The following is a 72,089-nucleotide window of genomic DNA, read 5'->3' as shown; positions in this document are numbered from 1 at the left end:
TTAATCCTTGCTTTTATTACTCTGAATATTCTAATTATCCATATGAATGAGGGTTTTCGTTTATTTTTTATACTGCTCAAATTCTTGTTGTCTTTTGACAATGAGTTACATAGTCTAAATCTGTATTGTGTGGGGGGAAAAACATATTTCCTTACATCAGTTTTGAATCTTATCTTTCAATTTCATTGAATGTCTCCTTGCTCTTGTATTATGAGAGAGGGTGAATAGAAGATTCTGATCTACATTCTTTGTACTAAACATTATTTGAATACATTTATCATGCTACTTTGTATTTGTCTTTTCTCTAAGGAAAACCATCCCATCTTTTCAATCTCTCTTCACAGAGTTTTCTATGCCTTTGATCATGCTCATTGTCTGTTTCTGACCACCCTCACTATCTGCTGTTTCTGCTTTTTCAGATGGGGTGACCAGGACTCAACTGAGTATTCTAGGGTTGGTATACCAATAGTTTATATAACTGCCACATTACTCTCCAGCCTCTACTATGGGCATTTGTTGATGGAGAATGGGACCGACCAAGATTGGAAAGACTATGATTTACTATGAGAGAGCCTGAGACTTTGGGAGTTGTGTTTTTTTTTTTTTTTTGACAAATGTTATGATTGTGACAAAGAGGCAGTCTTCCTAAAGACTAATCATTGCATATAGACTTAAATATGCTGTTTAGGGCAAATGGAGTTTTCATTATAAGGACTCCATCCATCTCTTTCTAGCTTTGACTATTTTCAGATGGACAAAACCTTTCTTTGTGTGGCCATGAAAGCAGAATTTTATGCATATATGTTAATCCTTTCAGATGCACAGCCTCCTAACTATGTTAACTAGGGGGCATAGGATCAAGACAGCTGAGTTTTTAAATGTCTGTCTGTCTGTCTGTCTGAGAAGTATGTTTCAGTAGCCACATTTCATGCACATACTTTGTCTTTTGGCTGCTTACTCTCATAGCCATCTGTTGAAATGGCTTTCTGCCCACTCACAAGTTGGCTAGACCTTCTTGTATTATGACTTGACTGCCAGGCAATGGCTGCCTACAAAACAAAGCAAGTGCCATCTCTTCTGCAGTAGGTCCTTATTGATGTCAGTGCTGAAGTATTGCCACCACCTGCCTCTTTAAAGTTGGTTACACCTGTTGACAGTTGTATGCCAAACGAAGACAATAAGAGAGGGGAATAATTTGAAATAAAAAGGCTACAATGCAATTCAAAACACAAGTCCATTGAACCCAAGAAAATGGGCAACCAGCTGGAAGGACGTAACTCTAAATGATCAACAATAGAGCCTGCAGTATGGGATTTTGTGTTCTGGAGAAACACTCCTGGTGTGTAAAGCACACTGGAACAAGATAAGGCACAGCAGAGAAATCTGACTCCTAGCCATAGACCAGAGGCAGGCCTAAACTAGAAACACCTGTATTTCCCTTTAAATCCAAATGAACGCATGGTGTGTTGTAAGTTTTTGAACCATGTTGACTGAACCCGCTATTACTGGAAGTCCCCCCCGTCAGATACTATGCCCTGAAAATTGAACTGAATAGGGCTTACTAGGTGACTTTCTGTTCCCCAGGACAGTGCATATAGTGCTATAGCATCATGCTAGTCCATGAGGCAGGAAAGGTAATTGACCACCAAGAAAACAGTGAAAATGATGAGATACAAATTGTTGGCAAATGCACCAAAATAAACAACCTGCAAAAATAGTGATAAATATATTTTGCTAACTTCCATCAATTACAGGAGTTATTTATACCGTAAGTAAGTAAATAAATATATATATATATATAATATATATATATATATATACACACACAGACAGAAGTTTGATTTTTTTTCCAGGTTGATTGTATCCCCTTATTTTGCATAATAAGTATAAAAAACCACTGAATGATCAAAGACACTTGTACTAGGTAAAAGATTCCATGAAAATAAAATTAACCACTAAACTTATCATTGCAACAGAAACAGAAAAGTCTTGTCCACATAAGGAGCACATTTCCTACTATTGCTATCACCATTTTAGCACCACACTCTTGCAAGACCAATGTAGACCGGTTACTAATGGGCTTTAACACTGTGCCATCTAACGGTGCTTGGAGCTAATTTAAACACCACAGCAGCCAGGCATATCATCAGCACTAGGTCTCCCACTGTTGCTAACTAGAGCTTGTCCAAATTTTCAAAGTATCAGTGAAAATATTTTGAATCTTTTTAAAAATTTTCATGAAAAAGTGTTGCTTTTTTTTCAAACATCTTATAGACTCACCAACATTTTGATGAAAATGTTTGTGTACTAATTTTTGAATATTTTCTGTATTGATAAGATAGGTGACATGATGACAGAGCCAAAATATACTCCCCACACTTATTCTGTAGTGTTTCTCTTTTCTTTAAATACCCACTGACTTTCTAGTTTATACAACCATACTTGCACAAAATCTTTTAAAAGCTGCCACTGCTCTCGAGGTATGTGAAAATGGGCACTCAAAAACTGAGGCTCCTTTTGGCTACTTCATGTATCATTTAAAAATCAACATTTGCTGCTCCATAGGACCAGATTGTGAAGCCCTTATTCACATAAGTGACTATTTAATGAACTAGTCCTACTGGTTACTCACTCAAGTAGTCCCAGTGGTACCTGCCACTGCCAGTGTAAGGAGTCCACAATGTGGCCCACAGTGATTTTAACATACCATGGTAACTGCAGGTACCCAGAGAGGTGAATGTGGAGATTTCATGTGGCCATTTTTGTCTTCTTCTAGACTGTCTATAAGATACGGTATTATCTGTGAGGCGAAAGCAGCCTTCTTTAGTCATAAACTAATATTCCTCTTTCCTAAGACTATAGTAGGTGAGAAATCATTTAGGTGCTAACTGCTATGACCTATTCAGTTCCCAACACACGTTTCCTGATAAAATGAAAACATTCATTTACTAGTTTAAAAATTAAACAACTTCACAGCTCAGGGAGTAAAGAGGATCAAGACATTTTTGCCAGTAATCCCAGCGAAATATATGTAATATAAAAAAACCTGGGTTATAAATTACATATACCAATTCAGGTTTTCGCTCTCCTTTCTGCTTGCCTGCTTAACAGGCAAGAAGAACTTATGTCAACCTAAGGGAACAATGGAACTTGTTGATAAATTGCAATTTGCTCTCAGGAAGGGAGAACGTATTAAAAATGAGTGAGTGCATATCATGAATTTCACTTTCACGCTAAACTGCTTTTCTCCCTAACTACAGAACAGCTGACTCACTATCACTTAGGCCCCCAAAGGGAGACTTTGTCTTCAAGAAAAGGAGAAGTCATCTGGAAAAAAAAGTGCTCCATGCTTTGGGAAGGAAAAACAAGAAGGTTTTTTTCTCTAGGTCTGAAAATGTTTAGAAGGTATTTCAGTAAGGAGGAGCAATTCTGACTTGCACTCTGATAATCTATATGCAAGACTTTCTGTACATTTTTAATCAGTGCTTAATTTGTATTGAAAGAGGTGCCAGGGCTCAAGTAATTTTTTTACATTCATAACTGATGCAGCAAGCCCAGAGGTGCCGGGGCTATGAACTGCCAAGCCTAGAGGTGCCAAGACTCAGCCCTGGCAAGCCCTGGCACAAATTAAACTCTGTTTTAAATTAACCTTAAACAGTTACTTTGGATATCGAGGCAGCTATTACCATGGTGCATGAAGTAGATCTATAGTAACGCTCCTCGCACAGTATACTTCATCATCAAAATGCTTTATAGACTTTAATTCTCACAGCAGCCCTGATAAATATTATTGTTAGCTTATGTATTCATCTTCATTTAAGTGACTGGCCTAAGGGAATGGGAGTCATTGTCAGAGCCTGGATTAAAACTCCTGAGTTTGTGTGGCCTGATCTTGTGCATAGAACTATTAGAAATGGAGGCTTTCACACTATGGTCCACTGGTGGTCTGTGAAGAGCAGGTAGTGTACTAGTTTCCCCTCCTTGTCTCCAGCTGATAAATTGCATTAAATGGCAGCTAAAAATACCCATATGATCTCCTAGTATTACTTTTCTATGTAAGCAGTTGCTGAAGTCAATTGAATTAAGCATCTACTTAAAGTGGAGCACTGCTTAAGTACTTTACTGAATAAGGATGGGCTTAGTTTAATAAAACTCAAGGGGTCAAGCAGTTTCCTGAATTGGGGGCCTTGGGAGGAGGAGGAGAAGTGATCTTCCCAACTGCAAATGGGACCAGAAGTGTCCCCCAATCTATCCACCTGTGGAAGAACCTTGGCACTAGGCCACACCTCGCCCCTTCCCTCCCTCCCCCCCTCCCCCGCCATTCAGTATAAAAGTTTTACTTGTAATTTTTAAATAAGGAATTGTTTTAAATCTGATAAAACTATTACATTGGTTAATATTGTATTTTTAGCAATTTTTTTGATTCTTTGACATTGGAGAAATGTTTTAAATAGACTTTATTTTTCATTTTGCCTTTTTTAATTTTGCTGCTTTTGATAATTGTCTTGTATACATGTTTCAACATGTCACTCTGCGTGTTTCCTCCACCTTTATCCTGCAGTGAGTTTGCCTGATTATTATAATAATGATGTGCATCGTATTTTTCCCTTACTAGATATTGATTATATTGAAAAAGCTTTGTGTCCTTGCATAAGAAACAAGCTTATTTTTGTACAGTTGAACTAACACACACTCCTTGCCAACTCATCAAGTGGCTTAGTAATGTGCTGCCAATATTTGAACAAGGGGCTCCCACAAAAATGTCACCATTAGCTTATGATAAAATCTGTTTCCTAGGAGTGAATTTGTTTGTATAGAGGCGGGGCAAGGCCCTAGGAATCTGTTTATCTCAAAACCACATAAACAAGGATGGAGGCAATATCACTAAGCAAACAACTTATATTGAGTTCCCTTCCTGGAAACAGTTGATTTTGTCTCTGAAAGTATAGAGGTTCTGATCCTCATTTATACTAAAATTACGTTGACACCCACTTTAAGACCCACATATATTTCCAGAGTGGTGTACAGAGGCCTTAGTGTAAATGGGAAATAGGTCCACTGAGTGTATTGATAGTATAACATACTGGTAATCTGGGTTATTCAAAGTGATCTGGGGATTATCACCTTGTAGAGGGTTCTGGGTATATTCTCCCCTAAGGCCATGTTTTTAAAATATCTTTATTTCGTGCAATCTGATCCATTCCAAAATGACAACAGCAAAGTACCTTTCAGAAGTAGCCCAAGGCTCCTTCATCTTTGGCTCTGATGCATTAGTCCTATCCCAAGATGTACTGAACGCACCAGGGAAGGAGGGGGATCACCCTATCTGCCCTTCAGTGTGGTGACAAAAGCTTAACAAGGTTTCCCTCTGCATGCCATTCTGCCCCTTAGCATGGTGACTTCCTGAAAGTGTCGGAAACCACCATCTCTGGATGTAGTTCAGATTTTACATGGAAGTGCATTATAACAAGTTATTATGAGGGTAAAAATGGCAGATAATTTGTAATACAAATAATAGGGTAGCAATAATAATATGACTAGGCAACAAAATGGCAGCTGAAATTCAACAGTGACAAGTGCAAAGTAATGCACATTGAGAAGAACAATCCTAACTATACCTCTACACTCAATGAGCAGCAGCAGACAAAATGGCTAACATGATGTTAAGAAATATTAGGAAAGAGAAAAAATAAGACAGAAAATATGAGTCAACTGTGTAACACTGCTGCAAAAAAAAAAGCGAACAGCATTCAGCATTCTGCGGTGTATCAGCAGCAGTATTGTAAGCAAGACACGAGAAGTAATTCTTCTGCTCTACTCCAAGTTGATAAGACCTCAGCTGGAATATTGTGTCCAGTTCTGAGCACCACATTTCAAGAAAAATGTGGACAAATTGGAGGAAGTCCAGAGGAGAGCAACAAAAACAATCCAAGGTCTAGAAAACATGATTTACGAAAAAAGATTGAAAAAAATGGGTTTGTTTAGTCTGGATAAGACTGAAGGGGGACATGATAACAGTTTTCAAGTGCATAAAAGGTTGTTATGATGAGGAAGGTGAAAAATGTTTCTTAACCTCTGAGGATAGGCTATGAAGCAATGGGCTTAAACTGTAGCAAGGGAGGTTTAGGTTGGACATGAGGAAAAACTGCCTAACTATCAAGGTCGTTAAGCACGGAAACAAATTGCCTAGGGAGGTGGTGGAATCTCCATAATTCAAGGTTTTAAAAAACAAGTTAGATGAACACTTGTCAGGAATGGTCTAGTTATTACTTAATCCTGCCTTGAGTGCAAGGGACAGGACTAGATGACCAGTTGATGGCCCTTCCAGTCCTACACTTTTATTATTCTATAATGCCACTAAATGAATCCCTGGTATGCCCACATCTTGCATACTTTGTCCACTTCTAGTTATGCCTTTTTTGAGATGGGGCAGTGGAACTGGAAAAGACTTAGAGAAGGGCAACAAAGATGATCAAGTTATGGAACAACTTCCATACTAAACTAAACATGGTAGGTTTCAGAGTAACAGCCGTGTTAGTCTGTATTTGCAAAAAGAAAAGGAGTACTTGTGGCACCTTAGAGTTAGTCTCTAAGGTGCCACAAGTACTCCTTTTCTTTTTGTAAACATAGTAGAGCTCTTCAGCATAGAAAAGAGATGCCTAGGGGAGGATACAATAGAGATCTATGATATCATGAACGGTGTGGGGAAAGTGTTATTTACCCTTGCACACACTACAAAAAGCAGGAGTCACCCGATGAAATTTATAGGCAGGAGGTTTAATACAAACGAGGGAGTACTTATTCACACAATTAGCCTGTGGAACTCAACACTTTTCCTAACACCAACCACATCCATCCATAGCCTCATAAAAGGGACCATCATGATCATCAGTCTGACCTCCTGCACATTTCAGGCCACAGAACCTCACCCACCCACACCTGTAATAGATCCCTAACCTCTGGCTGAGTTACTGAAGTCCACAAATCATGATTTAAAGACTTCAAGTTACAAAGAATCTACCATTTACACTAGTTTAAACCTGCTTCTTCCTCTCCTTTTGACACAGATGTCCTTTCTGTAGCTCTTTGTACATGTATGGTATGTCTACATTGCAAATCTCCCAGCCTGCATAGACAGACTCATGCTAGCAGGGCTCATGCTAGCATGCTAAAAATAGCAATGTGGACGTTGCAGCTCCAGCAGAGACTCAGGCTAGCCACCCAAGCTCAGATCCAGGTGTTTAGGAGGGCTTGAGAGCCCGAGCTGCTACTCAAGCCACAATGTCCACTCTGCTATTTTCAATATGCTAGCTCAAGCAGAGCTATCATGAGTCTGCCTACTCAGGCTGAGAGGCTCGCTTGTTCCCAGCAGCGGTGCAGAGAATGCCAGAGTCAGGGTTTCTTTTTATCTGAATTAAAAAAGTTTAACTTCAATTGTCAAAAACATAGCACAGAATTCTAAAAAATAATTCCGCTCATTCTCAAACTAACATTCATCTTTTTGAGTACCTTATAATTATATCAACAGTGAACCCTGGGAAAAGCACAATCTAATGATCAAAAGAAGGAAAAAATGAGGATCACTTTGTGTAAATTGTTAAATATTGCACTTTCTCTCAAGATTTTAACCTTCCGAGATTATTATGTACAAGTGAACATTGATTGAAAAACACTTAGGGAAGCCTATTCATTTAGAGTATAATATTGTAGCTCTATTTAAAATTCCTACAGCACTCTAGAGTACGGGCTGCAGAACTTTTTCTCCAAAGTACCTAATGTGAGCATAAGCATGTTTATATTTCAATAGGTGTGAATCAACTCAACTAATTCTTCATTCCAAGACAATACGGAACTTTTTTTAATAGCAGTAATTGATGTCAGTAATCCACTTGCTGTGTATTGAGTGAGGCCTTCATTCTGTTGTTTCCAGTAAAACAATATTAATGCAAGTATATACATTTGGAATAGATAATTTGCTGCAGAGAAAACCTTCATTCTTCTCTGTGTGGGTCTGTGAAAGACACTGTCCAGCATATTTGCAAGACAAGCTTCCTAAATTTGTGAGGAAACATGATGGCTTTCATTAGATAATTCTTAATTTTTTCCATATCCTGAAAAGAGCCATCGTGCAGGAGGTGGGAGTGAACTGTGGATGTCTTGTAGCAAAGAAAATAGTTTTAGTAGTCTGTGGAGTTTGCGGCCTTTTCTTCCCCTTTGGAAACTGCAGACAGTCAAAAACATCATCTAGCTTTTGATTATGCTGATGGAAGAGGCTACTGAGTGGGTCAAAGGCAGGATGGCCTTCTTTAACATGTGAGGAAGTAACAGGATCAGGTGAAACTGACTTTGCTGTGTTTACAAACTTTTTTTTTAAATTAGATGTTCCTGGGGCACTGAAATGCTTTATCTGTAGCCAAGAGTGCAGAAGGGAGATGGCTTTGTATTTTCTAAGAATAATGAAACCAAAGAGCTGCAGCCAAATTTTGTAGAGGATTCTAAATGTTATTTAGGGGGAAAGATTACTGAATGAATAACCAGTAGCTTTTTGTCTCCTCTCCAAAGTCCCACTGAAGAAAGAAGGTACTGAATAGTTCTTCTAATCTTTTTTCTTAGCCCTTTCCTTCAGATCAAGTCAAGCAGAATGTAGGTAAAGGCTTGATTTCCACGGAAATTGTCCGTGTGAAATTAGAGCTTCTGAACCCAACCTTTCCTCAACCTTTTTTTTTTTTTTTTTTTTTTTTTTACAGTAGGTAATCAGTGTTTAATTACTTGACTTTTATGTAGTACAACCTTTGGGAACTTCCTGACTGGCTGAGTCTTCAAGGTGTATTGTTCAGAATGTGCAAGGACCCTGGTCACCTTGTTAACACTTACAATGCAGGGACGAGAAGAGAAACCCCCCCACAGAGATTAACCTATACATGAACAAATTTGTTACACTTATTGAAGCCAGGGACTGTACATAAAAACATACGTGAAATGAAAAGGGCCTTCTATTTGTAGCTGTCATCTGGATAAGCATAATACATGCGTGCACACACACACATTTAGTTTACATGAGAACTTTATGCAAACACTTTCCTGTGTTCAGTCTGTGTGGGCTCACCCACATTTCCACCCCCAAGTTATACCTTGAGGTTTTGAGTTCAAATAAACTCAAAATCTCAAAGTGAATCTAAATTAAAATCAAAGAGTTTTACCAGACTTGATGTCAAAACCAGGAAAAACTGCTCATTTTGCATGATTTCAGATCATGGGTTCAAAAACCTAAATGAAACTTTCAAAAGACCTAGGGCCTGATTATTTCCTCTCACTTATTGGTATAAATTAGGAGTCAGTGGGGCTGATTCTGATCTCATTTATACCAGTGTAATTCCATTGACACTGGTTGGGCTAGATATGTTTTACACCAGGTCCTGAGCCAACAAACAATTATGCATATGCTTACCTTGACAAAGTGAAATGGAACTAAGCACATATTTAAAATTAAGCACAAGCATAAACGCTTGCAGGATCAGGGCATCAGCAAGAGGAGAGTCAGGTTTACAACAAGACCCACCAAAGCAGGTGAAATTCATGTAGTTCATTAGGTGAAACTTTTGCACAGATATGGTTTATGAAGTTTGAAACTTTGGATTGTTAGCTAATTAATACCAAAATGTATCTCTTGAGTAAAAGTCGGATCCCTCAATTACATCTAATGAGGAAAAGAATAACTCTTAAAAAGCCATCTTATAAATTAAATAGCTACCTCTGAAAATCCCTAAGAAGACTGTTAATTACTTGACAGCAACCTCAGCTCAAGTCTGGACAAATATATATATTATTTCAGTATGACAATACTTACAAAACAAATGAAAAGGTTATTTCAGCTCAAAACACTTCTCCATGTAGGTTTGTTGTCTTAAACCTCTAGAGAGACTATCTTGATACTTTTTTCTAATCCTTGGAGAAAACATAGCTTAATCTGTTCTTACTGTTCCCAGAAAGAGAACACTTTTCAAAAAGGAATATAATGGATGTCATATCTACTGGGGATGAACCTTTAAAGAGAGATCCAGGAAAACAACTCAGTGATTAAATGCATATCTAAAAATTTTCAAAACTAGCCAGGTTTAGATCCTGGTTCTATTGAAGTTACTGGTGCAAAAACTCAACAGCTTCAGCAGGGCCAGGATTTCCGCTGATAAAACCCAATGTGAATTTTCATTCCAAACTTGAACCAGCCATAAACTAAATCATATTTTTTAAACTCCAAAATGTCTGCAGTCAGCTAGCAGTGGAAGTACCAAAATACTGCAATAATAATATTTTATATTTAGATAGCATGATTCCCAAGTTATATACATTCAGCACCACTGAAATATGGCCTCTAGACCGGAGGCCTGGACAAAGAACATCAGAATGCAGTATCCATCAAACATGTTCAGACAACTCCACTCATGTTAATATGTAAAACATTCTGGGAGCAGTCAAACCTTCCTCAGTCTCTAAATAATTATCTTTTCAAGCTTTTTTTCACCCAGTGAAGAAATTATCTCTCTCCCCTCCTCCTTCCCACCCAGAAGCAATATCTTCCAGGTTACTTTGCTATCTCCTCATGATGGATATGAGCAGGAGCAATTTAGCTACTCAAACAAGCCTGATTTGTAGTCTGAAAGTAGAAGTCATTAGCAAAATGCTATTTGGCTAGTGGCAGCTTAAACAGTGATATATGATTTTCACTCATTTTAAGTAATTTCTTCACAATTCTTCGCTCTTTTTTTTTTAATGAATCTATAAAGTTTCGTTAGTAAAATGGAAATACTTATGCATTTTAAATGGCAGATTATAAAACATTGTTTTTGCAGCTGTCTGATATCTTGTTGGTTAACATATTTTTCGTTTACTCTCTTCCATGAGCTCTGGTCCTTTTCAGACAAACAAGTGCAGCAGACAAATGTATTTTTCTCAGTTTACTCTGGTATGGAGCTTGAAATAACTTCTGGAAGTAAACAACTGATCTAAATATGGATACAGTGGAGGTATTAAAAATGCAATATAGTCTGCATTACTTGACTTCAAAATAAAAAGGCTGCAAAATGTTCTTGTCAAATTTGCTGTAGTGAGAGCAGAAAAAAACAGCTTAGTTACAATATTTTGGTCTTAAAAACCAGAGGCAGCTTCGTCTCATTATAGGAGAACAGAGAGAGAAAAAAGAGAAATCCCTTTGAAAATTTTTCATTTCCATGAGATCAACCTGTCCTCTACAAGAAAACTGCAGTAATTAGTTAAAAAATAGCTTTGGTGCTCCAGATAAATGCTTACTAAACAAGACTGCGTATATTAAAAATGAACTATCAGAACAATCAGTATCTCTTTTACAATTATTCTTTTCAACCTCTATAGCTGTTTTACAGACTCCATAGCCATAAATGGTGTGACTGAATGGTCTTTCAGTATAAGCCGCCATTTGACTGATCCTTCACAGCAAGAAGTCTAGTTTGATGATGTAGAACAGGCACAGGGAGGCAAATCCTATTTGAATGCATACAGAAATGATACTGTAATGTCTTAGTTGTTGTAAGCTAAGTTCTGTGGGCCTGATTCTGCATTCCTGGCATATTTCCAACTCCCATTGCATTAAAATGGAATATAAGGTGTGTGAAGATTGCAAATCAGGGACTACCACTTATTTATTATAATGAACCAGCATTTACCTTACTCTGAACATACCCTGGTATGAACATACCCTGGCATTTGGTCAGCTTCTTTAGAAAGCTTCTTTAGAAAGGAATTTGCAAGTTAAGTGCCCAATCAAGAAACACTTAATGGAAAATGGATCTTGGAAGACTCCAGTCCACATAAGAAGTCTATCTGAGGATGTTCAAGGTAGCATGCGAGCAATGGCAGCCACCTGTAAAATTCAGAGTCCTGCATGGACAAGTGACTTGCCCATGTGACTCTAAAACTTCATCTTGTAGCTGGGATTCTACACTGGGGAGAGAGGGAGACCACTCACAAGAGAGAGTCTGTTTAAGCCCCTGGGAGACCCTTCCATTTGGTCTTCAGCTGGCTCAAGAGATACCTGAAAGAAACTGGAACAAAGGACAGTAACCACAGGGGTGTGAGTGATTGCTTGACCCAGACTAGAAGGAGTCTAGTCTGTAAAAGAAGCTTACTGGAACATCTCTGAGAGTGAGATTTCGTCTGTAATCACTTTCTTACTGTATTAGGTTTAGACTTGTGTGTTTTGTTTTATTTTGTTTGGTAATTTACTTCGTTCTGTCTGTTATTATTTGGAACCACTTAAATCCTACTTTTCGTAGTTAATATTTTATTTATTAATTAACCCAGAATATGTATTAATACCTGGAGGCAGGAGGGGAGGGCAAACAGCTGTGCATATCTCTCTATCAGTGTTATAGAGGGGAAACAATTTATGAGTTTATCCTGTATAAGCTTTATATAGGGTAAAATGGATTTATTTAGGGTTTGGACCCCACTGGGAGCTGGGCATCTGATTATTGGAGACAGGAACACTTCTTAAACTGTTTTCAGTTAAGCCTGCAGCTTTTGGGAGACATTGTTCAGACCTGAGTCTATGTTTGCAGCAGGCAAGCCTGTCTGGCTCAAACAAGGCAAGGTTCTGGGGTCCCAAGCTGGCAGGAAAAGCAGGCTCAGAGGTAGTCTCGGCACATCCGTTGGCAGCCCCAAGGGGGTTTCTGTGACCCAGCCCGTCACACTATGCACTCAGGCTTTGGAAAGGACAAGCCTAACATCAGGGGAGCTGTGCAGTGGCAACTGGTGAGGTTCGGGGCTAGAGGAGCATGTGTATTGGGTTCCCCACTTCACATTGCCACAACTTTCCCTCTCTCCTACTGGAGAGACGCTGACTGGCCGGGACCTCTACCCTGCTTCCTGTCCCTCCCCTCCCCTCAGTGAGTCCCTGGAAGCATATCAAGTCAGGACACAGCCTGAGTATCTGGGACTGGTCTGTACTCAGCAAGTAGTAGGGACAGCCGAGCACCACATGCCGCAGACACACTGGGCTGGAGAGGAGCCCAGACTTCCAAAGTAGGCTAGAGCTTCCCCATCCCAGGGACTTTGTCCATACTTGTGGGTCAGCCCTGGTTTTCCACGTGGGCCTCCTAAAGAGGAAGGAGTGGGCAGTAAACAACAATTGCTCAGACTTCTCCTGCAGGCTTCTGTAGCCACTATTCATGCTGTGATAGATTTATGTTACCAGTCTGCCTGGGGCATCAGCTGATCAGGCTGAGGATGCAGGATCTTTAGGGGAGGAGATGAAGGAGAACAATTTTACAGAGGGGAAATTTTACTGTGGCTGTGACAATGCTGCTGGTCCAAGTCATCAACACCAGCTGCAGCTCAGTTTAGGGTGCTTAATTCACCCACCCAGGCTGCAGTGACTGTACAGCAATCTGTTCTCTGTAGTCCCTTCTGGCCTGTTCTAAAAGGTACCTAGAGAGCAGGCTACCAGCATCTACAAGGGGCAGTGAGAGCACTGCACAGTCCCCACAGCCTGGGGCTTGGGTAGTGAATCCAATGTCCCAAACCCCACTCAAAATCGCTGTGGTGGAGATGAATACCCTGAGGCATACAAATTGTGAACACAGACACAATTTGTGCAATCTGTTTAGTGACACACCACATGCACTTTTGCATACCTTGGCAGTCTGTGCCCCAATGTTTTCTATACATGAATGGTTGCTGGAGCTGTAGAAATAGCAACAGGCTGTGAAAAGAGCCACAATCCAGCACTCTTCAGCAAGAAGCAGCGTTCTTAAAATGCATGGCTTTTGAAGGATGGGAAAGAAAGTGAAAGAGGGGAGAAGAGATATTTTGAAAGATCCCCAGGGAGGAAGGGAGAGAAAACATCTTTGGTTTTTTCAAAGAACTGAGTGAGGCAATCCACCAGTTAACTTTCATTGACTGAGGAGCTGATCCAGCTCACCTTGAAGATAATGGTGAAAATTCCCATGAGCTGTCCAGGGGAGCCTAATCAGACCCTAAAGAAGCCTACTCTGCAGTCCCTCTGTGCACAGAATTCCCATAAACTAAGCTACCTAACAATATCATTCTGGCCCATGGTCCCCACTTAAAAAGGTCAATCAGTCCTTAGTGCAGATTGGGTTTTGGACCCCTGTAATAGATTCCTCTGTGGGCCTTGGAAGGGTTCTCCTCTTTCAAGCATGAGCTGCCTTTACACAAACTATTGACCAGCTATGATGGAAGCTGGGTTAACTTATTCCTTATCCCCCTGTGCCATAGATATTGGATCAAACTTATCTATCTAAGATACCCATGCCATCAGCATAGCATCTGAGCACCTCACAAGATGTAACATAATATATTTATCCTCATAACACCCTTGGAAGTAGGAAAGTACCCGCTGAAACTGAGGCACAGAGAGACTAAGTGACTTGACCAAAGTCACACAGGAAGTCTGTGACAAAACAGGCAATTGATCTATGGTCTCCTGAGTCCCAGGATTGTGCTATATTCACCGGGCTATCTTTTCTAGCTTCAAAATTATAGAGGGAAAATTGTTTCTACCCCCCTCCCCTCTCCCACTATCCATTAACTTAGCTATTTGCTAGATGCTTATCAAATTTAAATAAGTTCTTCAAAAGAGGGGATGGACCCAGGTCACCAAGTCCAAACGGTTCTACCTCTGACTTTGCTCGTTCGGGCATGGTTTGGCTCAGATCCTAATTGTATAACTGTCTTTTATAGAGAATTTGAATATTTGGTGGAAAAGTTAGAGAAAGCTCTTGCTGCAACCTTTTTTTTTCAAAAACAAGAATTCTACATCTAGGGAAAGCACAGCCTAATTTAGTTGGCTTTTTGCATTCAAAGAATAACTCAAAGTTTACAATAAATTCTGTGTTGTTTCCTAAGAAAGAGTAATCCATCAGAGTAGGGAGATAACCCTGCAACAGCAAAAGGCCTTATACTGCTGCTTATCAAAGATGAATTCTTTCTAAGAGATTCATATTGTCTTTTAAAATATGCTTTGGATTCAAGTAGACTAGAATTTGAATGGCATTGAGGATAAAGATAACTATTTTCAATAAGTTAGTTGTGGATTTTGTTTTGAGACTCACAACACTAATAGAAATAATTATTTACAGTACAAGTGACAATTATCTACTGTTTAAGAGAAAAATGACTGGATGCTACAGGGAAGAACCTCTCTGTCTGCCATGGTAGAAAGGAAATGAGTGGGACTGGCCTGTGATTTCTTATATATCCTTGCATTGATCTCAATCCTAACAGAGGGCATGTGCATGGACACAGTAGTCACTATTCTTACTGGAACTGGCCCTTTATCCACTGAAAACAATGAAGACTCCCATTGACTTCACTGAGTGATGGATCATGCCTTAAGGTCCTGAACAGTTAAACACACGTGTAACTTTAAGCAGCCAGTAGAACTATTTATGTGCCTAACATTATGCCCATTCTTCTGTGGTTTAGATTTTGAGTTCAGGGGGCTTGATTCAATTTCAATTATGTCAATGAGAGACTTTCTACTAACTGCAGTGAGCTTTGGATCAGACCCATAGTGCTGAGGTACATGTTCCCTAAGTATGGGGACCTCTGAAGATAACTTATCAATGGATAGATCTTCCTTTATTGCCCTGCAGAACAGAGACTCTGCTACACTTCGTTTTTCTCTTACGGTCAATCCTATATGGGCTAATTCTTTAACAACCCACCTAGACTAGACAGATGCCACTGCATTCTCTTCTGAGAAATAATACCAATTAAAGGCCTTTAAGGAAAAAAATGACCCTTTGTTGCAGGATAAGATAGTTGAATAACAGAGTTTATTTATGGAGGTGTCCCATGATGTGAATAAGCTTCCCCCAGCCCCTCAATTTATCAAGACAAATAGCCTGATTCCTATTAAAAAATGTTCTTCATAATTTCAACTGCGTAAAAATGGCTGAATGTCCTATATATGAAGAACCATTTATTCCTTAAAATGAAAATAAAAGTTTAAATATAGAAAGGTGCCAAATTATTCCCAAATATTATAAATAGAAAACACATTGCAAAAAGTATAGCAGATTACATCACACTTATGTCAGCACTGTTTAAATTATTGTCATAAACTGGATATCAGATACCTACTGCCTGAGTTAATAGCAAGTAATTGATCTCAGGGAAAAAAGTCTTTTCTGCTCTGTATGATACCTATCACATTGCATTACATCTCCTCTGTATCGTTACACTATGCAAAAAGAGCACTTGCTTGTGTTACATTACAAAACAGTTTAAGTGACATTTTGTGCAATAGGACAGCTACAATTTGAGGAAAAACAGACTTTCTAAAAATCAGACCTTATTATCAGGCTCGTTAAGCAGCATTATAAAAAGAAATATCTCTCTCCCACAAAAATAAACTGTACACCATCCTCTATTGATTCTACTGTGGATAAAGGCACAAAGATAAACTTTGCACAGAATTGCTTTACCAAAGTGATTCTTCGGAATTTGACTCTGGATCATAGAATGGGTCCTAAGCGTGATTTACTTGGACACTGTCACTGAAATTAAACACTGATAAGTACAAAGTAATACACATTGTGTAATTAGGATTATTTTTCCACAGAAAACAATGGGTTCTAAATGAGCAATTACCACTAAGAAAGAGAGCTTGGTATCACCATGTAGAGTTCTCTGCAAACTTCAGCTCAATGCACAGCAGTGCGCAAGAAGTCTAACAACATTAGGAAAGGGATATAAAATAAGACAGAAAATGTGACAGTGCTACTATCTAAATGAATGGTGTGGCCATACCTGGAATATTGTGTCCAGTTCTGGTTGCCCTATCTTGAAAAAGATATAGTGGAACTGGAAAAGATTCAGAGAAAGATGACAAAGATGATCAAGGGTATAGAACTGTTCCCATATAAGGAGAGATTAAAAAGAAGCACTTTTTAGTGAAGCACTGGAATGCGTTGGTGAAACACTGGAATGTGTTACCTAGGGAGGTGGTGGAATCTCCTTCCTTTGAGGTTTTTAAGGTCAGGCTTGACATGGGATGATTTAGTTGGGGATTGGTCCTGCTTTGAGCAGGCAGTTGGACTAGATGACCTCCTGAGGTCCCTTGCAACCCCGATATTCTATGATTCTAAGATTAGGCTGTTCAGTTTAGAGACGACTAAATGGGGGATAGGATAGAGGTCTATCAAAATCATGAATGGAATGGAAAAAGTGAATAGACGTGTTATTTACCTCTTCCCACAATACAAAAATCTGGGGCCACTGAACGAAATTAATAAGTAACAGGTTTAATACGAACAAGAGGAAGTACTTTTTTCATACCATGCACAATTAATCTGTTGTTGTCATTGTCATGGGATGCTGTGATGGCCAAAAGTATAACTGGGTTAAAAAAAGAACTATATAAGTTCATGGAGGACAGGTCTATCAATGACTATTAGCCAAGAGGGTCAGGGATGAAAACACATACTTGGGGCAACCCTAAATATCTGACTACGAGAAGCCAGAAGGGGAAGACGGGAGTGGATCACTCCAACTGACCTATTCAGTACACTCTCCCTGAAGCTGTGATTCAGGCCATGGTTTGAGACAGGACACTGGGTTAGACGGACCATAGGTCTGACCCACTATGGCAGTTCTTGTGATCTTGTGTTCCCCAGCTAACAGCCTTCCTGTTTAAGGATCTTACTCTGTCATTAAAGGCATAGGCACATGTTAGCTCTGTGGAGAGCCCACTGTCCCCTTGAACTTTCCAGCAAACAGGAAAGTATGCCTGTTGCATCACACCTTTGAATGATGATGCAGGCAGTACTCCCCTCTGTAACTGGTGCTAAGGCTGGGGATGGACAAGACCCAGCTTATTTCAGGGGATGTTGGTGTATCGGATAACACACAGCTGCCTGGATTTTTCTGACAGAGCATCCACATTACTGTGCTGACAGTATAAAGATCTTTGCAGTCCTGCATCTGCTAGAGGAGGTATCCCAGACTTAGCACCTATGATTTGTCAATAAAGCTTTATGGTAAATTTTCTACCTTTTATAAATATTTCTGGAATTCCATTCCTTCAAATATTACATTTAAGGCCTTCTTTCACAATCTGTCTACGGTGTCTTTCCATTTTTGTCCTTCTAGCAGTCTGTGTGAGATTCCACATGAAGTGTTGTAAGCCAAGGGAGCCAAAGTACAATGGCACCTGTGTAAATGGTATTGCTTTGCTTAGCAGTGTCTAATGCTTATTTTGACTAATTATTAAGACTAATTGAGCGGTCATATAAACCAAACATTGGTTTGTTTATACTAACATTTAGCTTATGTGCTGTCCCAATTTTGACTTTAATTTTTTAAAGAATTTTGTCAGTGATTTTACAAGATTAGACAAGCATGAAATTAATTATATATAGTAGTACTAGGTAAGCTTGCAGCTCAGTATCAGCGATAGAAAATATTGCTAAGTCTATAGAATCACGCTGTTTTTTGTCTTCTTTAACTGGGTAAATTCCTTCACTGGCATCTGGCATGTCTCCCCAAAATATCTTGTTTTCCCCTCTCCCTCCACTCTGCCAAAGATACTGGTCTCAAGGCCCCATCCGTTCTCCTCTCCCACACATGTTCTGGTCCTCTTTTTCCCACCACCTTCCAATCTTGCTTTGCCAAGCCAACTCCATCCTTATGTTCAGATCCCTTCTTATAAATCACATCTTCTGTGATGCCCAGCAAACAATATATTCACCACTTAAAGACTCTTCCTGGGTCTTGGCTTACCAGAAAATTAGATGTAATTCAGAGGATGGATTACAGAATCATAGAAATGTAGGTCTCAGTAAGTCATCTAGTCCATTTCCTTGCACTGAGGCAGGGCCAAGTATACCTAGACTAGTCGTTGTCAACCAGGGGTACTCATACACAGAGGTCTTCCAGGGGGTACATTTGCCTAGTTTGACAACAAGCTACATAAAAAGCACTAGCAAAGTCAGTACAAACTAAAATTTCATACAATGACTTGTTTATATTTCTCTGTATACTATACAGTGAAATGTAAGTACAATATTTATATTCCAATAGATTAATTTTATAATTATAGGGTAAAAGAGAGAAAGTAAGCAATTTTTCAGTAATGCTATGCTGTGACACTTCTTTGTATTTTTATGTCTGATTTTGTAAGCCAGTAGTTTTCAAGTGAGGTGAACCTTGGGGTAAGACAAATCAGCCTCCTAAAAAGGGGTACATTGAGAGCTATTGACCTAGACCATCCCTGATAAGTGTTTGTCTAACCTGTTCTTAAAAATCTCCAATGATGATGATTCCACAACCTTCCTTGGAAGTCTATTCCCATGCTTAACTGTCCCTATAGTAAGAAAGTTTTTCCTAATATCTAATCTAAATCTCCCTTCCTGAAGATTGAGGCGATGACTTCTTGACCTACCTTTAGAGGACATGGAGAACAATTGATTGTCATCCTCTTTATAACAGCCCTTAATATATTTGAAGACTGTTATTGGGTCGCCTCTGCCTTCTTTTCTGAAGACTAAATATGCCTAATGTGTGTGCTTTGTTAGATTTTTATTTATTTTTTAACTGTTCCTGATAGATCAGGTTTTCTGAACCTTTTGTCATTTTTGTTGCTGTCCTCTGGACTCTCTCCAGTTTGTCTACATCTTAAGTCTGCCAATGTATTTCTACAGATCCCAATATAATAGGGTCTTGATCCTAACTGGGGCCTTTGGGTGGAAACCAGAATATTAATAATAAATAATATTGTGTTTCAGTTTCCTGCTCATAAAATGGGAATAATAATACTTCCCTATTTTATGGGAGTGATATGAGACTAACTTTGCTACTAATAGTAAAGTGATTTGAGATCTTTGGATGGAAAATGCTCTCTCTTTGTGATTATATTATTTATATAAAAAAACTGAGACACACCGAATATGTGTGTGTACATAATATAATGTGTGAAGTGTTAATTATGATTATATTATGCAATAGAGACAAAAGAAACGGAAGTGCTTGGTGCAAAACTTAGAAATGTAGAATAATTCAGAGTCATACAGGAAACTTGTCTACATTTTATCTTAAGGTATAAAAGGACTGGTGACTAAACATGGAGCAATTTGCCCATCATCCTGGTATGTGAGCACTACTGTTGCTTATACTTCAATGCACAAAAGCTACTGATGATCCTGTTCTGAGCCCAGGATCTTTTGGACCGGTCTTGAGAAAACAGCCATTCCCTTCTTCCCAGAGATACCCCTGGAATGAGTTCCCAGTACTTGCCTGGATGCTTTATATTACACCACTGCTCTATGCCAGCTGAATGGCTGGGTCCATTTTATGTGGTTGGGTTCCAGTGTGGCTGATTCAGATTTCTGCCCAAACTTCTTCACAGCTGAAACCTGAATTATGTTAAGTCCTGTGACTTTATTTTATCTTTCTTCACAAGTCATCCTTTATTTTCATGATTATCTGCTTGCATATATTCCAGTACAATTACTCTAAGAATTTGTTCTGTGGCTTGATTATCTTTTTATGCCAATACATGTCTGCTGTGGTATATCTGTCTGCGTGTTTAAGCAGTACAACAAATTGGCCTAAACTAGTAGTAACACAAAGCTGCATGTAACCTACTATTTTCACTGTACTTCTGACTGGAATGTGACCGCTTGCAATAGGTCCATCTCTGTTAAATATGATACTAAATGGCTTATGGTATGGTTTCCTAATTTCATCTTTTGCCTTCCCATCATAAAGATAAAGCAGAATAATCTCTTTTTTCTACCTTTCAATGTAAAATTACAGTTCTAAGTGGTGTGACTGTCGTTTGAATTTGCCAATTATGATACATTATTTTATAGACTATTAGGCACACCTATAAAAGATGTGTTTTAAGTTCTGATCCCTCTGATTAACTTGTTCAGACTCAGTTAGAAACCCCCCCCCTTACTTGCTTAACACTAGTAATTGGCATTCAAAGAGGTATCAGAATGCACCTGCCATTCTGACCACTGGTGACCTTCACTATGAATTAACTGCAAAATCCATGTCAGGCAGTTAATTGAATGAAGCTGTGGACTTGTAAGTGGTAATGGTTATGATTAGTGTATAACATGCCATAACAGCAATGATGTAATCTTGACCTCAAAGGACTTAGGTTTGAATTCTAGGGGGCATTGATTCCAAAGAAGGGATAAATGACAACTAATAAACTGAAAACAGGAAAAAATGCCTTTTATTTTCTTTCCAATGATTCTACAGATTAAAAGTGTTTAATTGGATTTGAAAGGTCGGTGAACATCTTTTTTTTCCCCCAATCAATGTGTTTAATCTCTCTTCAAGGTATATGGAACAGTCAGCAGCCTTTCAGCAGTCCTTTCATTTGGGTCTCACAAGGTATTTGTCATTTGCAGCAGGAATTGACGAGTCAAATTAAAAGTCAGCTTTCGTCATTGTCCGAGGGAGTCAGTAACTGTGCATGTTTGCGTAGGGCACATGCTGAGCATGACATGTATGTGCATACAGGCTAACAGGCTCCTTTTTTGTTGGATATTTTCATAGCCATTACAGTAATGAGATTAGTGATGCACTAGCTGATCATGCTGTCTTTAGTGTTCCATTTTGTATACTAGCAACAAATACGAACTGAGCAGCCAGAAAAAGATATTTGGTAAGGGAGTATGATGTGGGATGGTATATCTAAGCACACACTGTGTGCAAGAAAGGAAAAGCTTTTGTAAACTGGATGGCTCCTGCTGGGCTTTTAACATTAGAGCCCACAGATAAAAAAGAAACTTTCTTTTGTGAGTTTGCTTCTGACTCTATAGCCTATTTACATGCTTGTTAGAATATGACATCTTGCAAATACACTCCATAAGGCATGTTGCTAAACCAATAAATGAGAAAAATGAACCATTTCATAGCTGATATATCAGGCCAGTTAACACCTTGCTCATGAGCTGAAGTTGAACGTATATGCAGAAAATGGAAGTAGGGTTTCACGAAGTGCTGTCAGTCTAGTTTAAGCATAATGTTGTTCGCGTTACTGTGATTCATAGTACAACTTGTGTAAGCGCATTCCTAGAATCCTTCTGTATATATTGATGGATTCTCTATGTAAATGATACTCGATACTAATGAGGAATGGGAACCAGCTTAATGGAACTGAAGAGGAGAGCTTAGAAATAGCACTGATGTAATAGTGCAGCTATTAGAGAAGTCACGTATCTGCATCACAGATGCTACATTAACCTTGCTAGTGCATCATCTAATTCAGCAGTTCCTGATGTACTTAGACTGTCTCTTCTCAGTAGGCTTGCCATAGAAATGAACTCTTGTTAAGGGACCATTAAGGCTGCTGTTTGCTGTGTGGAGTCAGTATGAAAGCATGTGTGTTTGTGTATGTGTACACAGAGAAAAGATGAAATATTACATGAATATAATGTGTATGATCCATGACTAGCTTTTATGCACTATGGTAATACACAAAATAAATAAATAATAATAATAGAATTTATCATCCTGCATGAGAAGTGACCTACTCCTTTGGGGTTACTCTGAGTTTTCCTTTGCAATCTGTGTTTATATTTTCTGTATCGCCATTCAAACCATGAATCTAGATAAGTCTGTGGTTTCACAGTTGCTGTGGTTACGTTTTTTAAAGGTTTTATAATTTGGTCAAAATTAATCTGTTCCTGACTGCAATTTAGTATATAAAATGACTTTAGGTGCTGTTCTGCACCACCACATTTCAAATGCACTTTGTTCCATTACACTGAAATTACTGCAGTTCAGAGGCTGTTGTATATACTTTAATGTAATTTGTTAAATAACTAAATGCCTTTTTTAAAAACTAAAGTAGTTGAGGCTACGTATAAACAGTACTGTTCCACTCAACAAGAATTCATTTCGGTTTTCAGGGTGCAGACTCAGAAACTGATCCTGACTAGTGCCAAGTTCACTGGAATCAGAAACCGAAGTCAATAGGAGACAAGAAGGCAGGGTATCTCTCATGATCAGGCCCTTGATGTGCTATAGCTGTAACCACACTGATATAATAGCAGGTGAATAGGAGGAAAATGAAAATAGATACCTGGCCAACAGACAGTCTGGTGAACAGACATTTTAAGAAACTTTGCAACCGTGTAACTTTCAGGATTTGATTCACCACTTCAGAAGAGATTCTGAATGACACACATAGGCCCCAAACCTGCACATGAGTAACTTTATGCTAGTGACTGAGTCATCCGATTTTTGGCCAATGGGACTATTCACTTATATACGTAAATATGTGCAGAATCACAGCCAGAGTAGATTCTCTTTGGCCTTTCAAACAAACCATTTGAATCTGTGTACCAGGTCAATTATCATGTACGTCACCTAGCACACTTGATTTGTTTGATTATATTTCTGTTGTTATTGTTTTTCTTTTCCTAATCCTTTAAGAAAATGCCTTTTTAATAGCAAATGAAAAGGGATAGGTGGTCCAATGGATTAATACAATCCATTTACCTCTGGCAATCTAAATTCCTGTATTGATTAGGCCACAAATGAAAAGAGTTAGTGTTATCAACTTTGTCTTTAGCGTGAATTTATTTATCTGACCAAACCTCCATATGTTTTGGGCACAGTTTTCCACTCTGCTCCAGGAAGCTTCAAGACTCTGATCCTGATACTGCCAGGAGATGAGTTCATCATATGAAGTTCTGGCTTTCATTGGCTTCATTGGGAACTGGCAAGAACAGGCTTCTTGATAGCAAGCAGGAATGTGGCAAATGAGGATAAAAGTGTACCCACTGGCAGCTGTTTGAAGAACCTTTCAGAGTACCTTCCCACGCTGTGCCTGACTCTAGATTTTGCTATCAGTCCCTCAAACTCATTAGCACTAAATTCATCCCCAAACTAACTAAATAAAAGAAGAGCATGACAGTACTTCTTATTAACTGTGGTATCTGGTAATGTCTGTCTGGGGTATTTAAGACAGAAAGAAATGCTTTATTATTCTTTCTCAATACAGTAACTTTTTAAGCAAAAGCTTAACATAGTTTTTGTGTGAATATATAGATACAGATGCCTGCAAGGAAGATGTTTCCAGACTGTCCTTGAAAGAAAAAAGCATTAAAATTCCCAATGACTTCTTGTATTTCACTAAAACATAGTTTGCATATTTTCAAATCAGGAAAGTGGGATGGAAGCAGAAAGAGAAATCATGTTTTTATTATTTTTTGGCCATGGCCACTATCAGTATTAAATCTAAAGGGGCAAAAGAACACTACATCCCACAAAGTTAGAATCTCTGCCTAACCAAATGCACTTATCTTTGAATATGAGATTGATTCTCCTCAGCTGACTTGTGGATTCAAATTTCAAGAACCAAAGAACATTGACAATGTAATAGATTTTCTATAAAAAGTTGCAGGACCATGAGCAGAATCCTTGCCACATAAATAAAACTGCTTCGAAAAAGGAAAAGGGACAAAATAGTAACATGCAGTGGCAAAAATCAACTAGTTTTTTAAGACAGTACTTCTTTGTTATGTTTTATTGACGCATCTGTAGTTTAGGAATGGCCCATTCATTCTTAGATAAATATTTCATAGGGAGAGTGTTTTTAGGAAAACTGTTTTTGTAGGTGTGTATTTTTTTATGGAAAGAAGAATATAGTTCTTCTTACAATGAAACAACTAAGTATTTTAGTGGTTTATTATCCTTGAACTAAAATGACAGGCTGAAAACAACCTGTATTTCCTCCCACAAATATTCACAAACATAACTTTAAATAGAAGTCTTTCCACTATAACAAAAATGACACAAGATGGACACTCTCCCTATGCAAGTACCTCCCATGCCTCCCCATACCTCACCCAAAATACATACGCTAAGTAGAACTTTCACCCAAAAAGAGAGATGAGCCAGAGATTCCATATCATCTGTAAGGGTCTTAGCTATTGCTATCAATTTTACATGGAAGGAGCTTAGCTACTACAATGATGTGCAGCAGAATAAAACCCTGACCCATAGGTAGGACACTTAAACATGAGGAACTCGTAGAAAAGAGCCATTTACAAAATAGTCACTTAATCTTACAAGGAACCAAATTTTTATTGTGATCAGTAACTTTGTTGTGGGAGGACAAAAAATAGTATTCACAGAAACTATATGTGGGACAGTGAGGATCTTTTCAGTTGCATAATATTTATGAAGTAGCCAGTAAAGCTAGTGCAAGTTTTGTCCTCTGTGTGGTTCCATGTCTTCCACGGCATCACTGGATAACTGTTAGAATCAATGTAAATCAAATTACATGCATAAATTCAATGATCTGCTATTGTTTATAGAAGCAAGCCTTCAGGGATTTAACAGACAGGAAAGCAAGTCTGTGAAGCAAAGATTTGAAGTGGGTGGTTGTATTCCACAGCCCCTCAGCTTTCAGGTGTTCAAACAAACAGGAAATGTTAAAACAAAGAGACAGCACCCTATGGTGTTTGTTGCATATCCAGTAAGCTACTGTAATGTCATCGTAATTTCAGTTCCCAATTGATTCTTTTGTGCTGGTTGTTTCCTGCTAATAGACGCTCAGTGGACTAAAAACAACTCGCACTTGACTGGAACTAATTTGATACCCAGAACAGAAAAAACATAGAATCTCAAAAAAAAAAAATTAACAAATAAAACAAAGTCACTTGAATTTCCATTGTTTTGATAGTTGTTATTTTAGAACTTACTTTGTCTGGTGTGAGCCCTTCATGATATAAATCTGCAGTCTGGCACTTCCTCACTCTGAGCTATGGTTGTTCATTGAGGAACATAATGTAAAATTCTGATATAACTGGAGCATGTTGGGCCTGAATCTTATCTCATCTCATCTCACTCGTGCGTGCTCTCTCTCTTTCTCTCTCTCGCTCTCTCTCTCCCAGTAGTGTAAATCAGGAGAAATTCCACTGAAGTATATTTGAAACAGATGTAAGTGACATCAGAATTAGGGCTGTTGCTCTACTGTGCTATCTTGTCATTTTCATAAACTTTTTTTATACGTTAGTCCCTTTTTGTGTCTGCATTATATTGATTAGATCTGTTTTCATGACTGAAGCATATCCATTCTATCTGTGACAGGTACAATGCCCATTAACCAATAGCATTTTCCAGTGTTGCATACCAATGCCCCAAGCCCAGAAGCGCAAGCGCCATTCACCCAGCCTGTATGTTGTCTGGAACAGGACATTAAAAATTGTTAAATATGATTACATTGTTAAATTGATAATGATAATAATAAGCAAATTTTGACATATTATATAACTCCTTTCTACATGTGCCCAGTCCTCATCTTTATTCTCCCTGGAGTTTTGTTTGTACTGGAACACCACGTCATGAATGTCTTCATGAACATTCCTGTATATTGTACTCACTATTCTTAGGTTGCTTTCTTCCTTAACAACCTTTGAACTGTTTTCTTCCCCAGAGACTGCTATGTTGTACTATAAATTACAGTTCCCATAAACTGTGCTATCCATCCCTTTCAGAAAAGAATACTTGACACACATCTAATCCTTGAACTTTAGGAAGAGTATTTCATTTGCATTTTTTTCTCATGTTGCTTTTAGCAATAGATTTAAGATCTATTTTTAAGGAAGCTAAAGAATAGATGGTCAGATGTCCTGGATATTTTTTCCATCTTGGATGCTCTCTGATCTCCCCCATTAGCTTTCCCATGCTGTAAACAAATGTCTATTGTTCTTAAATACTTAGGTAGCTGTTAACAAAAATGAAATAAGGCATTGCTCAAAAAATCTCTGTAATGCTTCTAGCAAGGCTTTATCTTTATGACACTAACGATAATCCCTTGTGTAATTAACTGTAGAGTGGTTATGCATGCAGTATGTAGTCCATGACAAGCCTCATAGAAAATACATCAGTATTAGCCACAGGTGAATTCGTTTAGAAAGATTAATGACTGCACCTGAATTTTAATGTCTGAAAAGGGATGGAACACTGAATCCTTAATTAAAAAGTTGAATGACTGGTATGGTTTGTTTAACACCGCAAATTTCAACTGGAGATTTTTATATTCAAATGAAGTCTGCAAAGGGAAACTTTCGTTAGAAGGTGGTGGCGTAAAGGTGAAAAGCAAAAATGGTTTATGTGCTTTACTTTATGTAAATCGATACACGGATCAGTCACTTTGATATGGATCAAATGTGGTATAATAATGGCTCCTCTCTGTTTACAGTGAATGTGAAGCAAAGAATTCTTAAGGAGTGGAAGACAGTGCTACACTCTTACCAATGTAGAGTCAGAGGAGAAGAGCAGTAACATTGACTAGTGATCTTATTCTTCCCTTAATGAGAGGCAGTTTCCTCTTCATTATTATTTTACAAAGTTTTTAATGAAGAGTAAGTAACCTTGAAAAACACTATTGTAATCCCATTCCCAGAAGATGTATAACTCGCTTTTTTCAAATTCTGCTTTCAATTGCTAAGTTAATTCAAATTTATTCCAAGAACTGCTGTTATCATTGCACACAGCATCTTTCAAAATATTTCTTGCATTTTAATATTTAAAAATATGAGAAGTAAAGTTTGAGAATAAATTAGTGCAGCAGAATTTTCATACTTATGTTAATTTTTCTTAACATGATGTATTTCTGAATTAAGAAGACTCGTCTGAAGGTATTGTTGCTATGCTGCCCCAAATATACCTTTAAAACCTTCTTGTGATTGCTCTCAGTAAGTGTTAATCTACAGTTCTGGCAAAGCTTATTTGTATAGCAAAACTGATCACGTGTTTTCATGGGCAAGGTTGTGACCATGTTTACTGGCCTGAAACACATGCTGAAGGCCAGTTTTGCTGTCTTAGTGCTAATACAAGTCACCCAATACAAGTCACCAAGTCACAATACAAGTCACCCAAACTCTCTTTATTTTATTGTTTTTAAAATACTTATTTAGGAAGTTTTAGCAAGTTTCCAAATTCTTTCCATGTAAATATCATAAACTAAGCAATCATTACAACAGGTAGCTTTTTTTAAAAAGAGTTTATACAGGCATATAGTCATCAGATTTCTCGAAACAGGGTGGTACCATATTGCAGAGTGAGCATCATTACAACACCTATGTCATTTCTAGTGATTTTATTAAACTGAGTGAAATTTCTGTATATACATATTTAACAGACAGACATGTCTATCAAATGTTAGTATTCAAAAAATTAGAAAGGTATACTTTTTTCTTTTTTTCTTTTTTTGTTTTGCAGATGAATGCACTTGCTGAGTATTGAATAAAAGGTAACCAAATATCTAAATATCTACCTACCCCCTCTCTATTTTGCTGGGTACATATTGTGTTAATTGTTCCATAACCACAACCAGATTCTTTAGAACCATTCCTTTATAATTGAGTTATTTTTTCTTTTTCCAATGAGAGGCTACCAACAGCTGAGCAGCTACTAGCAAATGAGAGATTTTTTTTTCCTTTTGTATGACCATTTCCACTAGGAAGCCCAGAAGGATTACCAAGGGATCATTTGGTATAAATATCTAACAATTTGTGATATTTATTTACAGATTACATCCCAATACTTTAATGACTGGACATGTCCACCATATATGCATAAAGTCTCCTCCTACAAAATTTCTCCCTCATCTATCTGTCTGTCTGTCTGTGTCTGTCTGTCTGTCTATCTATCTATCACAGTGGTTCTCAACTCTGGTCCACCGCTTGTTCAGGGAAAGCCCCTGGCATGCCAGGCCAGTTTGTTTACCTGCCGTGTCCGCAGGTTCAGCCGATCGTGGCTCCCACTGGCCACGGTTTGCCACTCCAGGCCACTTTATGCAGCCCCCATTGGCCTGGAGCGGTGAATCACGGCCAGTGGGAGCCACGATCAGCCGAACCTGTGGACGTGGCAGGTAAACAAACTGGTCCAGCCCGCCAGGGACTTTCTCTGAACAAGCGGTGGGCCAGAGTTGAGAACCAGTGATCTATCGGGATTGGCCAAATTTAGTGACCCTCCAAGCTACATATGATAATCTTCAGAGGTTCGAGAGCTGGGCGCACCAGCCAGGGCTCGAGGATTCAGCCCAGCTCCTGCTGAAGCCCTGAGCCCCAGCAGGTGCCTCCTGCAGGGCTGAAGGCCCAAGACCCCCCTCACCACAGGGTAGAAGCCCTAGTCCCACCACTCTGCTACAGGGTAGAACCCCTGAGCTCCCCCCACCCGAATCTAGTAGGTGGAGAATGGGATGGGTTGGGGGGGGGGGCTCCGTGAGAGCCACATGTGGCTTGCAAGCTATGGTTTGATCTGCCCTGATCTATATTAACCATACTAGTGTGAAGTACCACTGAAACAGTATCTTAAAGAAATTTTCTTTTATTGTGCTACAGACTGAGGTTGCTGATCCACTTTTCCAGATCAAATTCCATTCCTCTGGGGTAATGTGTTTATCCAACCATCCTTTTCCCAGCATGTCATATGTAGACAGTTGTTGTTGTTGTTAGGAAAGCTGTCTGCAAAGACTGATATAACTTAGTTATATTTTTCCTAATTGACCAGACCCCATTGCTTCTATTAAAGTTAACTTTCTGTATAAAACAGGTTTTCTAGAAAGTTGAAAAACATAATGCCTGCCTTAAAAGTACTACTACAGGGGAGAGTGGGACGGTTAATTAGTTTGATCTCTAAATAAGTTAAAAAAAAGTGTCTTTGCTGAATAGCTTGCCAAGCATGTGTACGCCATGTCTCCCAACCGTTGAAGCTCCCTTGGTCACTGTTACGGTTAAGATCTGGATTATGTGCAATGGGTGTCATTGGCAAGGGGCAAAGACCTTATCTCTAATTCTATCCCAACCCCATAGCCTTTGCTAAAGGATGTGTGTAAATTTCTGGAGGATGTGATTTTTTGTTTTTATTAATCCATGGTAGCCTAGTAAAGTTTACAATACAGCAATTTTCTTGTTCAGTAAAGACCCAGTGTTTGACTGGGTTAGAGTGCCACCAATCCATGGCTGCTTTTTGTTGGCTGGCTTGATAATACCATAGAATATTTGGAACAGCTAGTCCATCCTGTTTAATGGGTTTATACAAAGTATCTGCTCTCATTCTTGTCCTTTTCTTATTCAAATAAATTCTAAGAACATTTTCTGTATTACTGCTAGGGTTTTATCGAGGATAATCACAGAAAGATTTTGAAACAAGAAAGATATCTTTGGCAGAATATTCATTTTGATTGTGGCTAGTCTTCCCAAGCAAAAAATTGCGTATTTCCCCCCAGCGCTCCCACTTTTTTTCTCATTTGATGAAATAGTGTTTTGACTTTTAAAACATAGAATTCTTCTAGGTTATTGAGATTTGAATTCCCAGGTATCTTATAGAATTTTTTGCCCATTTGTATCAAAAAGTTTTCTGGAAAAGTGACTTTCCAGAGACTGGCAAATGTATAGCTAGCATTTCAAATTTCACATGATTTATGTTAAATCCAGATGCTTTCCCAAAATCCTGGATTTATTTACAAACACATTTTAGGGAAATACTTGGTTTAGATGAGGATAATATGAAATTATCTGCATATAATGCTATTTTCTGATGTGTTCCTGCAAATTTTATTCTTGTGATGTTCCTTATCTTCTGTGCAAAAGACTCGACGGCCAGTGCAAAAAGTAAAGGAGACAATAGACATCCCTTCCTGATCCCTCAGTGCAATTCAAAAAAGAGGAGATTTAACCCCATTAACCTGCACCACTGCTTTTGGGCTGGTGTAAAAAGCAGTTATCCATTTAAGGAACTGGGGGCTAACATCCACATGGGACAGGACTTGAAAAAGAAAGTTCCATTTTATTCTATCAAAGGCTTTCTCTGAGTCTACTGATAACAAGAGAACTGGATCTTTTTTTTTAATTTGGCATTATTTATGATTCCAAATTCTCTGTGGATATTGTCGGACATCCATCTATCCACAATGAATCCAGTTTGATTTGGATTTATTTAAATTGAGAGTATAGACTGCAATTGGCTAGTTAGTACTTTTGCTAAAACCTTTGATATGATTCAAGAGAGATATGGGCCCATACGAACTGCAAAACGTAAAATCTTTTCCATCTTTAGGGAGAAAAATCACAGTAGCTTCTTCCATAGGTTGTGGAAGTTCCTCCCCTAACAGGATAGTGTTGAAGGTACCTCTCAAAAGACCCATTAATACCTCCTTAAATACCTTGTAAAATTCATCTGGAAAGCCATCAGGTCCTGGAGTTTTACCACTTTTCATACTTGCTACTGCCTCCAGGATTTCTTTCGTTATTTCTTTATCTTATGTTTCTTTATCAATTTTGCTTATCTTTGGCAAGCCTGCTACTTCCAGATATTTTTGGCAGATCTGGGTATATAGATTTTTATAACCAGCAAAAATAGCACATATTTCATTAGGGTGTGTAACTGTGTTTTGCTGATTGTTCTTAGTTGGTGGAATAATATGTAGCTCTTGAATTCCTTTAAGTTTTTGAGCCAACAGCCAATCACTTTTATTTCCTTTTTCATAAAACATCTGCTAAGAGCTTTTCCAGTGATATCTGTTATCAACATAGTCAATTCCTCCCCCCCCCCCAATATTATTGATATTTTTAAACAGGTTTTGTGAATGTCTTGTAACCTCATTATTTCCTATTGTAGTTCTGTTTTTTCTTGAGCTCTTCCTTTTTTCAGTTGAGAGGTTGTGCTTATCAGCTGCCCCTAAGTACTGCTTTACTGTCCTCCCAAAGAAGGCCTCTTTTTATATTGTCCATATCATTTATTTGAAAGTATTGAACAATTGCTGTAACACAATCTGTGTCTTGGAGAAGCAAGCAGTTCATTTTCCAATAAAGTGATCTTTGGGACCCATCCCAGATATCAAATGTGCCTTCTGGTGGATGATCTGACCATGTATTGTTGCCAGTTTCTGCAGATCTTATCTGCTTCATTAAGGATTTAGAAATTACCATTAAGTCTATTCTAGTATAAAACTGATGAGGGTGTGAATAAAATGTATAATCTCTTTCCCCTGGGTGCAATTTTCTCCAGTAATCTGAGAGATTGAATTGTTGGCACAGAGGAGTCAATGCTGCACCTGCTTCCCTGTTCCCCTTGTCTTTCTTAACACATCTTTCCCAGTAAGGAATCCGTGTGCAACTGAAGTTTCCTCCAGGTATTATTGCCCTTTCCTCAAGTGTTAAAGTGTTTTAAAGAAGTCCTTAAAAAAGAGTTTTGTTTTTGGTTGGGAGCATACACTGAGCCCACTGTTATTAATAACCCAGCAATTGTGCTCTTCAATATAAATCACCCCTACTTATCCTCACACTGATCTTTAATCTGAAAAGGTCTATGTTTAGCAAATATTATGCCCATTCCTCTTTTCTTTAGCTGAAGAAAAAAAATGTCTGTTGACATCAATTATCTTCCATGCCCATACTTTGCCCCTCCTGAAAAAGACTTTGTTGAAGTAGAGTAATGAGACTGTGGGGGGGAGGGGTTTAAGTTCTACCAGGGCTTGTTTTCCTTTTAATAACATTATTTAGCCCTTGACATTCAAATACATTGCTTTATAAGGAAGAGCCATTGAGAGTAACTATTTAGCTTATTGAAAAAATCTGAAATTATTGTGATTCTTTAGCTGTTTGACAGGTTTCAGAGTAGCAGCCGTGTTAGTCTATATTCGCAAAAAGAAAAGGAGTACTAGTGGCACCTTAGAGACTTGATGGCATGAATGCTTGTGTTGCTAATGTCTCTTATTTCTAAGTATGTTCCATTCATGATTTGTGTGCTGGAATATGGCTTGGTTTCTGGTTTTTGTAACCTTCCATATCTACTTCTTGTATTAATTCCCCCCTCTTCCCCAGTTCCCTCCCCTCTTGTGCATTCCCCTTGCTCTAAATCCACAAATGACACAACAACGAAGCATGTAAAACAGTCCCCTAACGACTGTGCCTTGCTGAACCTTAAACCCTCTGTACTATCCTCATGAGCACTTGAACTGCTTTTCTTGCAATCCAAATCCCTATGGGACTTCGACCCTGACCCGTAGAGATAGATTGCCATGTGGTCATTTGAGTTGCAGGGAGAGTTTACACAGACCCCTAAAGGCTCTTCCCACTCCCCTCTCTATTTTCTCCAATCTCCTCCATCCTTGAACTTCACCTCCAGTCCACTCTTGTTCTTTATTTCCTCTATATTTGAAAATACAGAACATGCTATTACTGATCACCCCAATTAAAGTAAACTTCATAGTATTTTAGTATTCATAGTATTTAGCGACTTGCAAGAGGTCTATTCTGTTACATCCTATGTGCTACTTTTAGATTACTCCTCAGGTATTCCAGTTCTCTTGTTCAGCTTCACTTCTGTTATTGCCAGTCTGGTCTCTAGAGTATTTTTGCCTTTTCTTTTCCTGTCATCTTTTTTCTGGGTTTCACCATTTGCCAATAATTTTTCAGCAGCTTATCTGTAGTTCCTGCCTCTGGAGAGTCATCTTGTATGTCTAAAATTTGGATTTCTGTCCCAAGCAACTGGGTTGTATTTTTTCCTTGTTTAAAATCTCTTTCTCTGTAATAGTGATTTTGGAAACTGAATGACAGTTTAAATGGGAATCCCCACCTGGAGTGGAGATGTGCCTTCTTGCTGTAATTTTCCCAGGCTCTCTTCTCTTTTAAAGTTAGGGCAGAGAAGTCATGGAAAATTTGCATCTTGTGGACTTTGAGTATGAGCTCATGAAATTTCACAGTTAGGTCTCTGGGTTTATTATTATGATGATGCCAGGTTGGGAGAGCAGCACTCTGTGTGCTCTCTCCACCTTTTTTACCTCTTCCAGAGAGATCAGATGTAACAGCTCCACAACTCAAGTTTTCCCATACCAAATTGGGTTTCCTCTGTCAGAGTTTTCAGGCAGTCCCTTAATTCTGATATTGTTCCTTCTTGATCAGTTTTCTATACTGTCCAGTTTAAGCTGCATCTCTCTACATCAATTCTCCATCAGTGCAATGCAGCTCTGCAACTCTGTTTCTCTCTCACTTGCTTCTCTCAGGCCAGTCTCTAGCACTGTCGCTCACTCTTCCAAGTCAGCAACTTCCTTCTTTACAGCAAGAAGCTTGGTCATCAAATTATCTGTCATGGTCTGAAGCTCAGAGATCATCTCCAGAATGTTTGCTTTGGAAGCCATTTGATTTTCTTCACGTCTGGCATTTCAGACTTGTTTGGCTGCCTTGTGTTGACTTGGAGTCTCGGGTTTCTCCACGCTGTGAGTCAGAAACAGGGCCAGCCTTAGGAAAAATGGTGCCCTGGACAAACTTGTATTTTGGTGCTTGACAAACGTGTATTTTGGTACTTCCCTACTCCCCCCCCCCCAACCCTGGCCAAAACCATTCTTCTTAGAGATGGATCTTTTTATGTCTTCAGATTTTCTTGGAGAATCCATCTTCTGCAACTCTGTGCTCTGTTTTTTGGGGGAAGTTTAATAGGTTTGAGGGACTCAATGGCTTTACTAAATTCTGAGTTCAGGCTTCATTCAACCACGTTATTCTGGCGCCTGCTGGTTTCCCAACACTTTTTATTTTTAATAAGACTTTTTTTAAAACTCTGGTAAACATCTTTAAGCAACAACAAAACCAGTCCAATGAAAGAGTGTCTTGTTAATAATGTAGCTATATTTCATGTACTTTCATTTTTCTTCCACCTGGAAAAAGAAATTCCACTGAAAACTTAAAGGCAATTAGAGTTCAAGATGGAGTGCCAATAATTTACTTTGGGGTGGAACCAGTTGTGATTATTACTCACAACCAGAGTAAAGCAGATTTGAATGCTCTTTACCTTGAGAACAGTGCCTATTGTATCATTTTTACTGCCAAGCAGAAGCAGGGCTTTATTCCTAACTGCTTTCCAAGGGAACACATTTTAATGAAATGGTATTTTAAAAGAATTTGCAACTTCCTATAAAAACTTATTTCTAGACGGGATGGTGTAAACAAAAAATTGACCTAACAAAATATTGTTGCTATAACATTTTACAGGACGCAGAACGCTACTGTCTCCAATTCTCAGATATATCTGATGTTTAAATACTGGACTGTAGAGGCATGTGTGTGTAATGAACTGCTAGCATCTCTCGGTACAATGTTTATCACTGCATATCTCCATTGCCTGTGCTACAGTGGGAGACAATTACTGGCATGCTAATTGTAAATAGTTTTGATTCTCTGGATTTAATTCTCTGAAATTAAACATTGACATCTAAGGATCAAGTCAAAAGTGACATGTAAAGTAATGCTAATACTTTGGCAACCCTTGTCTTGATTAACTCAATTAATCCATTCAGCAAAGTCAATCACTCAGGATAAAGTTCTGAGTGGACTAAGGCAACAGTTGTGTTAATACCAGTTCAAATCAGTTGCAAAGATGTTATTAGATCTGTGACAAGGAAAGACTGATTGCCAGAAACAAGTTAAGTCCTTGATTCTCCACCATTATTCACACAAAATGCCAGTTAATTTGAGGATAGTGATGGGAAACCTCAAAATTTAGTGGTTCTATTCAGCTCAGGTGCTTAACTAAAGAATAATATGAAGAATAACTAAAGAGCAACAAAAATTATTAAAGGTCTAGAAAACATGACCTATGAGGGAAGATTGAAAAAACTGGGTTTGTTTAGTCTGGAAAATAGAAGACTGAGAGGGGACATGATAACAGTTTTCAAGTACGTAAAAGGTTGTTACAAGGAGGAGGAAGAAAAATTGTTTTTTTCTTAACCTCTGAGGATAGGACAAGAAGCAATGGGCTTAAATTGCAGCAAGGGAGGTTTAGGCTGGACATTAGGAAAAACTTCCTAATTGTCAGGGTGGTTAAGCACTGGAATAAATTGCCTAGGGAGGTTGTGGAATCTCCATCATTGGAGCAGGTTAGGCAAGAGCAGATTAGACAAACATCTGTCAGGAATGGTCTAGAAGTCCTGCCACAAGTGCAGGGGACTGGAGTAGATGACCTCTTGAGATCCCTTCCAGTTCTATGATTTTATGAATATCTAGCAAATTTAGGGCCTAATCCAAAGCCCATTAATGGAAAGCTCCCATTTTTACTTCAGTGGTCTTTGGATCAGGCCCATAAATCACTAATTAAGTTAGCTTAATAACATCCTTGTTAAGCAGGTAAATAATATCACCTTTCATTTACAGAGGAAAGTCACTGTCAGAGCTGCAATTACACTTCAGGAGCTCCTGGATCTGTGCTCAGACATTTCAACCACACCCCTTCCTTAAATTCTCTGGGCAGGAATTTAACTTGCTGCTTTTGGCCTGGTGGAAAATATAGCAAGGATAGACTTGCTGTTCAGGATGCAACTGGGAAATAAACTTAAAAAAAAAATTAAAGAGTTGAAGTTTTGTGTTTTGATCAATAGTTTGGACAGTTCTTATTTTATCCAAACCAATTTCTCTCTCCCTTCTTTGGGGCTTCCATACTCACAAGAGAAAAAAAAAAACTACAGAAAGTGTTTATTGTATATGCTGTAACAAAGACCCCATTGCTTCACTGAGAACACACACACACACTGCCTTTGCTGGATCATACTCTCCGTTTTCCTATTCCCTAGGAAAGGCCAGGTACATTGTGGGCATTTTCTCTCACCATACTGCCTGGAAAACAGTCAGAAATCTGCTCACAAGTCAACACAGACTCAGACACTAATAACTTCTGTGCTAAGCATATCTGTGGAATCCCACTTAAGAAGTTTGGAAGCAGCTCCTAACAGGTGAATGGAGAAACTCCACAACAGCCAGGAAGCAGTGTCAAGGTGCAAGGACTTCAGCTGGAAGACCCTAACTCCAGTGGATTCCAAGGCCTGCTGCTCATTTTGTGGCGTTAAAGATTGGTGGGAAGTGTGGGGGTGAACCTGCTGGTTGGAAACTGTAGAGTCTTTCCAGGGACTTCAGTGGGCTTTGGCCCAAAGTTTCCAGTCCCCTAGGTAGGTTTCATTTTGTATGGAAATAACCTGTCCCAGTGTCATTGGGAAATTACCTTTTAGGCCAGCATAGTTTACAATGGGGAATTGTTGTTTAGTTAAAGTTAGAGTCAAGTTTAACTGCTGGATATGGTCAAATTGTCACTAATCTCTTCATCCAGTAAATAATTTGTTGCCCTGCTGTTGTTTAAATACAGTACAAATTATATGAAAGATGGGAAGCAAAGACTAACAATTTTGCATCAAGACCAGAAATCTCAAAAGTCTTGCAGTGTTGGTGTCCTTAAAGCAGCAATTGCTGATAACCTCTTAAAAGTAGACTGTAAATCCCAGGGTACACTGTAAATCCCCACATCTGCAGTAATCCTAGCCTGTTTATCCGGAAGATGAACACATGCAGTGCATTAGGGGATCAGATTTGAACCAGTTTCCTTGCAGAAAGAAGGAATATAATGCTTTTTGCCAGAAACTGATCTCAGTAGCATGTTTTGGCACTACTGAGTACAATACAAACTATTTTTTAGCACAACTTAGAGCTGTAGTTATAGTTGTAATATCTATGGGGGATATTTGAAATAGTTATATTTCTTGAGGTAATCGCTCAAACAAAATATAGCATTGTATCAAGTAAAGAAAACCCAGCTAAAGCTATTTGAAAACAATGTAGCCCACAGGGCACCCTGAGATAAGCTGATTCTCCTTTCATTACTTCTTCTTAACCATCCATTAAAGGCTAAGCACTCTGTTCTGCTCTCCTTTACACCCTGTGGATCTTGAAGTTTCATGCTATATACATGAAAAGAGGCTACCTGGCCCTTTCATTCAAACTGCAGTTACTTAGGGATCTTCCTCCAAGAATTTGGTGCATAAAATATGTGATAGAGGGTGGGGGGGACAAAGGGGAAAATTAGGGTGAAAAGAAGCACTTGGCCAATAGGAGCATATTACACACATTTTAATTTCCAAAATGTTGTGTAGTCCTGGAAAAAAATGGGTGCATAGGTTAAAGAAGCCCCTAGGCAACTTTAACTTGCACAACAAGCACTTACTCAGCAGATCACCATCGAGATCACTGACCTTGTCAGTCCTACAGGAATCGTACATTCACATGAATAAACTCTTCTCCCACAATTTCTCCAATATGTGAGGCATAAATAAGCTCATCTTGAAATGTGTGACTCATATCTTTTTTATTATTATTATTTATTTAAGCCCACTTTGTTCACCCCCCATTTGGACATTGATTGCTTCCCCTCCATTTCTCCCACAGCGTACTGTGTAGGTGTAAGTTTTCCAAGACAGCAATCTATTGAAGACGTAATGCTGACATTGAATAATATCCAAAAAAGAGCTAGCTTATGTTACCCCAATTTGTTTTTTAAATTATGCAAAAATATGAGAAGCAAGGGACATAAATGAGATGGAATAAGGCCTGTAAATTGGACTAACCTGTAGAGAAAATACTGGCATAAATTGTATATTTTCATTATCTGATCATTCACTTAAAGCGAGAATTTTAAAGTCACTGGTACAAAAATGTGCTTTATAGTCGCAGGTATATTACATCTAATTATTACATACATTTGTATGCAAGATATGCATTTAAATACAAATGTTGATGTTTTACTGTGATGAAAAAGTATTTGTTTGAAACAAAAATAGCTTAAGGTGTGGGTGGGTATATATTTAATAAAGCCTTAAGCTGACTTATATTAAGGATAAGTAGCTGTGACTCGTACATTGACATCATATTAAAGACTGTCTCAGTATCATTCTTATGCTGTGTGTATCAGAGAAGCACATGGTGAGCTATTACTGGAAAATAAATGTATTCTTATACATGGTGAAATTTAAGTAAGCACTGCCAGAATGAAACTACAGGTCTTCTAAGATAAGTTACTCTTTAAGATCATATTCTCTGAGAAGCATTTAGTTTCTTTTAGAGAGCTGTTATAGATTTAATATTTTTCTTCAAAATAGAATGCATTTGGAAAAAGCCCAAGTACAGCACTTATTGCTAAGCCATTTGTCCTATAGTTTTGATGTGTATACAGAGTCCTCAGTGTATGGCTAAAATCCATTGCCATTTTCACTCTTAGAAATTAAGACATAATATACAAATAAGAGAAACTATATTACAGTACAAAAAAAACCCCTAAAGCATATATGTATCCTGATTTCAAACAGTTAAATAGTTTCTTGACCAAAACAGCCCTCCAATGCATATTCCTATGTTTTATGTGTCTCACAGAGCTGGGGTCTTATGTTTTTCACATTTATCGTTAACTACTTTAGGATTATGCAGCTGAAGAGTTGGACTGATTCACAACACTGCTTTTGTTTATATGGTGTTGAGGTGAAACAATCCAATGACAACTGTATTATTTCTTGCCTTTTCAGCTGTCCACACTTGTGCAATAAGCTTAACATCCTGTCAGGTTTCAGCATGTACCCTCTTTATTATCACATTGTGTGAATCTGTATAGTTGTAAATCAGAATGACTTTCTTCAAAGATGAACTCCTCATTACCGTAAAGATACCATGGTTACAGTGTAAATCAGGCATGGATAATCAAGTCCATAATAAGGGATCTCAGGTATGCTTGGTATCTGGCTGGAAAATTAAAGTTTTAGAAGTTAATACCACCAAGACAGCTGAGGAAAACAGCTGCTATGTAGGACTGGATAAATTTTGTAAAAGCACACGGGAGATGCACCAGGCTATAGCTGTTATTTAAACACATTGGTATACTTTATTCTCTCTCTCTCACTCTCTCACACACATTTCTATTATCCTTTGGAAAACTCCACTTCTGAATTTGCTTCTTAAAGCCCAGAGCTGCTGATTAGGGCTACCTGAACAGAACACCAAGTTTATTGTTAGTGTCTTCCACTGTGGTGTGAGACCTGTGATATGTGCAATCTCCATATGTGATATGTGCAATCTAAACTTTCTTTGAAAAGGAGTTAGCAATGCAGTGCAGTGTCTCATGCTCGTTTTCGTTCGTATGCAATCAGACATTTTAATGCAATAAAATGATATGAGCCAGCAAACATGCAAAGTACTTTTCTTGAGTATACTTACACTTGAGATGCTGAACTATTTCTCTTTTGAAAGAACAATGAACTTGCAATAGCAGCTTAAAGTTTAGATCCCAAAATTTCCCCTGGCATTGTTGCATATTGATCCCCCTTTATCCTATTATCTGTTTGTTTGTTGTTTGGTTCCCTTTCAGAGTAGTCTAATCTGTTTAGGGTTTTTTTACACATGCCTGTGGCTTAGGTTTCTGTTTGTTTTCTGAAGGAAGTAGTTCAAGAGTTATCTAGGCACTTATTATGTGCAGGTAAACTGATTAGGCAAATGTCCCAGAAAGCGCTGGAAATTTTTGATGATTGGAGTTTCAGAATGTGGCTTCTCTATGGAATTTGAATTTAGGGGAACAAAGCACAATTTCAGAAATTTTTTAAAAAAATGGAGTTTTTATAATGAGAGTAATTTGTACTACTCTATGTGCTGTACCATTGGAAACAAACCTATCAGCTCTGTAATCTTTTAGCTCTTCATGTGTCCCCATTTGAAACTGCCTCGCCCCTTCTGCTCCATTTAGGGAGGGGATTGTTCTTTCTTTCCTCTCACCAGGAGGACCTCACCTCTGCTTCCATCCCACCTTAGGGTCAAAGGCCGTGCTTGAATCCTAAAACAAGAGGTGCTAGAATGCACAATTTTGACAAGAATACTTTGAATTAGCAAGGGCCTGATACAGGATTTTTGAAAAAGGACTCTTACGAAAATTCTAATACAATCATCCAGAAGTACATGAATGTTGTTCCAGCTCTCACAGAATGTGCCAGAACAGCATTCTGGCATGACTCCAGTGTGGTCAGAGGGCCATTTATTTCTCTCTGGGAACCTGTCAGGGATTTTCCTCACCATCATCCTATGCAAATAATTCCAGGTGTCTTAAATAAAAGCAAAGGCTATTTGGTATAGGGCACAAAAGACAGAGGAAATCATGACAAAATAAGCATTAAACAGGATAGACTGAAACACTAAGACCTTTCCCACCACAGCTATTACTGGTGGAAGCTCTCTAGAGCTTCTCAAGAGCTTCTCTCTAGAGCTTCTCAAGCTATCTGATGTGGGGGACTGGCAATTTTTTTTTTCCAACGTGCGCGCAGACCGGCAGCCGATGGCTCACGGACCAGCAGCGGTCCATGGACCACCACTTTGAGTAGCACTGCTACACCCATGAAGAGCTCCGTTGACCCCAAAAGAGCTGTTCATTGCAGGACTGAAGCCAATCAATAGTGACTATAAAACCCAAACTTCCTTTAGTTTCTATATAAGATCTTGCTCCCACAAGATCTTTATTGCTGTACTACAATCGAGAAAATTGTGAGTAGCAAAAATTGTACCTGATCATTTTTACTTGTAAAAATGTTCTCAACAGATATTTTGTAAAAGTATGTCATAATTGCCTGTGCCATTCGTATATTTTTGGGGGGGCTGAAACGCTACATTTTTAACAGATGTTTTTTCATCTGCCGTGTATCATTGCTGCATACCAACTTGTGTTGTGTCAGTCAAGGTTCATCATTCCTCAGTTAGGCACATCACATGGCTCTTAACAGAAAGTTTTGGCTTTCTTAGAGTCTGAGAATTCTATCTGTTAATCAATGAATAGTGTCAAATTTCTTGTTCCACATTGCGAATGCTAAATTGCATATTGTGACTGTTTGTTTTTCTGGCTTCTAAATTCTGAGCAAAAAATTTTACAAGAACTTTATTTGTTAATTATTACCAAAGCTGGTTGGAGAAACTTTGACAGAACCATATTCCATTGGAATACGTAGTTCCATTAAAATTGAAATGTTTCACAAATTCAGGTCAATTTTGCCAGAATTCTGTTTTGGAAAAAAACAGAAATAAATTCCAACCATGTTACAAGGTCCCATTTTGATTTTTTTAAATTGTGTATTGTAGTATAATACAAATTAAATAAGGCTGAGATTTAAATGTTTCAGTTTTGTCAAAACAAAACATTTTGATTGAGTTAAAATGATTATTTTCCAGAATTTTTCTTTGTGGAGAATTTTGAAACCAAATTCAGAACAAAACCAGATTTTGAAATCTTGAAATCATTTGAAAAATGGAATTTCTGTTCTCCATGTAGCACTAATTATTAACCTTCCTAATATACTTCTGCAATGAAAAAAGATTAGGAGTAATATTTCAGTACATCTATTCACCTTTTCTTGAAATGAAACAGTGAGACAGGTTGATTTACATATTTATTAAATATAATTTCTTGTGAGGAAAAAGGAGATATATATATATACACACTCACACAAGCATGCACACTCTCACACTACAACACTCTAACTCATTTCTGAGTTAGACTTTGCGGCAGCTAGAAAACAGCACAAAAACAGATTAATCATTATAAATGTGAAAGGGAATAAAATGTAGGGGACATATAAAAATATAGGCAGGGAAAGTTTAATAGATATCAGTTCCTGTCTTTTTAACATACAGGCAACTGCTGGCCTGCCTTGCTGAGCTTGCTTATCTCTCATGTGTGTGCTGCTCTTTCTCTCCACTACTTCAGAGTTGTTCTTAAACACTAGTGTTCAGTAGCAACACTGATTCCACACTTTTAAAATGCTACCTGCACAGGTGCAATGTCCTGCAAATTCTAGCTATTAATTCAAGATGCATGACCTAGGAAAACAATGTAAGTCTTAGCTCTAATTTCCTACAGTTTGAGCCTTCTTTCTGAGCAAACTGCACTCAATAAACCCTCGAACTTTGAGTCAAGATCCTGAAGTTTACTAGTTACTGTTCATGAACATTTTTTGTGGGGGAAGAGGTAGGGGGAGCATGGATCCAAAGCCTATCGAGGTAAGTGGGAGTCTTTCCATTGACTTCAGTGGGCTTTGGATTGGACTCCTTAAAGAGCTCTGCCATGTCATGCACTAAATGGATTATGGAGTGTAAAAAGTAAATGCCATTTGTTGGTTCTTCTTTCGTATGGCTGGTGTAGAGCGGCAACTACAAATTCACCTGAAGTTTATTAACCCAAATGGGTATATCCAGAGTAGCAGAATGTATCGCAGTAATCTTTCCTTCATATTTATAAATTGGGCAGTAGGTAAGTGATATGTTCGATGGTCTGTTGTGGGGAACCACACTCGCATACCGGGGAGTGCTTGATTTTCCATTTGTACATTAGATATCTGCATCTACCATGGTTGGTTCGAATTCGGTTCAGAGTTGACCAAGATGACCATGGAAGGTCAAACCAGGAACCTTCTGCCTGGGATCTGGCACAAGGTGCTTATTTTTTAAGACTTGTTTAGCCCAGTCTGCTTTCCAAGCCTCCTTCTGGTCATAGCCTGATTGCATGAGGCTAAACGAATGTTCCCAGGAAAGCTTGTGGGACTTAAGACGTTGCAGGGTGGGGCGTTGTCAAGGTCTTGTTGAATAGGAAGGCATCTGTTTTCCTGGATTTGCTGAGCTTCGTGGAATTCGTAGCATTATCGGCTTATCAGCAGGGGAACAATGTTAGACAGGAAAGGTAGCCATGAAGTTGGAGTCGACTTAAGGGTTCCTGTGATGCACCACATCACTGTATTCAGCTGGATATTCACAAGTCATGTGTGGCTGCATCTGCTCCATACCAGTGCACAATATTCAGCTACTGAATATAAAAGTGCTATTGCAGATGTTTGCAGCACTGATGCTGGTGCACCCCAGGTTGGACCTGCTAGTTTCTGGGTTATGTTGGCTCTCGTTTTTATCTTTGCAACTACCTTCTCAAGATGATCACGGAAGGAGAGGGTGTGGTTGAGTTTCACTCTGAGATATGTTGGAGTATAATCATGTTTCACATTTTTACCACAGAAAGCTACTTTCCCTGTGTTTTTGGCACTCTATAATCAAGATGAAATGTGCTTACTATTGTTTTTGCAGGGTTTGCTTTTAGCCTCCATTTCCAGAAATATTGTTCCATATTTTGGAGGTCCTTAGTTAATGCTTTCTTAGAGTCATGGAGGTTTGATTCTTGGATTGTCATGGCAAGATCATCTGCATATCGAAATTTTCATGATTTAGTTGGAGGCATGTCACTTATGTAAATATTTAAAAAGGGTTGGTGCAAGTACAGAGCCTTGTGGTAGCCCATTGTTTATGATACTGAGTGAGATAGTCTTATTACCCAGGTACGGCCAGAGGCACCTGTTACTCAGCATGGTCCACAGCAGGCAAAGTGCTTGGTAGCAAGGTATAATTTTAGCAAGTTTCAGCATCAGGCCCTTAATCCATACAGTAACATATGCAGATGACAGGTCAGCAAATACTGCACCAGTCTTTAGGTTTTTTTGATAGCCAGCCTCAATGTGACTTGTGAGTGCCAGAACTTGGTTACAACAACTATGTTTTAGCCGGAAGCCTGCCTGCCTGCTCAACAGGGATAATTGGCTCAGTAAAAGGGCATATTCTTTTGAGGATGATACATTCAAGAAGTTTATAGGTTGTACATAGTAGAGAAATTGGCCTATAGCTTCATCAGGGGGCTTTCCAGGCTTTGGAATGACAATTACCTTTGCCTCACACCATATTTCAGGGCTCCGTACAGTCCTTAAGGTAGCAAAGTACAATGTAGTTAGCCATTGGAGTCTTTTGGGGCCGAGATGGTAGAGGAATTCTGGCAGAATACCATCAGGACCTGCAGCCTTCCCTTTTTTTTATTGAGGATTTGTTGGTGAAAATGGAAGGTAAAATCACCTTGGGAGGGCCAAATTCTGCTCTGTAAATGAAGAATAGCTCCACTGAAGCCATTTGAGTTACACTGGATTTAAACTGTGTGTGTTTGTGTGTTTATTCCACTGATTGCAAAATGGTACCATTTGGTCTCTTCTGAAATGTATTAGTGCGTTAGAGCAGGAAATCAAACTCCAGGAGACAAAGAGTTAATTAGAACATAGCTGAATATGTTGTGCCCATAGATGTAGTGCCAAGTGTAACTATTTTGAAAAACTGTCAGATGGAGGTGTTCAGTGGTTTGCAGAGCAGATATCGACTGATGAATATCTCCCTCAAGTCTCACACCGTTGATGCTGTATAACCTTAATTCAGATCCGATTCCAAACTGTTCTCCCACTTCTGCTGTTTGCAGTCATTTCTACTGGTGGGTGGACAAAATTCCAGATGCAGTAATTCAAAACTCGAGCCCACCCTCTCCAACCTGACGTACAGCAAGAACACTTAAAATGAAAACTGTTTGGAAAGATTAAAATAGAGCTTGTCATGTCTTCTTGTGAAAAATAAATAAATAAACAAACTGTATTTTTTTTTAAACCAAACAAAACCCAGTATGCTTGTGCGAGAAAGTGCATACCATATGTACAGCTGCAAAGCAAAGCTTCTAAAAAATAAAGCCAAACAAAACAATCAGCTCTCTCTCTTTCCCTTTCCATTTTAAAAAAAATAATCGTGATTAATCGCACAATTAAATAAATGAATCACGATTCATTGCACTGTTAAACAATAATAGAATACCATTTATTTAAATATTTTTGGATGTTTTCTACATTTTCAAATATATTTATTTCAATTACAACACAGAATACAAAGTGTACAGTGCTCACATTATTTTATATTACAAATGTTTGCACTGTAAAAAACAAAAAAAATTCAATTCACCTAATGCAAGTACTGTAGAGCAATCTCTTTATCATGAAAGTTGAACTTACAAATGTAGAATTGTGTACAAAAAAACTCCTGCATTCATAAATAAAACAATGTAAAACTTTAGCGCCTACAAGTCCAACCAGTCCTACTTCTTGTTCAGCCAATTGCTCAGACAGACAAGTTTGTTTACATTTTCAGAAGATAATGCTGCCTGCTTCTTGTTTACAATGTCACCTGAAAGTGAGAACAGGCATTTGCATGGCACTGTTGTAGCTAGTATCTCAAGATCTTTACATGCCAGATGCACTAAAAATTCATGTGTCCTTACATGCTTCAACCACCATTCCAGGGGACATGCGTCCATGCTGATGACAGGTTCTGCTTGATAACCATCCAAAGCAGAGCAGACTGATGCATGTTCATTTTCTTCATCATGAGTCAGATGCCACCAGCAGAAGGTTGATTTTCTTTTTTGGTGGTTTGGGTTCTGTAGTGTTCACATCAGAGTGTTGCTCTTTTAAGACTTCTGAAAGCATGCTCCACATCTCATCCCTCTCAGATTTTGGAAGGCACTTCAGATTCTTAAATCTTGGGTTGAGTGCTGTAGCTATCTTTAGAAATTTTCATTGGTATCTTTGCATTTTGTTAAATTTGCAGTGGAAGTGTTCTTAAAATGAACAACATGTGGTGGGTCATCATCTGAGACTGCTATAACATAAAATATATGGCAGAATGTGGATAAAACAGCAGGAGACATACAATTCTCCCCCAAGGAGTTCAGTCACAAATTTAATTAATGCATTATTTTTTTAACAAGCATCATCTACATGGAAGCATGTCCTCTGGAACGATGGCCAAAGCATAAAAAGGCATATGAATCTTTAGCACATCTGGCATGTAAAGATCTTGAGACACTAGCTACAAAAGTGCCATGCAAATGCCTGTTCTCAGTTTCAGGTGACATTGTAAACAAGAAGCAGGAAGCATTATCTTCTGAAAATGTAAACAAACTTGTTTGTCTGAGCAATTGGCTGAACAAGAAGTAGGACTGAGTGGACTTGTAGCCTCTGAAGTTTTACATTGTTTTGTTTTTAGTGCAGTTATGTAACAAAAAAACCCTACATTTGTAAGTTGCACTTTCATGATAAAGAGATTGCGCTACAGTATTAGTATGAGGTGAATTGAAAACTACTATTTCTTTTATCATTTTACAGTGTAAATATTTGTAATAAAAATAATATAAAGTGAGCACTGTACAGTTTGTATTCTGTGTTGTAATTGAAATAGATATATTTGAAAATGTAGAAAAAAATCCAAAATATTTAATAAATTTCAGTTGGTATTCTATTGTTTAACAGTGCGATTAATCGTGATTAATTTTTTTTGAGTTAATCGACAGCCCTACTAGTTTCCTTGACTGGTTTTAATTTACAGTAAAAATAAAAAAGTCAGCACCATTCCCAGTAAATGTTACTAAAACAGATCTGGCCAGGGTTTCTAGTTTAAACCTTTAATTTAGAATAAAAGAAATGAACGATTTTTAAATATGTTTATGATGATGACTTGGTAAATCATCACTTGTTACTGCTGACAATAAATATACATACTAAACAATATTCAGATTGCGGACCATCTTATATTACAGAATTTCCCTATTTCATTGACCCAGTGAAGGTAGTAATATGGCAGTATCATGCTGTCCATTTTAAAGAGCATGCACCACTAAATACAATGAGGAGTGCTTTCTTAAAATGGATGGCCCAGTATAGCTGACTTTTAATTGTGGGCCAGATCCTCAACGCGTGTAAATTGGTTTAGCTCCTCTGACTTCCATGGAGATTCACTGATTTATATCAGCTGAAGATCTGGCCCAATATTCTTTTTAAAGAAGATACATACAGTTTGTTTGTATGTATTCTTGCTGATATTCCGACAGGGATTTCTGATTTCTAAGCTAATTATGATGTAGCATATTAAATACACACTGTGCATTTTTATTATATGGGAATGGAGTGTCATTTCTTTAAGAAGATGCTTTTTCTCCAGAGTTAGCAGGAATATAGTAGATTTTTTTATAATATTGTCAAAAACCAGAAGACTCTGGGATAGCCTTTTTCATACTGAAGCCCTGACAGAGAAGAAATTGGTGGTTTTCCATCAGTGAGCTGCTTGATTGAAGTTGGATAGTTACTTTAGGTCTGATTACGTGTGGTTTCTTTGGCTAAGAATAGACACATTCAAAGCTAGACATCAATGTCTTAAAAGCCACTCATGGGATAGACAACAGCTTCTTTCTTTAAGCCACTTAATTTTTTGCCATCAGATTAATAATGTATTATTCCTTGGAGCCCTTGATGTGGTCTTTATGGTTTTTAAGATGTACAACAACACCATACATACAAATATTAAATTGTGCCTTCCAAGCCCTTTGAGAGAAGGTGCTGAAACTAAATGCTTCACTACCTAAGAGAAGTAATTAACTGTGGTGGAAGGACTTAATGTTGTAATGTAAAATGTTATTTTAACTGAAAGCCAGCAAGAGAGCAAAAATATAAATAAATAAAATTTCAAAATTGCACGTCAATAACATTGACTTCCATCTTCATCCTGAAATATTACGTTTAAAGCTGTTGATTGAGTCTTCTGCTGTAAACACATATTTCATAGCCTAAACCATTCCATATTTCACACAAGAGACTTCATAAAGGAGACAGATTTATATTTTTCTGTCACTGATCTCAAGATTATCAATTATTTCTGTATAGAACTTTTTGTATCATTTAATAGAATAGGTATTCATAGCTTTATAGACCTTTCTTGTTTCATCACTTATGTACAAATAAAAGATTTATAAAGTCAAATATTTTTATCTTGCAATGATGCATAGAAACACTTTGGTTAAAATTTGTTTACTTCTATCAAAGTAATAGTTCACAGGACTGCACAAAACCAGCATCATTAGAATTTATATTTTTTTATTAATGTTGCATAGTTGGATTAAACAATGAGATGGCAGGAATACATAGACTAGGACAGAAAGTCATAAAGTCCTAAGTCATAGGATTCAAAAAGCCCTCTCACACATTAATTGGATGTTATGATTTTTAAAATTCTAGTTATTTTTTTTCCTCCAGCCTAATGTGATTGCTGCTAAAAGTACTACATTCTCAGCACTCCTGACATCAAAGTAGAAAAAGTTGAAAACTAATAGTATGTCCGCACTGAAAATTTTATAGTAATGGTATAAAATAATTTGAGTAACTAGGCTAGGCAAAATTTTACTTATTCATCATTTCCTCCAGGGAGTTGAACGGAACCCAAACCTGGATCTGAAAACTGGTTCAGAGATTTTTTTTGAGTGAACCAGAACTGAAAATCTCTCTGTCATATTGAATCAGAACTGGAATCAAACCACAAAACCCCAAACCAGTAACCAGTTCAGACTAACAGGTTCAATAATCAGGTGCTGAGAGAGGGTGTTTTTGAGGTGCTGAGGAACCCTAGAGCGGGAAAGGCAGAGACTAAACTTACCAGGAAGCCACTGGAGGAGATGAGACGAGAGGGAAGAGGGGGAGAAAGGGTTCTGGGATTGGTAGTTCTCCTGTCTGTTTTACCCAGGGAGAGAACTGCTTTGGAAAGGAACACCAGAACACTTCCCTCCCCTCTTTCTCCTCCCTCCTCCCACTTCCTGCTGAGTGCAAGTTCCTGTAGTGCAAGTCAGGGTAGAAATAGCATTTTCTGGGCTGAAATTCATTTGGTCACTTCAGTGGTCAAATATGACGGACAGAATTCTGCAGGATGTTCTACTGGTGCACGAAAATAACAATTTAAAAACAATTTTTCTACAGTGAAAGAAATATTTGCTAGGTGTTACCATGCAAGCAGGAAATGTATCTGAACTGGTTCAGACAAGTTCAAAGTGGTTGAACTAGTTACTGAACCATCATTTACCTTAGTGTCTGAACCAGAGAGTTAGGAAATATTGATGAACCCAAACCAGAACTGAAGGAAATTTTTAATGGTTTGACTCAATGGTTTTTCAATGGGTAATATCAATGTTTATTTTTAAGCATTTTGTCAACTTGTATCTATTTAAATATTCACAGTTGTGCAAAATTATGGGTTTTAAGCATTTTTTAAAAATGTATTTTTATTGATTTTAAATGTCCACTCCCAATAAATTATTGGGGGGGGGGAAACAATGGAGGGACAGACAATAATTGTCTAATAACATTAAATGGGAGATTCAAAAAGTTAAAGCTTTATAACATTAAAATACAAATGTAAATATCCTTAAATTAAACTCTAATAAGTTCACAAGCAAAAGTTTTTCTACTTTGCCTATCTTATTATGAATTGAAATTTACTTATTAAAAAAGGCTATCAGTAACCCATGTGTGGATTGCAGTTTTGAAATAATTCTTTTTAAAATACATTAGCATTTAATTTTGATATAACATTGGTTGAATAATTTAACCTGCAGAATCTTTACAAGAAAGGACAGTGGCAGACTAATTAATAAAAGCATAAGGATAATCATTAACAGCGCTATCTACACTAGGCACATTTTTTTGAAAATTTACCACTGTCGCTAAACCCACTACAGCTCCACTGGTATTAGCAACACTGGGAACTCTGTTATAGATGGGCCACTGGCTGATGCCAATGTTTTTAACACTGTTTTGATTAGACCTGCTCTGGGCCTAACTTTAGGCACCCATTTATCAAAACTTATCCCTGATTCCCAAGTGACCAAAGGCTGATGTACTGCTACTGATATGATGTGTGAAGGATTTAGATAGATATGTCCCATACCAATGAGATGTCTATACATATATCCTTGTGTAGTAATGGGATAATCGACACCTAAATAGATTTTACACGGATCCAATTTTTCAGTCCTCCACGGTATATGCACAAAAATGTACTATTGAGTTTGAGATGACTGTTTTCCAGTAAAGTATATAAACACAACTGACCAATGCACATGAGTAGTCAAAACCATAAACCATCTGGCAAAATATGCTAGGCAAGATAAACTACTGCAGGCTGAGTGGTCAGTGGAAAATGGTCTGATCAGTTTCCATGCAAAGAGAAGATGATTTTCAAGCCAGCCTTGGACAAGTGAGGAGCAGGCTAACTACATCAAAATATAGAAGATTACAGTAGGATGGCCCCATCACAACAAAGAGGAGCAGACTTAGAGGGGCTTAATCTAGAACTGTTTGGAAATTTTTAGTCAAAACAGTTTTTTTTTTTAACAAAAAATGCTGTTTTCATCAATATGTTTTAAAAATATGTCAATTTCAACAACCAGATCAGTTCTTGGAGAATAAGTCCATCAATGGCTATTAGCCAGGTTAGGCAGGGATAGTGTCCCTAGCCTCTGTTTGCCAGAAGCTGGGAATGGGCGACAGAGGATGGATCACTTGATGAGTACCTGTTCTGTTCATTCCCTCTGGGGCACCTGGCATTGGCCACTGTCGGCATACAGGATACTGGGCTACATGGACCTTTGGTCTGACCCAGTACAGCTGTTCTTGTGGGATTTTTTTCATAATAAGACAGAAAATATCATATTTCCTCTATATGAATCCCTGGTATGCCCACATCTTGAATACTGCGTGCAGATGCAGTCACCCCATCTCAAAAAAGATATATTGGATTTGGAAAAGGTTAAGAAAAGGGCAACAAAAATTATTAGGGGTATGGAAAGGCTGCCATATGAGGAGCGATTAATAAGACTGGAACTTTTCAGCTTGGAAAAGAGATGACTAAGGGGGGAATATGATAGAGATTTATAAAATCATGACTGGTGTGTAGAAAGTAAATAAGGAAGTGTATTTTTATTTACTCCTTCTCATAACACAAGAACTAGGGATCACCAAATGAAATTAATAGGCAGCAGGTTTAACACAAAGAAAAGGAAGTATTTTTTCATACAATGTACAGTCAACCTGTGGAACACCTTGTCAGAGGTAGTTGTGAAGGTCAAGACTATAATAGAGTTAAAAAAAATAATTAGATAAGTTCATGGAGGATAAGTCCATCAATGCCTATTAGCTAGGATGGGCAGGTATGCTATCCCTAGCCTCTGTTTGCTAGAAGCTGGGAATGGGTGTCAGGGGATGGGTCACTCGATGATTACCTGTTCTGTTAATTCCTTCTAGGGCACCTGGCATTGGCCACTGTCAGAAGGCAGGATACTGGGCTAGATGGACCTTTGGTCTGACCCAGTATGGCCGTTCTTATGTTCTTATGGCTTTTTTCATATTTATATTGTTTTTACATTATTTCATTATAAAGTATTCTATTTTATTTTATCTTTAAAATCGTTAAGGACAGCTGCTAGCTACTTACAACACAAACAGGAGAGTGATCTTGAAAAGAAGACAAGATGTTTCAATGAAATGTTGGACTCTTAGTGATTTTGAAAATAAAATGTTTCATCTATGTTGTCATTATGATGTGTCAGTAATAATAAGGCTACTGACTACTACTACTGACATCATGAAATAATGTACAAATAAATTAAAAATGAAAACACCCATAAAATAACAAACTTTCAAAATTCCCAAATGAAGACTTTGAAAAAATGAAATTTTGCAGAAATTCTGTTTCATAGAAAATGCCAATTCTCTTTGTTTTTTGTTTTTTCAAATGTTGAAAAAATCCGTTAAATGGAAGATCTGAATTTTTACCATCTCTACTTAATCTGAGCCAAGTGGAGTAGGCCAACTCTGACAGAGCAAAGCAGAATGGCTCCGTCAGTGCTGAGCAAAGTAAGCCAATCCTGTTGGCAGAGAGAACAGTGGAGTGAGCCAACCTCTCAGAAAAAAAAGTGTGGCGAAGGATGGTTCCTTTGAAGAAGAGATGAATGGGCCAACCTCATCAAAAGAGAAAGGAGAGAATCAGGCCAAACTCATCAGAGTAGAGAACAGTAGCACTTTAAAAGCCTGAAATCAATGTAACTTTATGGGGAGGAAATGGAAATAAAAAGCCAAAAAAAGGGCTTAGGTTGGAAACAGGAGTAAAAAACAACAAAGAACCAGATATAAAATAGTTTGGCATACGGTGTATAGAGAGAGTGATCTCTGTGAAACTGTTGCCTTTTAGATGGCTTTGGTATTAATGTTGATGAATACTACTCATAGCAAGACCTGTGAGTCACAAAGTCCCTCAAAATGCATTTATTTTTCATCAGCACGTCTTTCCTCCACTCCGTTCTCTACACGGTGTATTGAAAAAAGGAGACATGTAATTGCAGAACTTTCAGGAGTGATGTTGAGAGAAAAAGAGCCAAATAAGAGCTCCTAGGTTTTCCATTCTTTACACAGTACAATGCAAACTGCAGGGTTAGATATGTGATTGGAGTAAATGTTCAGTAGCCGACATCAGGAGTTAACCAGCACAGGTTTAATCTGATTTTTCAGTGCACATTTTTTCAGTGCTAAAGGAGGCACATTTCCTTCTTTATACGTCAAAAATGCAAAGGTTAGAATGGAAGGAAGTGAACACCTCCCTTTAAACAATAGGTTTCAAATCTGTGACTAAAAGGTATCTGTGTATATGTGCTGCTGAGTAATGAGGAATAGATGATTGGACCGCCCTACTTCTTGTGAAAGAAAAATAAGACTTAATAAAACCCAGACAAATAGAGACTGCTGTACAGTGGTTTGCATCCCTTAAAATGATTTCTCGTCTTCAACTTGCTGTTACCACAATGACCTTCTTCGGGTTATAATAATACCAGTGGTAGTGTGACACAGGCCAGACAGAGTTGTCAAGTTACTGCCTATTTAAATAACCCTATCACCTTCCCATATAGCCTGTCTGTGTCACCTCCATTTATGAAGGTCTAAATTACCATCATGTCTTATTCCTGCAGAACCAAATGCTGGGAATAGGGTGTTTAATTTTTCAAGGGAAAATGAATTATGTTGCAAACAAATAACCCTTTTCTTGTTTGCCTTGTGGATCTGGCTTTGGTCATGGTTGATGTTTTCCTCCATTCTCCTCCTCTTATATCTAACCATAATTCTTAACCCATTATTGTAGCAATGATTAATCAACTAATAATCAATAGTAAGTGTATTCCACCATCTGCGTAATTCCCTATCTGGGAACCACAGTGTTTCTTATAATAAAATGAAGCCATTATCTGGAGAAATAAATGTAATGTGTCTGAGAGCCAAGGTACAATAGTGTTGCATCACGAGTTATTACTGGAACAGGAAGCCTTATAACTATACACCATATACCTGAAAGTGTTCTTGTTACGGTGAGCAATCAGAGTCCCTTCCAGAATCTATTGTTCAGGCCAGCATTTAAGAAGTGCTTGGGTAGTGACACTAAGCAGGTCAGGCTGTGATTACAGTGTTGTTGTAGCTGCATTTGGTCCCTGGATATGAGACAGAGAAGGTGGATGAGGTAATATCTTTTATTGAACCAACTTCTGTTGGTGGAAGGGACAAGCTTTCAAGGTTCACAGAGTTCTTCCTCAGGTGTGGAGAAGAAAACCAGAGTATCCAAGCTAAATAAAAGGTGGGACAGATTATTAAGCATAATGGGTTTGCATATGTTGTAGAAGACCACTTAAAATGAATTAACACTTCTGCAGTCATAGGACAATGAAGGGCCAGAGGGAAGTACAGGTGCTGCTTGTGTCCAGTTGCCTCAATAAAAAATCCTATTTATATTCAACACGGCTTCTTTATCTCGAGGGACACTACACTATAGACAAATTATTTTCAATAAATGAGAGAAATGCTGTGATAAATTAGTGTTCATAAAGGTGAATAGTGTTTGGCCCAGAATTTGGTTTAGCACATTATAGAGACTGGAATGTCCCATAGGATTTAGATGTGAATCTAAATTTTACAAGACGGTTGTTCAGATACTGAAGTTTGGGTTCTGACCCATCTCTAACTTTGAAACCATGGCAAATAATCTCAAACAAATTAGGGGTATGTATACATGAAAAACTATAATGAAAAATACTAATGCATTCCCCAAATGGGTAAAAGAATTACCAAACAAGCAACCCAAAAATGGAAGAGATCATTTAGTATACCGCCTCTACAGGGAAACAAGTAAGTGCAAATCATTGGGAATAAGGAAAGGAATATGTTAATGTGTAGAATGCCCCTATATTATCTCAATTTAAATCTAGTCTGAACATTTTTTCTATTTGCAAGGACTATTCAGGTTTAGCTTCCTCCTCCTCCATTTTATAAAGGACTCTGACTGCTTGATGTTAAAGGCGGTATATATATTGAAACTGCATTATGATTTAGACCAGATAAAGGTATTACCAATGCAAAGAAAAAATCTTTTAACTAAGACACACTATAGCTGGAAATGCAAACTACATTAATCCAAGAAGTTTGGTTTTTAAGTTCTGCCAAAGGCAGAGAGCAGTCACGGGGGAAGTTTTAAAGAATACAGGAAGGGATATGAAACAAAATCACAGAGGATGATACAATAGCTGAATAACAAATGAATGCACACACTGTCAGATGAGTCCAGGAAACCAGGCGGGAAGCCAGCAAATATGGTTGCAATATTAAAACCAGGGATAAAAATAATGAAGGAATTTATAGGCACATTAAATGGGGAGAAGGGAAAGTAACTCACTCAGAGGGACTAGTTACAGGAGTGCATGCAAACTTATATTTTGTAGGATGTGCACAATAGTGAAGGCTTGGAACTGTTTCTATAGAGCAGCAGTCACGGCTATCCTGACATTGAGTGAAATCCTGGCTCAATTTAAGTCAATAAGAGCTTTGCCATTGACTTCATGGAGCCTGGATTTCACTCCCTGAGTAGGGAACTACTATTATTTTCAATTTACAGATGGGGAATTGAGGCACAGAGAGATTAAGGTCCAGCTCCTTGAAGATAGTTAGATGTGTAAGGGCTTGTCTACACCGGCAAGTTTCTGCACAGTAAAGCAGCTTTTTGCGCTCAAACTGCAGAAGTGTACACACTACCAAGCCACTTTGTGCGCAGAAACTCCTCAGTTGCAGTGCTGCAAAAAAACTCGACGAGAGACATAAGGCTATTTGCACAGAGGCATCAGTGCTCTATTGCCAATGTTAGCACTTGATTGCTTTCTGTGCTGTAATTGGCCTCCAGGCTGTCCCATATGCCTCAAGTGACCGCTCTGCTCATTGTTTTGAACTTGGCTGCCCTGGAGACATGCGCCCCTCTCCTTTCAAAGCACTGTCTCTGACAGTCCTTGGGTACTGTGTTGATCTGCTCCGGAACACAAAGCAAACCATTAATGCCCGTGAGAGATGGCTGTGCAGAGAGCCCAAGGAGGGAGGCGGGAGCTGATGTCAGGGTTTCCCCCTCCCCCTGCCTCAGGACTGGTTGCTTCCTGCCGCTGTCTGAACTTACAAGACAGCATGTGACACTCTCTGTCCCCCAAAACATACTGTCTCTCCCCCACTCCATACACATACACACTCCCTGTTACACACTCTCCTCCCACACCTTCAGTTAAAAAGCAGCTGGCAATGTAGTAGGATGCCCATGGAACAATGGGATTGGGAAACTGCATCATGTGATGCTGTACCTGCCCCATGAGGCGTTGCAAACCCTTCCCAAAGCACCCTGCGGCCAGTTGCACGGTGGGATAGCTACCACAATGCACTGCTGTCTTTGCTGTTGTAAGAGCTGCTAATGTGGATGCACACCTGCATCACAAAAAGCACAGTGTGGACACGCAACAGGGGTTTAATTTCAGCGTTTTAATAAAAGTGGTATAACTTGTGGTGCAGAAACTTGCCAGTGTAGACATACCCTAACTCTCATTTACTCTTCCCAAGGTCACACAGGAAGTTTGTGGCAGACTATGGAATTAAACTTGGGTATCCCAGACACTAAGTTAGTGCCCTAAACACTTAGCCAAGTGTTTAATGTTTTCTCCTCAAAGAGCCATTTCCACCTCTAGGCAAAGTTAATAAACCAAAACCAAAACTGCTACTGTGATTCAATAGGAATCAAGTAGCTTAAGCATGCAGAATTACAATACTGCTGTTAGCATTAACAAAAGACATTGCCACCCTGTTACAAGTGTGATTTCCAAACCCTTAACTAATATTGTTTGTTACTAGTTAATATGAATTTTTATCTCATGAGGGTTTGTTACAGTTAATACATTCTGTATTTGATTTCCGCAATGTCAAAAAGCACCCATAATTAAGGACTGGTAAACAGAACCTTTCTGAGAACACAAATTAAACTGGTAAGAGAAATTTATTTCTCTCCAAATTAATGTTCAGTCTCTGACCAATTATAGGTCTTATATCATAAGGGCCAGATATGGGTATTTTTATATCACTACAGAGTTGAAAATTCCCCTTTTTCCAATGGGATATACTACTTCTTTCTATTGTTGGCTTAAGTTTATGGCACCAATTTAGTTTAAAAAACCCCTATTTTAGATACCTTTATATTAGATACTAGTTTATAATTTCCTCTCCTTTCACCAGTATATTTGGGACTGTGAAAATTTAGCATTATAGCTGGAAGGAGACCAAAAAAGGAAGTACCAATACAATTTTTAAAACCCTCTCTAGCATATTTTTCAAATATGTGGTATACACACTCATGAAGGTGTGGTGTGGCAGAAGATTTTATTTGCACTCATTTTGGCTGAGCAATATAACTCAGCATGTGGCTGAACACTCAAATAATATACTGTGTGTAACCAGTTAAACAGCTATATCCATGAAACTATGAATATCCATAACGTTTCATCTTTTGCCTTCTTCAAACACATCTCGTTAGGTATGCTACTAATGGAAAAGACAATACATTACTACTTTTAAAGTCCTCTTGACATGGAATACAAGGTTTGAGAAGAGTTTAGGGTCCTTATTCACAATAGGCCTATCCTGAATTGCAGGCGAAGGAGAGGTATTTCTTAAGGTCTGGATCTTTAGAGAATGTCACCCTAATCCTTTCTCCCACCCTAAAATGGAATTGAGAATTTTCATTCAAGCCCTCATCCTTTTTTTACCTACATACTTTTTTAAACATACTTGATATACAAAATCCCCACCCAAACCTGTTTCCATAGTTCATGAAAGGATATTATCAGCTCAGCATTTAATAGGGAATATCTAATCCAGTTAACCTGGACTTTCTTTGAGGAAGCTGAAAGTAGCGTTCTGGTTGTCAAAACTTTTGGTTGTCACAAATTAGGAGGCCTTCTCAAGTGCCATCTGGTGCATCCCACTTCAAAAGAAATAGCGTGACATTTTCAGAAGGGCTTTCCCACTGGCTTTCAATTGGACTTAGAAGACAGTTACTAAGGCACGTCTGAAAATTTTACACACAGACGACTAAAAAACTAACCTTTTTCAGGAAGTAAAACAAATACACATTTAAGGGGGCTGTTGCCCACTTTCTAACATCCCAGTACTCAAAGGGGAACGGTCGATGGGAAATCAGGACCCTGAGACTGACAGTCCCCAGGAACAATGGGGAGAGGTCAATGCTCCAGGTCAGCCTGAATGACAGGGCGGGCAGGCTAATCAGGGAGTCAGGAGGCCAGGGAAGTCCCATCCTCCGTGTGAGCTGGAATTGCCTGGGTGAGACAGAGTGGGGCCGAGCTAAGGAGAAAGCAGGGGCCCGAGCTGAGTTGGGGAGCAGAGCTGTGCCAGATCCAGAGGGACCAGAAAAGCAGCCCACAGAGAGCAGTCCCTGTGCTGGGAGCAGAGCTGCAGCTCCAAAGCCAGAGGCACGGCCCAGAGAGAGCAGACTTGCCCTGGGAGGAGAGCTGCAGGAGCCAGAGGGGCCAGAAAAGCAGCCCAAGAAGCAAGTCAGTGCTGGGAGCAGAGTCACAGAAGCAGCCTGCAGAGCAGACCCTGTCCTGGCAGGAGAGCTGTAGCAACCAGAGCCAGAGAAGCAGCCCAGGGAGCTGGAGACAGAGCAGCAGCAGTGCTGAGACAGAGTGGAGCTGGAGCTAAGACAGAGTGGAGCTGAGGCTGGAGCTGGAGCAGTCCGGAGCCGGGTGTCGTGAGCAGCTGGGGAGAGTGAGCGGGGACCCTGGGCAGTGGGCCCAGCACAGGGAGACACCTCAGCCAGGAGGTTCTGCAGGTCAGACTCGAAGGGGGATTGGTAACCCTGACAGGGCGGGGGCAACACTGGGAAGAAGGGCCCTGCCACCTAGAGGCTGTGGCCACCACCAGAGCGAGTGTCCAACCCACAGCATCCCTACAGCAAAGCCAGGGCCTGAGAAGGCGGTCTGGGACTTACAAGTAACAGACTGTGAACTGCCCTGACATTCCAGAGACATTGTTTGTGATGTTCCTCGCCACAGAGCGGTTTGATGTGTTTCCTTTAACCTTTCCCATTTTTTCTTATTCTTTTTAAAATTAATTGTTGATTAAATAACTTGCATTTGCTTCAAATTGTATGTAATGATCAGTGGGTCAGAGAAGTGCCCAGTGCAGAGAGAGTGCCCCGGAGTGGGGACACCCTAGCCCCTGTTCTAGGTGACCTCAGCAGGGTTGGAGGTTGAGCCCCCCAGGAATCCTGAGCCCAGCCTTGTTGTGGTTATGAGGACTCTGCCAGACAGGAGAGTGGAAGAGGAGTCCTCAAGGGCAGGGAGGCCACTGGGTAAAGGGAGTGGGAGCGAGAACTCAGATCCTTTTGTTAGCCCACTTCACCGGGGTAGTGCAGAAGCCAGGAAAATTCCCCACAATAGCGGGACTATTCCCCCACTTACACACAGAAATACAATGAGGCACTGTTAAAATAAATCCCATTAAGGCTGGTATTTTCAGAGGGTCTCTGGGAGTTAGTTGCCCAACTCTCATTGAAATTCAGTAACAGTTAGATGCCTAACTTCCTTAGGTTGTTTTGAAAACACCAGTAAATTTCCAGTGTGCCAAAAGTTGAAATGTAACAGAAAATTAACTAGTTGAGAGAATATATTTTCTTTGCAGCAAATCAAGATATAATTCACAAAACAGTTATGGAGAGCTTTCTTAAACACAAGTATCTGTGAGAGACATAAACCTGCGGTTTCTTGGTGCACCAAGGTCATTCAGTGAACAGTTTTCTACTGTATCACCTCATCATAAGCTAAATCTTATGAGGACCAGGCTCAGCTTTAAAAAAGGGAGCAATTCACACACATAAAAGTGCGTGTGTGGCGGGATCTCTGAAGGCAAAAGCCCCTTTGACAGATCAGTGCTGATAATTCATACATGGTAATTTGAGGTAGTACTGAAAACCTTTGATAAAATTTTCTATATATTGTAGGATGGGACACAAGATAAGACAAAGGATTCCAAAAAGATTGCAAAAAAAACTTGAACTCTTTAAAAGAGGAAGGAAAAGTATTTTTCAAGAAACAATACTGACATAATATGCCCATTGAAGATATAGATGATTCCTCTGTTGGAAGACTGTTGTCTGCATGATGACTTTGATTTTTCCCCACAATATTTATTTTAAATATTAGATAAGTGTATTAAAAATTAATTTCCACCTCTGCAAACACACGTGCTTAACTTCACTATTGTGAGTTGCCCCGTTGATTGCAATGAGACTACTCGTGGTAGTAAAGTTAAACACATGCATATGTGTTTGCAGGATTGGAGCCTTTTTGAAACAGAGAGAATTAATTGATTTCAGAGTAACAGCCGTGTTAGTCTGTATTCGCAAAAAGAAAAGGAGTACTTGTGGCACCTTAGAGACTAACCAATTTATTTGAGCATAAGCTTTCGTGAGCTACAGCTCACTTCATCGGATGCATACTACATACTAATTGTGGCATCTGTTTAAAATTTACTTACCAGTTTTTCTTAAATTTAATCAGTGTGGCTTCTTTTTCTAATAATCTGTCCACAAATGTTTGCTGTATTGGATGACAAGCTCTAAACGGTTTACTGAATAGAACCCATTCAAATTTGGACTTTGTGATTTAATAAAGTTTGTTTAGAGATTTTCCTAGAAACCCCTGTTAGAAACTTTGCACAATAAGGCCTCACCCTACAAAAAACATATGTTCTTGAGTAATTAAAACATGCATGAGTATGTGGTGTGTTTTTTTGCTTTCACCACATTTCTATGATTACATGAGAATTCCAGCTCTCATTTTGAAAAAAAAGTTTCTAGCCCTTAGGATTGTGGAGAAAAGCTTGAAACTGTGAACCCTAACGGCTCGAAAAACAGAAGGCTTATAAAAAGAACCCCAGATTGGCTTAAAAATAATTAGATTTTTAAAATAGTACAATCTCGTTTTGGAGGGACCCGACTCATTATTTTTGAATGCTTGGGGTTGCAGGGAAGCTATTGATCTACATTGCTGACAAGTTTCAACAATCGTGAACAGGGATTTTGATGGCAAAACCAGCAGCAAAGCTCACAGTTCACAGGTGTAGCTAGTTCCCCTCGCAGAACTCCAGTAGACACAGCTCTGTTTTAAGCACTTTCCCACAGCTGCCTTCTCTCTCTCTCTCTTAGCTGTTCCAAGGCAATATGACTAAGCATCATAACTTGTCCCAAAACACATGTATTTGTCCCGTCATTCAGAAATCACTAAATCCATCCTTAGCCAGGTGCAAAACTAGCTGAGGTTATCTTGCTAATAAAGAAAGAACCTTTATTACCTGTATCACTTGAAAGGCATTTCTGCTTTTGACAAACAGGGAGGCCAAAGTGTTTTCAATACTTTTTAAAGCAATTGAGTGGAGTGTCTGATTTTTCCCCACAATATTTATTTTAAATATTACGTAAGTGTATTAAAAATATACACTTAATTCCCAGTCCTGCAAACACACATGTGCTTAACTTTACTATTGTGAGTTGCCCCACTGATTGCAATGAGACTACTCACCCATTCAGATTTTTGAGGGCCTTTATGAAATGAAAGGTCACAGCACCTCCTTGTCTCTTTGTATTCTGGTGAGGGTATCAGGAATAATGGCCCATCCTTGCCCTCTGGTAAGCACAAGACAACATAAGGATAGCCTTTCCAAAGTGGGTGGGGCCACGGCCTTACCACAGCCACACTTCCTCACCCATCACACACTGGCCTGCGTAGCTAGCTAAGTGCAGAGAGGAGAATACACTTGCAAATGTAAAGGGGACTGTTGACCCCTTACTAACATTCAGTGGGGGTGTTTTAGTTGCTAGCTCCCAGTACTCAAGGGGGAAGGGTCGATGGGGAATCAGGACCCTGAGACTGACAGTGCCCAGGAACAATGGGGAGAGGTCAATGCTCCAGGTCAGCCTGAATGACAGGGCAGGCAGGCCAATCAGGGAGTCAGGAGGCCAGGGAAGTCCCATCCTCCGTGTGAGCTGGAATTGCCTGGGTGAGACAGAGTGGGGCCGAGCTAAGGAGAAAGCAGGGGCCCTAGTTGAGCTGGGGAGCAGAGCCGTGCCAGATCCAGAGGGACCAGAAAAGCAGCCCACAGAGAGCAGACCCTGTTCTGGGAGCAGAGCTGCAGCCCCAAAGCCAGAGGCACGGCCCAGAGAGAGCAGACTTGCCCTGGGAGGAGAGCTGCAGGAGCCAGAGGGGCCAGAAAAGCAGCCCAAGAAGCAAGTCAGTGCTGGGAGCAGAGTCACAGAAGCAGCCTGCAGAGCAGACCCTGTCCTGGCAGGAGAGCTGTAGCAACCAGAGCCAGAGAAGCAGCCCAGGGAGCTGGAGACAGAGCAGCAGCAGTGCTGAGACAGAGTGGAGCTGGAGCTAAGACAGAGTGGAGCTGGGGCTGGAGCTGGAGCAGTCCGGAGCCGGGTGTCGTGAGCAGCTGGGGAGAGTGAGCGGGGACCCTGGGCAGTGGGCCCAGCACAGGGAGACACCTCAGCCAGGAGGTTCTGCAGGTCAGACTCGAAGGGGGATTGGTAACCCTGACAGGGCGGGGGCAACACTGGGAAGAAGGGCCCTGCCACCTAGAGGCTGTGGCCACCACCAGAGCGAGTGTCCAACCCACAGCATCCCTACAGCAAAGCCAGGGCCTGAGAAGGCGGTCTGGGACTTACGAGTAACAGACTGTGAACTGCCCTGACATTCCAGAGACACTGTTTGTGATGTTCCTCGCCACAGAGCGGTTTGATGTGTTTCCTTTAACTTTTCCCATTTCCCCTTATTCTTTTTAAAATTAATTGTTGATTAAATAACTTGCATTTGCTTCAAATTGTATGTAATGATCAGTGGGTCAGAGAAGTGCCCAGTGCAGAGAGAGTACCCTGGAGTGGGGACGCCCTAGCCCCTGTCCTAGGTGACCTCAGCAGGGTTGGGGGTCGAGCTCCCCCAGGAATCCTGGGCCCAGCCTTGTTGTGGTTATGAGGACTCTGCCAGACAGGAGTGTGGAAGGGGAGTCCTCAAGGGCAGGGAGGCCACTGGGTAAAGGAATTGGGAGCCAGGACTCAGATCCTTTCGCTAGCCCACTTCACCGGGGTAGTGCAGAAGCCAGGTATGGTCCCCATAATAGCAGGACTATTCCCCTGCTTACATAATGGGTGGAACCAGCCATGCTCCCATTGTGCTCCCTAGAGCTGCCACTGGGACAAGGGAGTTTTACACTTCCTCCATCATGATACTGTGATTTGAAGGCACAAAATATACTTTACTGTTAACAAACAGTGGCAAATGGCAGTATCCTAAACAGTGCATTAGAATGGAATCTTCTCTCTTTGTCTCTGATCCTTTCTCCAGAACAAAAGAACAGGTTTGGATGACATTTTGTAAGAAATAAAACAAAGCAAAGATTTGATCCCTCTACTGAGTCCTTTATACCAAATATTAAAGGGAGTTTGATGTCTTCTGGCCCCTGAAAATAGGGGTTTATACCAGATATGTTGACAGATGCTTACGTTTAGCAGCATTAACAGATGCCACTTTAATAAAGATAGCATCAGAATGAACCCCCTGGTTTGAATTTCATAACGTTTGTTAAGGAAATATTTTTGAAGAGAGAGGGTGAAACTATATTTTAATGATGTTCACATGTTTCCCAAAGAGTGAAAGCTGATACGTGCGGGCGTCAAAAGCATTACATGCTAATTTCATTAAAGTGGGGGAGGGTGCTTAGAGCGCAAAAGTAAACGCTATTGACCACACTGGCAAAAGGCAAATACTGAAACCTGCTCTGGGAAGCTGAGACTTTTCACCATTCTAACAACAGGATAGGTGATAGCTGTCTTGAAAATACATGGTATTATTTTATTTATAGCAGATGTCCCTTAAAACAAACACTTCTACTTTATGCTATACAAATCTTATGGATAATTGCAAATGTAATGCGGGGTTTCAGTCATGCAGCAGCCATCCACAGTGTTTTCTATAATGGATTATGAACAAAAGGGGTGAGGGGAAAGGAATGCCCTGATATAGATCTAAGGTTGAAAGATAAAGGAGTAATCAAAACAGAACTTCTGCACATGCTTTTTGGAGACTTGTTGTTTTAAGGGGAAAAGGTAAAAGTTGAAACTGTGTATGGAATGCAGTAATTAAATCATCATTTATCCCAAACGAGTCTTGCAGTTCTGATTAAAATGAGCAGATGCCAAAATGAGCAGAGCAAGCCTTTAGTAGTATATTTAGTTATGGTCATAGACCTAAATCCTAAGATTTTATTTTGGATGATTTTTTTTTTTAGGAAAACATTGTTATTTGAATCTCACATTATATCAAATTAAGTAAAATAAAATCAAACCATCAATTCTGTTTTCCCTGTTGAAACAGTATGATAAGTCTTGTCAGTTTAAAAGTACAGTGATCTTGTTAGCTGCTCTGTAATTGCTGAGCTGCATCACACGGAAAATTTTCAACATCTCAAATTTAGAAAAGAAATAAACAGCAATTAAAGTGGAAAATGTATTCTGCTAGAAAAGTTAGAGGGGATGAATATAACTGATTAAGAAAGAAAGAAAAAGAAACAACCATTTTTCTTCACTAAACATCAAAAATCTTAATTTTCTATTTGCCACCCATCCAGTTTCAAATACAGGGTCTGAGTTTGCAACTCCTTGTGGGGAAAAAAAACTCCTTCTGGTGAGACATTTACTTCTCTAAATTCCCCTAATTAGTGAAGTTCAAGATGGAGCATTATATGAATTTTTGGAAACTGGACTACAAATGGATAAAACCAATACTTCTGTGGATTCACTGTTCATTATGCATAGTTTGTAACAATGCACATTTCAAAAAGAAAGTCATTAAAGTAATGACGCTGTTCTATTTTTGCAGGTCTTGACAGTTTAAGCAATAAAATGTCTTAATCTCTCTGGACTGCAACAACAGAAATCTGTGACAAGGACAGGAGACTGACAGAATTTGTAATAATATATTTTTACTTATGTCACAAATTTGTAATTTCAAGGACATGATTCCAAATGACCTGATTGCAACATTGGGTAGTCATTGTTCTACACTGATTTGCATTAATGTCTACTGAAGAGTTTCCCTCTCTACAACTGCTTTGGAGAGGATGCTTTCCATTAAAATTCTGGTCACAGATAAGGGTTAAAATATCGCTAACCTTTACAAATGCATTATATGGCACTACTGACATAGCTTTTATTGCAGATAAACTCTATAACAAATTCTCTGTGTGACAGCAGAAGAACATGATTCTGTATTAAGTTCAGATGATAGAGACGCTTTCCTCTGCTTGGACCTTTAAAATGTTTTGGATACAGTAGCAAAGGGATGTGCTTCCTAAGCCATCACAGTTAGATAATGTTATTACCCATTCAATTTTTATTTGTTTGGTGCTTCAATAAGTTTTTCTTAAACAGAATTTAAGAAGAGAGCATAAAACAGTGTTAAGAATTCGATTCATTTCCAACCTTGATGACAACACAGACACAAGACAAGAAATCAGTTTGTTTAGATCTAGCAACCTAAAAATAGCCAGTGGAAGTTTGGATAGAGACTAAGTAGCATACTAAATATACAGTCTGTTTTGCTCTCCCCATGTATTCTTAGCTTCCGCTGATATCTGCCTGCCTTTAGAATAGGCTCCATAACCATCTAGAATAATATACCTATTGTCCAACAGTGAAGGTGTCTTTTTGCACTGCCCTGTCTGCTGTGTCACTCCAGGAGACACACCTCTGAGTCACAATACCTCTCTTTCATCCTTTCTGTGGGGAAGTAATAATTTACCCCTTGCTTATACCAACAGTAAATTATGATCCCTCTCCCCTCCCCATCAGTTCAGCTGCACTGGCCAGTGCTTTGGGGGTTGAACCAAGGCTTTGCCTATTTCCCATGCCAATACTGCCAATCCCAAATGTTCCAAAATCATGAGTTCAGACCCCAAAATAATGAGATTATTTTAAAAATACATTTGGGTTCTTTTTATTTGCCCCCTGGCTTTTGGGCCTTTATGGTGCACTCAGGTCACATTTTCAAGCTTTTCTCCTCAACTGTGAGGACTAGAAACTTCTTTTTTTTTTTTTTTTTTTTAAATGAAAGCTGAGGTTCTCACGTAATCACTTGTTCCCAAGAACTGGAGCTCCAAGTAAAACATATAGCACAAGATTCACAGTAAGATTGCATACATTGGGAACAAAGCCGTACCTGCTGCCCAACTATTATGGGGACAGAGTATGTGGACACACAGCATCCTCTTATTCCTGCACACCTAGATCCAAAATCCAAGTAGCTCATGTCAGAGTGTACGGGCTGTCTACATGGGAAGGTTATACCAGTATAAACTAAGGTCTGAATTTGAACCAATACAGTTATACCAGGATATTTTCTTGCATTGACTCAGATAATGTTGCCTAATGGCTAGAGCACTTGGACTCAAGGGATCTGGGTTCTATTCCTGGCTCTGACACTGGCCTGCTGGGTGACCTCGGGCAAGTCATTTCCCCTCGTTGTGTCTTAGTTTCCCCATCTGTAAAATGGCGCATAATGATACTGACCTTTGTAAAGTGTTTCGAGATCTACTCCTGAATACCACTAAATAAGTGCTAGATATGAATACATTATTTGTTAATTATTCCAGAATTAGTACCTTTTTCACTTTAGCTTGTGGTGCTTTGGAAGGGGTTTTAGCTAAACTGAAAAAAGCCACTGTGTAGCATTACATAGGTATATATTCATATCAGGGTAACTATACTGATATAACTGGTAAAACTTTCCCATGTAGATAAATCCTAAACAGTGTCCTTACTCCTTCTTAGTCCCCTGCCTGGGTGTGCCGTCACACTCTAGCCCTAAATAACGACAGAAGTTTAACATTCTAGCTGTATGATGTATGAGACAGTTTTGATTGACACATGATGATGTCAGATTTTTGTTTTATAATGAGCCTGCCCTTAGAATGTCCACCTGTTTTTTCCCACTTCCAGAAAGCGGTAGGCATCTGTGGGGTTACTCCAGACTGACACCAGTGTAAGTGAGATCAGAATCAGGACCTGTGACTTCTTCAAATCAGAATGACAGGTTTCAGAGTAACAGCCGTGTTAGTCTGTATTCGCAAAAAGAAAAGGAGTACTTGTGGCACCTTAGAGACTAACCAATTTATTTGAGCATGAGCTTTCGTGAGCTACAGCTCACTTCATCAGATGTATACCGTGGAAACTGCAGCAGACTTTATATATACACAGAGAATATGAAACAATACCCCCTCCCACCCCACTGTCCTGCTGGTAATAGCTTATCTAAAGTAATCGTCAGGTTAGGCCATTTCCAGCACAAATCCAGGTTTTCTCACCCTCCACCCCCCCACACAAATTCACTCTCCTGCTGGTGATAGCCCATCCAAAGTGACAACTCTTTACACAATGTGCATGATAATGAAGTTAGGCCATTTCCTGCACAAATCCAGGTTCTCTCACTCCCTCACCCCCCTCCAAAAACCACCCCCATACACACACAGACTCACTCTCCTGCTGGTAATAGCTCGTCCAAACTGACCACTCTCCAAGTTTAAATCCAAGTTAAACCAGAACATCTGGGGGGAGGGGGGGGTAGGAAAAAACAAGAGGAAATAGGCTACCTTGCATAATGACTTAGCCACTCCCAGTCTCTATTTAAGCCTAAATTAAACCCTCCCCCCAGATGTTCTGGTTTAACTTGGATTTAAACTTGGAGAGTGGTCAGTTTGGATGAGCTATTACCAGCAGGAGAGTGAGTCTGTGTGTGTATGGGGGTGGTTTTTGGAGGGGGGTGAGGGAGTGAGAGAACCTGGATTTGTGCAGGAAATGGCCTAACTTCATTATCATGCACATTGTGTAAAGAGTTGTCACTTTGGATGGGCTATCACCAGCAGGAGAGTGAATTTGTGTGGGGGGGTGGAGGGTGAGAAAACCTGGATTTGTGCTGGAAATGGCCTAACCTGACGATTACTTTAGATAAGCTATTACCAGCAGGACAGTGGGGTGGGAGGAGGTATTGTTTCATATTCTCTGTGTATATATAAAGTCTGCTGCAGTTTCCACGGTATACATCTGATGAAGTGAGCTGTAGCTCACGAAAGCTCATGCTCAAATAAATTGGTTAGTCTCTAAGGTGCCACAAGTACTCCTTTTCTTTTTTCAAATCAGAATGATGTTCATGTGTTATTTATATAAATGTTACTCTTTTCCTTTTTAAAGAATGGCTAAATATAGATGGATTTTACAGTTTCAGGTCTCGTAATCAAATGCTGGGGATAGATTTTAAAGAGGTTTGGCAATTTGAGGACTAATATTTGCTAATGCTAACATAAGTACACTCATATCTCATGCTTCAGGGTGAATACTGCTCACCAGCAGGGATCTGAAAGGAATTTCCTCACCAGTGAACACCATTGTACACGTGACCAGATGCACTCTGGGGCTTTTCACCATCTTCAAAGTATCAGGTATTGGTAAGATTCCAGAACTGATCCATTACAGCAAATCCTAGTGAATATCATCCAGATTTAATTGAAATCCTTCTAAAGTCTGATCTTGGGGAGTGCAAACAATCTCCTGAAAGATGCAGAGCAAAGCAGCATCCATTTAAATTGGATCCGTCAAGTCATCTGGAATGCAGCCTATTGCAAAAGTCTGTTCCTTTGGATCTGATGGAAGGATCGAGGCTTTGAGTGGTTTTGCTGTAGCAATTTGTGTCTATGCTCTTCTTCCCTCTTGATGTGTTCACATAACTTACGTTGTCTCTGATGGAAGTTCACTAATAGAGGGAAGAATAAAACACTTGGTATTTATCATGTATTAGGTAAAGCACTGAGGGCAGGGACCTCTTTTGGGAGATGGAGGAGTTGTACAGTATCTAGCTCAAGTACTTGAGTATTTTTTGTCCTTGACTAGGGCTCCTAGGTGCTACTGGAATATTAATAATAATACTGTAATGTAGGCTGAAGGTATTTTTAAGTCAACAAAAATGAAAACCATTAAGAAATATTTATATCATTTTCTCATTTTAACTCATTTTAGCTTTGTTCTGTTGTGTCATTATAAATCAGCCTATTTAAATGCTTCAGAGTTGTCATGAATCAATAAAATCTGATTTGCAATATAATTCCACACTCTTTTTCAATGACTTTATATACAGTGACAATTAGCTCAGTAATCTATCGAGACTGGTTGGGAAGCCAAGACAATTGCGATTGCTAACTGGAAAGGTAAATAGAGGGTCATATGTCATTTCGCTACTTCAGTGACAGTTCATTTCATTGCAAAACTTTGTATTTTTATGCAATGTGAGCCATTTAGCTGTTTACATGCTAAATGCACGCTATAACGATTGTTTCTCAGGTCTGCAAAAGCACATATTATTTTTGTCTCTGAAAGTCAGTTTGGTTAAAGCTACACTCTGAATGTTAAAGGAGAAACAGTATGTTAGTTAGATGAATTACAGCTGCTTGCAGTGATCCATTTCCATCTTTTTACAGTGGAATTTTTCCTGTTGGCAGTGATTTCTTTTTGCATGTTTACCCTTTTTTTCCTCAGCACCTCCTCCCATTTGCTGCCTGCCTGAGTTGGCTATAGCTGCCTTATGTTCTTAGACGATATTGCAAAGGTATATAAAGGGGACAACACTCCAGTAAATATTTTGGTAATGTGTGGAGCCAGACATTGCAGAATATGTAGATAATGACCTGATTTTTCAGAGGTGCTGAGCACGTGTATTTCCTGTTAGGTCTGATCCAAAACCCATTAAAGACAATGAAAGGATTCCCATTTATTTCAGCTTTGGAGAAGATTGACTTCATTAGGAGCTGCAAGTTCTTAGCAACCCTAAAAATCTGTCCGATAGTACAGCCAAATGTCTATGAAACGGGATATTTCTAAAATAAAGTATTTGATCAGTGGCAGCAGTAAAACATTTCTTTAGCGAACATGAACACTTATGTCTCTGACATGGAGATGAAACCTTTTTCTATGAGAAACTTTTTCTATTAACTTCATGGGCACTTCAGCCAGAGATCTACACCATCAGGCTAAATATGGTTTAAAAGTGTAATATAGATGTAAGTGCCTAATCCTGCAAAGCCGCTGTAGGCAGAATTCTCACTGAATTCACTTGCAGTTATGCCCACAAAGGGATTACAGGAGCAGATCCAAAATATATTTTTGTGCTCTTATTAAATTATTTTAATGTCTTAGAGCTAGACCCTTGAAGTTTCTGGTGTACAAGCAATACAGGAATAGGACACTATTTAGTACTGTACATAAAATTTTATAGAGACATCAAGGACCTAATCCAAAATTCACTAAAGTCAATAGAAAGAAGCCCATTGATTTCAGTGAGCTTTGGATCAAGCCCTCATGCTAATTACAACAAATGTAAGATGACCCTAATAAAAATGAAAACCCCACTTTCACTAGAAAAGCTATGTGTATGTTTCTTGTCAGAAAAGAACTCGCTTTGCAAACATGTTACAATGTAGGGTATTTTTGAGAGAGTAACTAAAATTTGAAGAACATTAGAGAAACTAGACAATGTTTGTTCACACTGTAAATATATATATGTACTATATAAAAATTAAAAATTTGTGGTGAAACACATGAAATAATTTGCCCAGCTTAATATCATTTCAGACAGGAGCCCGACAAGGATGGATACAACTGAGCTAGTCCAAAATTCTAGGGTTAAAAAACAAAGGGTTGAAAATCTGCTATAAATAAAATTCTATGCCGTTGTAGCCTCCACTTTCATTACATGCTGAGTAAAAAGCTTTTTTCACTATATACAGAAAAACTATTTTATACCATTTCCCTCAGTACTTGAGAAAGAACAAGCAAAATATTATAGAATTACTGTCTACTGTTGATAGTAGAATCATTTTATTACTTTTATTTCTTTTGAATTTTTGGTAATATATTTCCTAAAGTCCAGTCTACCTTTATAGCTACAAAGATGAATTCAGCCCTAGTATAACTACATACAATTCCACTGAAGTCAATGAAGTTGTGTCTCCTTATGACATGAATTTTTCCCATAATCTCTACTTCTGTCATATATAGTCATGTCAGTTTTATTCAAGATAAATAGATTCGAAGCCAGTGGTCCAGATCCAATGAGGTGCTGAGTGCCCTAAACTCAAACTGACTTCAAAGGGAGCGCTCATCACCTCATAGGCTCTGGCTCTGGCTGCAGAATTTTCTTGAATTTCCCCATACTTACTCCAGGAAATACTTTGAATAGTACAAATATTGAAGTTAGCTGACTGCCAGAGTCAGCCTTAGAAGTTTTGGATGGATCTGTGAAACAGTTGTATTGCTTTGGTTTGGGGTTTTTTGTCCCTCTACCCATGTGCACCCTTTCTGTCCAACATGATCACACCACTGCCCCAAGCCTATTCTTAAAGGGGCAGCTCCCATTTATCTTGTTATATGATTTATATCACTATTAACAATCCAAAAACAAAAAGATGAAAACAACAATAAACAACCATTCAAAATTATTGCTAAATATAAATAATGTGAACCTGTCTCTAAAATATCTATTTCAGGGACCTCACATGTGCATGGTCTACTCGAGACTCTCTCTAGCTCCAGCACGCTGCTCAGAGAAGGAGATGTGGAGGTGTAAGGGAGTTGGGGAGCTTTAAGTTGAGCCAGGATTTGCATAACAGAGCTCTGTTCTGCCACATGCCTCCCCACATCCTCCGTTCCCAGCGTGCCCCCAACACTTACACAGAAGCTTACCATGGCACACTTGTACCTGCAGACTCTTCATCTGCAACAGAACTCAGAGTCAACTGAATGTCACTGGAGGGAAACTCCACTGTGGGGAAACTGGCCCATAATATCCAAAATAGCTTATCACTGCACTGCTGGCAGTGTCTAGTGTTGGGGAGCACAGTGAATGAACATAACATTGCTTGCCTCTTCCCAGCACTGCACTGATCAGATCAGATCTGACTCAGCTTTGTCTTGTTCTGCTGAGTAAAGTGTAGATACGGTAGTAAAAAAAATAAATCCTGATAACAAGACACAGCATAGTGCAAAGATACTGTC

This window comes from Eretmochelys imbricata, chromosome 8 (genome assembly GCF_965152235.1).
Source record: "Eretmochelys imbricata isolate rEreImb1 chromosome 8, rEreImb1.hap1, whole genome shotgun sequence".
Classification (NCBI taxonomy): Eukaryota; Metazoa; Chordata; order Testudines; family Cheloniidae; genus Eretmochelys; species Eretmochelys imbricata.
Note: the sequence above shows the minus strand (reverse complement) of the source record.